The 62,044-nt window shown below is 33.4% G+C and overlaps 1 protein-coding gene across 1 annotated transcript; it reads left to right on the plus strand.

The window, feature by feature from the left end:
- Positions 1-21,423: 21,423 nt before the first annotated feature.
- On the plus strand, positions 21,424-60,349 carry LOC133332958 (semaphorin-2A-like; the record flags this gene model as incomplete). The annotated part of the gene is made up of 8 exons (XM_061541322.1): positions 21,424-21,524; positions 32,791-32,842; positions 45,006-45,074; positions 45,584-45,688; positions 49,134-49,271; positions 50,782-50,914; positions 51,030-51,386; positions 60,117-60,349. Coding segments are annotated over 8 exons (1,188 nt in total), but the record flags the coding sequence as incomplete, so codon positions are not given.
- Positions 60,350-62,044: the final 1,695 nt, after the last annotated feature.

Here is a 62,044-nt window from a genome sequence, read left to right on the forward strand (position 1 = left end):
AGGTTTCTCTACATAGAAGACCTTCTACAAGTCTCCCACAGGTTAAGGTCATACATACCTTCTTCAGGGAAAAAGATCACTCTTAGTTTACTGACATTTGCTAGTACATGTCTTCCTCAGGCAGTTCCCCTATAGGCTGAAAAAGTTCTACAGCTTATTGTACAGTTCACCAAAAGGTTTGATACAATTTACAAATTTATTTTATTCAGGTAACCTATAATATAACTCTTATAGACACAACATATAATTGAGTTCGATCTTAAATTGCCTCATTTCTACTGGTCTCATAATATTTTTAAAGACCTGTTCCATTATGTAGATGGAAAAATATTTATAGATCGTATACAAATTACTACTATAACATGTATACAACACTTCTAGATATTGGAAACCTTTTGCAAGTCTTTTAAGGCTAGGATCCATATATAGATCTTCTAGATACATAGGACCTTTTACACAAGCGCCTTTGAAGTAGAAAAACATTACAAGTCTTCTGCATACGGAAGACGTTCATCAGATTATCCATAGGCAGAAAACATTTTTCCACTTTTATGCCTCTCCTGTTGCTTTTAAGAAAAAAAATCATAAAATAAATCTATTTCCAATACTTTTATTAACCAAACTTAAAATCCCATAATATTTATTAGACCCTCTCCCGAATACATTTAAACGTTTTCCAATGCCTGAACAACAACAAATAATGTCAATGATGAATGTCTAGATTTTATGGCCTCCGATCAGCTTCATTGAAATGAAATGTCCTTTTGGTTTTGTCATTGGCCGTTCTGCTGCCAAATACTAAGCCCTTGAAATTGCCATAAATTTTTACATGCTATAAACATTTTTCCGAACTACAGAGAGATATTCAATTTATGTGGCAATTTTTTGTTTTGTATCTTCAAGCCTCTTGGCCATTTTGGTTAGATAGGTTGTTTTTTTCATTTGTAGGCCCTGTTGCTCCTGGTGTTGTTTTGTTTTATGGTTACGTTTTCAGCCTATTTAGATGGTAAAGAAGCGTTACTGTTGTGCTTCTTCTTTTTGTTGTTGTTGTTATAGAATTTAATTGACCATAAAAATTGAGTTGGTGAGAGATAAAGAATGAAAAAATCATCACCGCTCCAACCAATAGAGTATAAATCTAAAATCTAACAAAGTGATTTTTTATCTTCTGGTTTTTTTGTTTTTGTCGCAATGGCTATCATAGATGAAGAGGAAGAGGGCATGCAGATGCTGAGTGGGGAAAATATATGTCCTGCTTTTTTACATTTTTAACAAGCCCCTTAAATTCATGCAATTACTGCTGATATCAGCTGAACTTGCTTGCAGCTCTTTTAGGATATTTCCATTTGTATGGGTATTTTCTATGTAAATGAGTATGTATATTAGAGTGTGTTACATTACACAAAGAGAAGTGTATAAAAACTGAAGAAAAAAACAAAGAAAAATATGTAAATGCCACAAGCGAGTCATAAAACTTAAGCCAAAGGTTAAAAAAATAAAAGCAAAAATTTATTTGCCTTCCTTTTGTTTTACTTCCGCAATTGAGGTTGTTGTTGAGTGAGTGAGCGTGTGTGTGTGATAACAGTTGAGGGTGTATGTGTGGGTATCAGTTTGGTGTTTTTGTGTGGCATAGCAAATTGTTTTGTATATACTTGTAGTCAAGAACAACAACATCATCACCATCGTTTTTTTTTTTTTTTTTTTTTTTTGCTTCAGTTTTGTTTCAATGTTTTTCTGACTTGAGCTATTGACATGCTTGCCTGAAATATCATCTGCCTTTTACGCTAGTGGCATGTTATTTTGCCGGTATCTCATCTGTCACACATATAGCCTATTTGGTTGCAACAGTTACTTTTATTTTATGATGCGTCAGCTTCTGAAAAAAAAACAACAACACAAACGAAACATAAAAATGATGCGCCATCATAAAAAAAATCAACAAAAAACAACAACTGAAAGAAATCACATCGCAAGATGAGAACACAGCAATAACAACAAAAATTATAAACTGGAAAATAAAACAAGTGGAAATAAAAACTGAATACCAACATTCAACATTCATTTCTAGTTTGTATAAAATAGACAGCAGCAGATATGCTAAAAATGAATCTGAGGCAACCTGCAAAAAACAGTATTTTATTTTAACGAATGTTGAAAGTAGGTCGTCGAGCGATATAACATAGTTTACAACAGCTGCTGCAATAGCGTGTCTGTTTCATTTTTCGTTTTGCATAACAAAATCTGAAAAAAAATCAGCAAATGCTGAAACTTGACATGAGACTGATAAGAGTGTTACCGTGCTTTCATTTTTTTGCCACGTCAATTTTTTGGAGGTAGAAGAAATTTAAGGAAAATGTGTTTTTAGGGAAATTAATATCTTTGAAATATTGTTACGGATATTTTAAAACTTTAAATAAGAGAATTTGAAACTAGAGAGTAGGTCCTTAACATAGAAAATTTTACTCATAGACGGTCTCCCACTTTAATAGAAATCCAAAAGCAGGTTTTCTGTTTAGCTCAGAATTCTGGAAATTTTAATCTATAGAAGAAATCCTTCTGCCTAAAAAGGCCAGTGAGAAATATTCTCTATATGAAAGGTATGTAAAAGCTCTTCGATGTTTCCTTTATATGAAGCTCTTTGATACATAGAAGACGCGTAAAAGGTTACAGATTTGTAAAAGTTTTGTGGACGATTTTTAGCAAAAAAAAGTGGGGTTCCTTTTAATTCCTGAAAGGTCACCTGTAGAAAACCCACAGACGATATACAATCCTTAAATACCCTATAGAAGAACTTCGATTTTTTTTAAGTATTTAATCTGTAGGAGGTCTCAAAGTTAGCTTTTTCGCATCTTTTGGTATAGCCTCTTTAAACCGACTTTAATTAATTTAAAGTCGGCAAAAAAATAAAAATCTCATGCCATCTGCTTACATTTGGGGCCTTTGTTATACCATTTACAAATAAAATCGAAAAAGAAATGGACAAAAAAAGCAAACTTGTTTAGTCCTTAAAAAATATTTGTTAATACCTTTCAAAAATCCAAAATTTTATAGTTCTTAAAAAATAAACTATTGCAGTCCTTGAACAAATATTGAAAAAATGTTTTCCACGCCAGCGATAGTCCTTGAAATATAATCTATGAAACGACCTTGAAAAAATATTCTTTAAGAAACCCATGATTATGGTAGTCCTTGGTCTTTTAGAAACCCATGATTAAGGTAGTCCTTGAAAAAATATTCTATTTAAAATCCAAGCTTATGGTAGTCCTTGAAGAAATATTCTTTTAAAGATTTTCACATATGGTAGTCCTTAAACAATATTCACATAAAAACCCTTCTATTGGTCCTTAAAAAATTATCCTTTAAAAATGTAAGACTTTAAAATGCGTTAAATAATTATCCTTAAACAATCCACGCCTTTAAAATTCCTTAAACAATTAGTCTTCAATAAACTACGACTTTAAAATGCTTCAAACAATTAGTCTTCAATATACCCCGCCTTTAAAATGCCTTAAAAAATTAGTCTTCAATAAACTACGCCTTTAAAAATCCACGCCTTCAAAATGCCTTAAAAATTATCCATTAAAAATGTACGCCTTCAATATTCCTTAAAAAAATAATTTGAAAATCCAAGCCTTTAAATGTCTTGAAAATTTATCCTTTAAAAATACCCTCCATAGAAATGCCTTAAAAATTGTCCTATAAAAATCAACGCCTACAAAATTCCTTAAAAAATTAAAAAACAATATCCACGCATTTTGTGTATTTTATTTGAAAACCTATGCTTCTATTGGCCCTTGTAAAATATCCAAGCTTCTATTGGTCCTTGAAAAAATATTCTTTAAAAAATCCACACCACTCTTCTATTGGTCCTTGAAAAAAATAACCTTTAAAAAATCCACACCACTCTTCTATTAGTCCTTTAAAAAATCCACACAATTTTTCTATTGGTCCTTGAAAAAATATTCTTTAAAAAATCCACACCACTCTTCTATTGGTCCTTGAAAAAATATTATTTAAAAAATCAACACTAGTCTTCTATTGGTCCTTGAAGAAATATTCTTTAAAAAGTCCGCATCACTCTTCTATTGGTCCTTGAAAAAAATATTCTTTAAAAAATCCACACCACTTTTCTTTTGGTCCTTGAAAAAATATTCTTTAAAAAATCCACGCTTCTTGGTCTTTTGGTTCTTGAAAAAATATTCTTTAAAAAATCCACCCCTCCTTCTTTATATATATATATATATATATACCACCACTGCTTCTTGAAAAAATATAGTTTTCTTTTTAAATCCCGCGTTTTCAAGGTCCTTCAAAATATATTTTTTTAAAAAAATCAGGTTGTTACTAGTCCATGAAAAATATTTCTTACCCGTATGATAGTCTTTGAACAATATCCTTGAAAACATGCCTGCATACTAAAAAACATGCTTATGGTCTTTGAAAAATATCCTTCAAAACCATGCCTATTCATGTCAAGGACTTTTAAAAATCTTTTAACAAATCAACGCTTCTTTTTGTCATTGCTTATTCATGGTCCTTGAACAAATATTTTTTAAAAAAATCGCGACCTGAACATATATTCTTCTAAATATTCACTCGTCCTTTAAAAAATATTTATTAAAAATCTACGGCTATTGTAGTACTTGTGTTCTTTTAAAAATCCAATATTGTTTCAAATATTGACGCGTATAATAGTCCTTGAAAAAATTATTTTTTTGAAAATGCTTCCCTCTATTGGTCCTTAAAAAAAGTATTATTTAACAATTCTCCTTTCTATTGCACCTTATACAAATATTCTTTAAATATTCATGCTTCTGTTGATCCTTGTTGATTATATTCTTTGAAGATATTCTATAAAAAATCCACTCCTGTGGAATCCTTAAGAAAGCTTCTTTTAGTTATTTACTATTGTAAAAATTACTGAAAAAATATCCTTAAAAAATTCTACTTCTATGAATCTACTTCTAAGAAACATATAAAATATTGTGCTTTCAAGGTTATTTTCGTATTTTCCTTGTCCAACCACCTGAAATACCATTCCCTCTCTTCGTATCACTGTTTTTCAGCTGCTTCTCTTTTTGTTGCTGTTGCTAATTTTCTAACTTCTTAACAAAATTAGTTGATTTAAAATGCAATGTATGAAGCAACTACCTTAAATGAGGATGGTTGCCTGACAAAGTTTCAGGCACGTCACTGCGATTTACTTGTCAACTTAAGCTTGTGTCAACGTCAACGTTGTTTCGGTGCCAGTTTATGGCAACAGCAGCCAACAACCACTGACTTAAACTTGTCATCGTATACAAAATCCATGATTATTTTTGTTTTAACACAGAGGGATAGTTGGTTCACTCACCATCCTCATACTTTCATAAGCGTGTTTGGCTTTGCATAAAACTTAAAAAATAAGTAAGAGAACAAAATATACTACAAAACATTGTTGCAGTATAATTTGCTACAATTACATTAAAATATTTAAGCATTCTACAGTAAAAGAAAAAAGCAGACAAAAGCAGATAGAGAAAAAAATATATACACAATAAAAAGAATAATGCGAAATAAAATGCCATACTACAAAACTAAGCAGGGCATAAAAGACAATAGCGAAAACAAAACAAAGCAACAAAAAAACTGTAAATGTAAGCATTAACTTTAATAGCCTACGCCTAACCATGGTCTTTATATAATTGGTCATACTTATTACCACTTGTAGGTTAGCTATGTAGGTAGGTAGGGTATTACTGAATTTTCCCCCTAACAAATTTATGAATTATTTAGTAAGGACTTTCTACATATTTACCATGTCTTCATTAGCACAGAGAGACAGACAGACAGGCACACAGACAGCAAGAGAAGCATAACGAAAATATTAATTTGTGAATACCACTTGAGTCTGTGCGTGTGTGTGTATGGAGGAGGTTCCCCGGGCTGTCGGTCGGTACTGTGCAACTTGTCATCACGACATCATCACAACATCTTAATGATATAATTTAAATAAAACCTGATTTGAATATCAATGAGATACGTGTTGTTGTTGTTCTTCTTCTTGTTATTTGTATTTCATCTGCGAACAAGCGAGAGAGATTTTAAAGCTGTTGATGTTAAATTGTCACATTTTTCGTTAGTCCACAGGGAGAATTTATTTAGAGAAATATTAATACAATAAAGGGGTAGCATGGGTTTTATGATTGCTCGTAATATTCCCAGGGTGCGTATTATGAACGTGGGAGAATTAGGAAATAGTATATTTTAATAATCATACGAACCATAGCACTAATTGTTATATGTGCAGTGATGGAAAGCTTTAAAGTTGTAAATTAAAACTTTTTAAAAAAGCGCTAATTGTTTATTAAAAAAATATACATTTGTCCATTTTAAAAATGTTATTTTGTAGAAACGATTTTGCAAACATATTTTTGGTTTGTTAAAAAATATGATAAGTGCCATAGGAAGGCGTGAACTTTTTAATAGAATATATTTCTTCAAGAACACTGGAATGTCGTATTTTAAGTAGTATTTTTAAAGGTGTGAAGTTTTAGAAACATTTTTAGGGCCCTCATTAGAGGGGGAGATTTTGAAAATATATATTTCACAACAATTTTAGGGCGCGAATTTGATAAAGAATAAATAATATATAAGTAAGGCACATGTTCTAATGGCCACATTATATTCAACGTCTATGTTTTCCACACACTCACACCTGTAAGCACTTTATATACATAAACCTTTACCACACACCAATATAGGGTTAATATTTGTTAGTTTATATTCCCGGATCCTTTCATAACAATTTGCCAAGTTGCAAAGCTCTTGTACACACTGCCATGCATACATATATGGTATATATGTGTTTGTGTGTCTGCAAAATGTACCTCTTTGTTTAATTAATGATGATGATGATGCCGCTTTTATTGTTGCTGCTGCTGTTGTGGTATCCTAAGCTTATATTCAATTGGCTTGTTTTTATTGTAAAAGTCTACACCTTTATAATTAAAGGTAAATGCTGCCTTGTTATGGGGATGTTATTGTTGGTAAAATTGGGATTTATAAAGTTGTGTACATCGATGTATGTGTGTTAGTGTTCTGTTTTCCAAAGTAGATGTGCGGTTGATTTTGTTGTGGTCCTTTACATCCGATTTGTTTTATTATAAACAATTTTTCCTCGGCATGTAAATAAATGTGTGGGTAAGGGGTTTATTTTCGGAATGCTGACTTTTGTATTTTATGGCCTTGGAGAAGTTAGGTGGTTTGGTGCGGAGAATTTGAAAATGTATTTTCTATGTCTGTATACGGTTGTGCCAGTGATGAATTTGTTTAAGTGGTCTGGCATTTTGTTTTTTGCTTTACAATGCAAATTTAAGGTCTCAATGAAAAAATACCGTTTTTCTTATCAGAATTGTACCTGCAGCAAACGATTCATAAAGAATGTCTTCTCAAGTAATTTATAAGAATTAGAATGGTACTCCATATAGAATAAGACATTCAGGGAAAACAGAATTTCTTAAACTATAAAAAATTCATATGTGTATCATAACATAACAAGTAGGGATTTCTTAAAAAAATTAATTCTTATGTTTTCCAATTTTCTATTGAACCTCAACATTTCTGTTACACATTTTCAAATATTACTTTCCTCACAAAAAGTAATAATTTTGAATTTTGTAACAGATTCTTAGAATTCAAATTTCAATTGGAGTTCCATATACCCCTATAGCTATTTTCATGGTATAATTTTCTCTCTCTATCTCTTGTCCGAGAGTAAGACATTTATCCATAATCTCATAATCTGTGTTTATAAAGTTGTGTGTGTGTGTTTTTATGTTCTCCTTCATTTTTTGCCTCTACTATACATAACCATAAACATGGCCAATAGTTAACAGATTTATTTTGTATTGAGTAGCTTATGAACATAACCAGAAAATATAGCAAACTGCAAGGATAAAGGATATGTATGCAAGAATAAATATGTTATGTATTTTATATGGTATGTGCAACATTGCTGGCATGACAATGCAATAGCAAAAAAAAAAAACACACACACACACAAGAAAGAGAACATACAGAATCATATGCTCTAACATAATGCCTGAAAGCTTTTAATGCACTAGGATATACGAGTAAGAAGGATGAAGAACAAAAGAACTATGTTATAGTGGATTTCAAATGATATTGAAATATGATGAACAATATGATATATTCTCTTGAAAAGCAACCTTGGATAATATTTTAAAAAATGAGGTCGCATCCAAAGCCCAAACCCAACCCGATTTTCTGGAAACTTAACACACTAGCTATGGTAGGGACAGATTTCCATCTCAGAGGCACAAAATCCCCATGAACATGCAGAACAATATCAAATGTAAATATAAATACAGAAAAAAACCAAAACATTTCTATAAATACACTTGTCATGAGCGGTTCCTAGGTTCCTACAAATACAAAAGAGGTTCCTACAAATACTTCAACGTACAAAACATGCAATTATAGTAGTTTCAGTACATTGTTCAAAATTGTGTGCGGGTCGGCCAAATTTTGGGTCTTTAGTTCACAATTTACATTAAATAGGACGAAAATATATATGGAAACTTAATTTAAATCTGAACCGATTTTCACGAAACTTAGCACACATCATTCTAGACCTAATACAGTACCCTATTTCAAGCAAATCGAAATATAAATAGGGAATTCGAAGCCCATTTACTTTAAATCGGACGAAACTATATATGGGAGCAATATCTAAATCTGACCCGATTTTTTCAAACATTTCGCAAATCTAAAGATATATGGGGACTTCTGTGCACCATTTACAAAAAATCGGACAAATTTACCTTAAATCGGACGAAAATTTATATATAAGCTGTATCTGAATCTAATCCGATTTTCTCAAAACTTGGCACACATCATTCTAGAACTAATTCTGTCCCCTATGCAACATTTCGCGCAAATCGAATGATATATAGGGACTTTAGTTCACCATTTACATAAAATCGAAGAAAACTATTTATGGGAGCTATATCTAAATCACGAAACATAGCGCACATCATTCTGGACATAATTCAGAACTCTATGCCAAATTTCATGTAAATCGAAAGATATATAGGGACTTTGGTGCCTCATTTACCTTAAATCGGACGAAACTGTATCGGACGAGCTATATATAAATCTGAACCGATTTTCTCCATTTTCAATAGGGTTTACCTTCGGGCCGAATAAGTGAACTGTGCCAAATTTCATCTAAATCGGATCATAAGTGCGACCTGTAGTTTGTTCAGACGGACATGCGTAATCGACTCAAAAAGTGATTCTAAGCATATTCTCAAAAGTACCCATGGATCTATCTCGATTCCTTTCGCCTGTTACAAACATATGCACAAAGACATAATACTCTGTACCACAGTGTGGTGAAGGATATAAACATACACGCTGCTTATAGGTATTTGAATTATATCTTTTAAGAAATAAGCGCTTCTATACAGTCCCGCTAAAAACTAAAAAAAAATCCAGAAGTATTGAAAGACACTCTGAAAATTATTAAAACAAGATCGGCTCTTCTTTAGAACCTCCTAAAACCTTTCAGGGTCTATTTTAGGCGTGAAAAAAATATTTTAGGGATTAAAAAAATATTTTTCAAAGGTCTATTGTTCGGCATGTATTTATTGAAATATTTTTGAAGTGTCTATTTTTAGGTGTGGATTTTTTAACAATAATTTTTAATGGTCTATTTTCAAGCGTAGATTTCTAAAACAACTTTTTGAATAGCCTCTTTTAAGGCTTTGATTTTTAAAAACAATTTTTAGATGGCCTATATTTAGGCGTGGATTATTAAAACACATATTTGAAATTCCTCTATTTATCGTGGATTTAAAAAAATCATTAATGTAGACCTCTATTTTTGAGATAAAGTCGCAGTTTTTTTTAATTATTTTTTAGAGGTTCCTCACAATGTTAACCCTAAAAATTTCGCCTCATACCCACTTACAGATAGACAACAAAAAAATTTTCTTTATTTTTTTTTTATTCTCCTACTCTATATTAGGTTAGTTGCTGGTATTTGACATTGAAGCAATGCCGGTATTCAGATCATATGCCAACATTGTTAGTTGACGTTCGGAGTCTGTCAAGGATATGCGTGTTCATTTTAGTGTTCGTATCGATAATGTATGACTTGGATGGGTGAACAGTGAATATAGAAAAAACATTTTTTTTTCGTTGATGTTGCCATCACAACTGCATGCAACTGAGAGTGTGTATGTGTGTGTATGTATGTGTGTATTGGGGCACATTTATGTGGGTGACTAAAAATAGTTTGATGTCACATCACTGCCATTACAAGGTTGTGTCAATCTTTTACAGGATTTTGTATGACTATCTAGAGCTTGCAATTTTTTGTTGCTGCTCTTTTTGCTATTTATCTAATAGTTGCTTTTGTTGTACTGCACTTACTGTGGGAGTATGTGTGAGTGCACGGGGGAACTGAGTTAGGTGTATGACTGCTGTAAATATGTGTCAGTGGAATTTCAAATGAGCTGTTTTATTGCTTGTAGCTTCTACAAATATTAGCTGGCAAATGTAAACTGGCAAATGCATAACATACACAGACGATAGTCATTGTGGGATGTGGGTGTAGTGTCGTGTTGTCGTGGCAAAAAGCCACATTTTGTGGCAATGACAGGTAAAATATGTGTCATAAAAATATTTACTTTGTGGAATGTAAAATGTTCATTTTTTTGAAGGTATGTATTGTGAATTATGTGTATGGTTATATGTTATGGCCTGCTTGGAGGTTGTTCGGGAAAGAGATGGGCGTGAATATAGATTTTTAACAATATTTTTACTAAATATCTTTTAGATGGTATCTTTGAATTATTTGCATAAATTATATAGTCCCCTAAAATATTTTTAAAAATCCGCGCCTAATAATAGACCAATTTTTATTTATTTTTTTTATTAATTTCTCTTTCGAGATGAGCTACATGATCAGAGTTGCAGTGAAAAGGAAAGCCAGAGAGATACTACAATTCCACAATTATGCGACGCGTTTCGCCTTTGGTTAAGCGGCTTATGAGGCATATTGTGCAATGTGGCTTACAAATTTCGTTACTTGATAAGTTGTATTTATGTGGAATATTGTTGCGAAATTGCATCTTCGAATTAAATCCAACCGTGTCAAGGTTCGGACATTTGGCATCACACCAGAACTTTATTATATTTAAAAACCTATCCCTTAAGATAGAAAGGCCCTTAAAAAGAAATGCCCTTAAAATCCATGCTACCAACAAAAATATACTCGATATATGTTTTTATAAAAATTAACACTTGCAGAAATACTCCCGAAAAATATTCTTTTAATCCACTCTTCAAGAACAGATGGATTATTGTCCCTTATTTTCGCCTTTTCCTTTTTCACCAGAAGCTTAAAAAACATCTTATGAGAAAGAGTCCTAAAAATGAGCATTCTACTTGTAGACCCATTGAACTACCACTCCACTGTAATCAAACGACGATTCTTAACATTGACAAACAATAAAAATGGAGAAGATGAAGGCACAAAAAAAAACTATTGCTGGACATCTCTCCCACCCATAACACATGTATATTCATCTATGTAAATGACTTGAAAAAGGGATGAGGATCAGTGATTGAACAAATGTTTTTTTGGGTGTGTGTATGTGTATGGAAGTAAGTAAATGTGTGTGTATGTGTTTATGTGTACGTCAGCTTGGAATGAAGACATGCCACTTTTGAAACATCTGTGTGTGTATATTATTATTTTTTTTTTTCGTTTTCGTTTTTCATTCTTGTCATCTTTTTGCAATGTGCATTCCATCACCAGTGTCGGTGGCATACATCTATTCCGGGATTTCTTTGTAAGAGGTTTTTTTCTGTTGTTGTTGTTGTTGTTGCTGCTGTTGTCTCTGTGAGAATTTGTGTCCCACAGAGATATTAGTAACATCAGCACAAAATGCATTCAAACTATGTTACTGATGTTGTTTCCTTGGAGTGGATGGCAGCAACTGAAGTACTTCATATATCACTTTTATGAAAGTTTATGTTCGACAAGAATGTCATGTACAGGCCAGGCCTTTTGGGTTTTAGGAGGATATTTTTTTGCTGGTTGCTGTGGATCATCAAGATGATGGTGAAGAACAAGGCAATTGGGTTCAGGAATTTAAAGAAGATATTGAATTTAATTATAGTTTAAAGGGATTTAAAGGAATAATTTAAAACTAAAAAAATAAAAGCTTTTAAAATCGAATTTTACAAATAAAAAAATTCCAATTTATGTAATCCTAAAATAAGAATCGGAAATTTATTCACAACTACAAGTTTTTGCTAGAAATGAAATTTATTTACTTTCATTTATCCCACATCCCCTGCTCTTAAATGTTCTTATATGGAGTTCCCTGTTGCGAACTACATTTAATTTATCTAAATATTTATTCATAACAAAAATTTATTTATCTTGTCTAGCCACCTAATAGTTTGCTCTCGTGTTTTCTGATTTCCATAATACCAAAAAATATTCTAATAGATTTATTCAAATATTTACATTTTCTATGAAAAGGGAAATCTCTGGTTGGCTTTACAAAAAAAAGCACAACTAAACTATAATAAACATAAGTGTTGCTTTTATATACATTACATTAGTTTTTTCTATACCATAGAGAATATCTAAATTAAATTAAATACACATGGTCACACAGGACATTGTGTAATGAAAGTCTAACACACACACACCAAAAACACACATATGTATTTAAATTTAAATATACATGGTCATATTACCACCAGGGATATGAACATAAATTGACATTATTCTACTTTTTTTTTGGTTTATGGGGAAGTGTGTTAAAGTGATTTTTTTTTACAAAGGCTATGTGGTCTTACGGGATTTGTTAAAAAAGTAAAACAAATTTTATAAATCAACAATATATATATACGGTATCATATGGGATCGACAGTAGATCATTCAAAAAAAAAAAAAAAATGTTTAACTCCTCACTTTATGTTAGACACTTCAAAAAAAATATATTTAAAAAAATCAAACAAGCAGACTTGGATTCTTTTGTGTACCATTTGTAAAAAAATCGAGTCAAATTATGTATGGGAGCGATATATATGAACACATGGACCTAATGATTAACCGTTGCATACACCATTTCTTCTTAGGTTAGGTTAGGTTAGGTTGAGGATGTGCGGTCGTTGTAACAACCGTCCACTCGGACACTATGTCCATTGTGATCATCCTTTATGTATTGGTATACCTATAAATAAAAGAAAAAAAAAATAGTGGAAGAGTAAAGAGAAGAATAGTGAGAAAAAAGGCGGGGCGGAAGAGAGATTATTTTAGCCATGTCAATTTTTTGACAAAGCCTAGAATTTGGTTAAGGTCTATTTTAGAGAAGAAGACTAGATCATCAATTTCATAACATCCAAACTGTTTATGTCTTCTGCTGATCAGCGATGGAATTTTGCAGAGGATGTGCTCAATTTTTTCCAGTTCTTCTTCGTCCTCATATAGACGACAGTAATCCTCTCCACTGGAGTCCCACTTAGAAGTGAGAGATCTAACTTTGCAGTGACCAGTAATAATCCCCACAAGGATTTTGATCTCCCTCTTGCTGTGATCCAGCAGCGAAGACGTTCTTTTGCGAGATAATTCTGGCCAGATAGATTTAGAGATTCTGCAAGCAGGTTCCCTTAACCATCTGTTACCGGCTACCTCGCAATGGAACGCACGGATTCTGCCAATGAAATAGCTGATGTGGGGTTTCACAGATCTCTCAATCAGAAGACTGGACGACTGTGACCCCCCTCGAGCAAGCTCGTCGGCTATCTCATTCCCTTCAATATCGTTATGTCCTGGAACCCACTATATTCAATTTAATACCCTCTGCCCAATTTCGTGTAACCACCATTTACATAAAATCGAACGAAAATATATAAGACCTATATCAAAATCTGAACCGATTTCAACAAACCTTATCACACATAAATTTTTTTCTCAATAGCATTCGCTATGCAACATTTTTGCACAATCAGACAAATATTGGGAGTTTGGTGTATCATTCACAAAAAATCGGACGATTTAGATATGTAGGAGCTATAACTCAATCTGAACCGAATTTAAAAACAAATCGCAGACATCAGTCTGGGTCTAATACAATACTCTGTGCAAAGTTTTGTCCCAATCGGAAAAATATTGGGATTTTGGTGTATCATTCGCAAGAAATCGGGCGAAACTATATATAGGAGCTATGTCTAAATCGGAACCGATTATAATAAAACTTCGCAGACATATATCTGAATATGATTCAGTACTATATGGGAGCTATATCTAAATCTGAACCGATTCCAACAAAATTTCGCATACATAAGTATGGTCCTGATTCAGTCCGCTGTACAAAATTTTATTCCAATCGAACAAATATTTTGAGTTTGGTGCATCATTCACATAATATCGGACGAAATTATATATGGGAGCTATATCTACTTCTGAACCGATTTGAACAAAATTTCGCATACATAAATATGGACCTGATTCAGTGCGCTTTACAAAATTTTGTCCCAATCGGACAAATAGCGGGAGTTTGGTGCCTCAGTTACATAAAATCGGACGAAACTATGTATGGGAGCTATATCTAAATCTGCACCGATTTTCTTTAATTTCAATAGGATTCGTCCTTAGGCCAAATAAGTGAACTTTGCCAAATTTCATCCAAATCGGATCACAAATGCGACCTGTACTTTGTTAACAAGAATACATGGACGGACGGACATGCGTAAATTGACTCAAAAAGGAACCATGGGTCTATGTCGATTCCTTTTGCCCGTTACACACATATGCCCAAAAACATAATACCCTGCACCACAGTGTGGTGAAGGGTATAAAAATCCACACCCATTTAAAAATATGTTTAAAAATCCACGTCCTACGGTAGACCCTTCAAATTTTTTTTAAAAATCCACGCCTAAGGCTAAATCCCCGTCCTACGGTAGACTCTTCAAAAAATGTTTAAAAATCTACGCCTAAAGCTACACCCCTTTAAAAATATTTTTAAAAATCCACGTCCTACGGTAGACCCTTCAAAAAATGTTTAAAAATCCACGCCTAAAGCTACACCCCTTTAAAAATATGTTTAAAAATTCGCGTCCTACGGTAGACCTTTCCAAAAAATGTTTAAAAATCCACGCCTAAAGCACGAGATATTGCAACCCCCTACGGTAGACCCTTCAGATATCGCAACCCCTCAATTTAAAAGTATATATAAAAAAAAACATTTTTCCTTAATTCCATTCCATCTTGATAATCTAAGCAAAAAACCATATTCTTTGCTCTTCAAAAAAATTGCATGACGTAGGTGTCTAGACTTTGTAATGCTTCCTTTGTAGCAAAAGTTCTCTTGGTGGAAAACATGTTTTTTTTATTTGTAATTTTTTCAGGCCTTTATTTTTCTTCTTAATATTTTCGTCCCGGTTACATTCATAGATCCGTATACGTGTTTTCGAGTTTTCGTTCCATTACTTTATTCATTCATTCATTTGATATGCATTTCTTTTTAGCTTATGTTGCGTCTTCAAAGGCAGCATTTCTTATTTTGTGTGTGTGTGTGTGTAATACTCCACATTTTTTGACTACTTTTACTTTGTCATGACGACTATGATGATGGCGGCGTTGTTGGTGGTGGTCTCATGAAATAATCATTGAAATGCATCATACTATCATTTTAATACATTAGTTGGTTGGGAGAAAAAAAAAATTATATTGCGGATATGCTGGTATTTTCCGTAGAAAAAGTGGAATTTTTTATCATTTATTTTCTCGTTTTTTGGATGATAATACGAAGGATGCTAACAATTATTTAAAGGGTATGGGGTTACAGTTACTGCATGTTTTTCATGTCTTTGTGCATTTTAAAATTGTTTCATCGTAGAGAGGTTTTTCGAAGAATGTTTTATATGGAGACATAGCTAAAGAGAAAGTTCAAGTGGAATTTGGTTTGGAATTGGTCAATTTTGGTTAAACCAATAAATAGTTCTGCCAAATTTAATTTAAATAATGTGACCTATACTTTTTCTGTAAAAAAAATCTAAAAATAGTCGATTCATGACAAGGAATTATTCGTGTTATTAAGTAAACAGGTAATTAAGCTTAGGTGGGACGAGTTTCTGACCAATCTAAATAACTTGTGGCTAAAGTGCCATAATAAATTGTCGTCAGGATTTTTTATTCACTGGATTTTTATTCACACAAAATTACAGAATCATGTTGGCTAGGACTTTAAATATGCAGTAAATGCGGGTTGGACCATCTAAAATTGGCGCAAACTTTCTGCAAATATGAATTTTACTCTTTAAAGGTCTCCTGAATTGTATATTACAGCCAATTCGGATAAAAAATTATCCCAAGACCATTTAAATAACTAAATTGGGGGATATATGGACCCATATTTAAAAAGTTCTACATCGAAGGTTTCTCCCATCCAAAATTTTTAAGTTCAAAATGGCTGGTTTCAGTCGATATCTGAGAGTGCATGTTGTCTTGGCCTATCTTTCGCAAACTTCCGAATTTATTGCCGTTCTGCATTGCTCAGGTGGAACAGTCACCACATGACCAGTTAAAACTTGGTCAGATTTTGATTTTATGTGCGATAATAAAAGGAACCCATTGGGTGCCAAATCAAGGTTGTACTTCGGATCACCGTGGAGCTGGTCAAAAATCGGTTTCGCCTGATGTCTGAGAATTTAGACTGCCTTGATGCAGAATCCTTCATCTTCTCTAGTTAATCTTACGAATGTTTCCGTAGACTTCTAGGAAATAAATTGTTTCGTACTTCTCAGAAATGTGTGTCCTCCGTTGATCAGGTGCAACAGTCACCATATGACCAAGTAAAACTTGGACGCATTTTGTCTTTATGTACGGAAATAGCCGATATCTGAAAGTTCATGTTGTCTTAGCCTATTCTTCGCTAACTTCCGAATTTAATGTTTTACATTGCTCAGGTGGAACAGTCACCACATGACCAGTTAAAACTTGGTCAGGTTTTGATTTTATGTGCGATAATAAAAGGAACTCATTGGGTGCCAAATCACCTTGGGACTGCTCAAAAATCGGTTTCACCTGATGGCTGAGAATTTAGACTGTCTTGATGCAGAATACTTCGTCTTATCTAGTTAATCCTACGAATGTTTACGAAGACTTCTAGGAAATAAGTTGTTTTGTACTACTCAGAATTGTGTGTCCTCTGTTGATCAGCTGCAACAGTCACCATATGACCAAGTAAAACTTGGACGGATTTTGTCTTTATGTACGGAAATAAAAGAAAAACATTGGAGGTCATGTCAATGCTGCACGACGAACCCCATTTTGGCCGGTCAAATATGTGATGGTTTGTGTCGATTCCTGAGAGGTTAGATTTTCATGGTGCATAAGGATTCGTCAAAAATCGGTTTCAGCAGAAGCATGAGAGCTTAGACTGCCTTGATGCAAAATCCTTCGTCTTTTCTAGTTAATCTTACGAATGTTTCCGAAGACTTCTAGGAAATAAATTGTTTTGTACTACTCAGAATTGTGTGTCCTCTGTTGATCAGGTGCAATAGTCACCATATGACCAAGTAAAACTTGGACGCATTTTGTCTTTATGTACGGAAGTAAAGGAAACACATTAGATGGCATGTCAAGGCTGAACGACGAACGAACCCCATTTTGGCCCGTCAAATATGTGCTAGTTTGTGTCGATTCCTGAGAGGTTAGATTTTCATGGCGCATAAGTTTTCGTCTTCTCTTGTAAGTTTTTCGACCACCTCGGAAGGCAAACAAACCACAATAACCGGCCTACGTTGCTCAGGTGGAATAGTCTCCACATGACCAGTTTGTCGAAGAAACAGGCGACCATTTCCTTCGAAGAATTTCTTTTACAAACAAATGAACCCACACTTTCGATTGCGGTTTTGGTTCCGCTATAAATGTGACAATGGACCCACAATTTCGATTGCGCTTTTGGTTCGTCTTTAAATGTGACAATCATTTAAATTTCGTTTGCAGCATCGTGATTCTTTTCTCAGAATTTCGTTGTACCAATCGACCTGAGCTTTTTTCGATTCGTGCAGAATACAACAAACATTCCTGCTGCTTCGAATGTATGCTGGTGGAAAAATGCCCAGCGATGTCTCCAAGTCACGGTGAGTCACATGACGATCTTGAATATTCACTGCATCACTTTTTTGTGACACACGGACCGTCTTTGATTGACCATCCTAATCTTGGTCTTAGAGAAAGAGTTCTGCAATACATAAGTTCGTCCAACCAATTGTTATAAGAGCTTTAGAATTGTGATTTGTCACAACAACAGATTTTGAAAAATGAGAGCCGAAAAGTATTCACAAATTAATTCGATTTCGATGGTCCTAGGCCTGAAATATATAATAGCTCGTCACAGTTTCGGACGTAAATTTCCAGAAAGTGCAAATATTTTTCTTTAATAAATATTAATATTAATTCGATTAGAAAATATGACTATTATATTCAAAATGCCAAAAAGCATGGGATACCCTTATATGGCATGAGATACCATCATATCGCATAAAATTGCAGAGGTTTATCTCGATTCCTTGAAAAGTCAGCGCTATTTCAAATAATGAATGCAACTGAATCGTCTTCGAATTTTGTATCAATCTCTGCATCAGACAGATATTGTGGTCTAAAATTGAAGCTATTACTTGTACTCTCTTTTTATTCTTCCAGACTAATTTACATTTTTCTGACTTAAGAAAATACAAATCTGTTTCACCAATTTTAAAATTTCCTAATTGTTAAAAAAAGCCCTAAATATAAATATTTTTAAAGCTAATTCCTTTATACACACACTTTCATTTAAATTTGCTCTCTTTTATTTCTTGATTGCGCACTTTCTCACCTTCCCATATTTTCGTTTTTTTCTTCTTGCTATTATAGTTAACCATATTTCAGTATTCCAAAAATGTCACCTATTTCTTGAGAAAATTTGCCATTTTGACATTCTTAACTTTATTGTATTTTCAAATGTTTTCATTGTTTGTGTATGTGTGTTTGGGGGTTTTTTTCTGTTGCTGTTATTTGATTTGATTCCTTTGTAGAATCTGTTCCTCACCGAACGAGAACTTACAACCATTATATTTTGCTGTGTCAACACCTGGGGTTGACATAAAATTTACTTCTAGTTCCGACAGCAACAACAGCAGCAGCCGGGTTTCACAACCTCAAACTGTAACTTGGAAAATGTCCTTGCAGTTGGTTTCATTTCTATAAAGATTTACTTAATGTGCTTGTTTTTCTTCGTATTTTACTTTAAATGAAATGAAGTTCATGAGAAATAGGGAAAGCGAGGGGGAGAGAGTGGGAATAACTTGAGGAAATATTTTTCGAACTATATACAACAGCTGTACGAAGAAATAGAAGAAAAAATCATACCAAGTTCTGTCTGTTTGTCTGTCAGTGCTATAATATTGTTATCATTTCCACTTTCACTCAACGTTTGGTAAGAAGCTACCAACAGAGATTGTAAATGGGAAGAGACAAGAAGAGAAGAGGTGTCAATTGGGGGTGAGGTGGGTGTGCGTATGGCATTGGTTGGCCTTTGATGAGGATGGTGGTAGTGGTTGTGGTGTTGGTTGCCGAAGAAATAATAGAGCAATTTTTAGCTTTAACATTTGTCTTAATAGAGTTATGTTATTGTCCCAGTGTGTTGAGATTGAGAATGTGTCTGCCTGTTTGTTTGGCTCCCTTGCTAGACAGCTACTATCTTTGCCTTTGGCTGGCATTTTTCTTTCTGAGTTTACTTTGCTATTTTTTTGTTTTTGCTTTTTCCAAACAAAACCAACCGAGTTACTGACAATTTGAGTTGTGTAAAGCTGTTCTGGATGTATGTCAATTCTGTGAGATTTTCTTCATTTGTTTTTCTTTCTGCTTCTATTGTGTGAGGATTTTTTTGTTTTGTTCTGCATTTCTTTCACCTGTCCACTTTCAGTGTGACAATGAATTCATGCTAGGTTTTATTTTTGTTTTATTTTTCTGCTTAGTTGATATTTCGTTTACACAAACATACACACACAAGCAGAGAGGGAATCACACAGTGTGAAACATTTACTAAATCCAAAGACTGAATGAAAAAGTCGTCTGTTGTTTTTCTGTCTCTGTATGTCGTTTTTGTTCTCTGTGTGATTAAATCGGTGATAAGGTAAATAAATAACGAGCCAGCAGATAAAACAATAACAACAAGACAGAAATGGGAATATTATAGACTTAATATAGAATTTAATTATTTTTTTCCACTATTTGTTTTGCTTTTGTTGTAATAGTCCACATGGTGACATAAATATATAGGAAGGCATGGGGAGCGTATCAGTGTTGAAGGCAAGGAAGACAATAAGTATACGACAGGTTGAACGGATAGCAGGTAGACTATGTACATAGATACATTTTTGGTTTTAGTAATTTTAATTGTAGATAATGAGAAATAGACAATATACATTTATTACAAGGATACTTAAATCTTTTTCAAAGATGAAAAAAATTAAAGAAAAAATAGTGAACTTTTGTTCGTTTTCGAAGACTTCAAGCATACAAATTGCTTTGTATTACTCAAAAAATAGAAAGTCTAAAAATGGAGTTATTTCGGAACTTTATATTTTTTTTTTATTATTTTTACGAAAAGGAGAACTAAACAAATTGAGGTAATATTTTTATTTTTTAATAATTTTTTTACAAATTACGATATATTAAAGTAATGAAACCGGTGTTTTTCGAATGTATCGGAAGACAAACAAACCGTTGACCGTTCTACGTTGCTCAGGTGGAATAGTCACCAAATGACAAGTTTGCCGATGAAACATGGGACCATTAGCTTCGAAGACTATTTTCCACGAATAGGTGGCACAGGATTTGCCTGGTCTTCGAAGTTCGGTCTTACATGTGCCAATCATTTAGACGTCGCTTGAAGCAATGTGATTCTTTTTTCAGAATTTCTTTGACGATTGGAAAATCGAAAATCTTCTATTTTTGTGGTATAAATTATCATTGAATATATATTTTTTTAATTTCCAATTTTTATATGAAGAAAAAGAAATATGAACTATTTTTTGTGTAATTTTAAATTTTGTATTTTTTAACATTAATTAATTAACATTATTTTATTTTTTTACTATAATAAATTAAAGAATGAAACGGATAGCCCATCGATTATTTTTTATTTACTTTAATTATTTTTTTCCTTGGCATAAAGCTATTGACTTCTAAAAACAATTAGTCTAATGCCTAAAGCTTGTATCTCGGACTCTTCTAAATATACATTTTGAAATCATTACTCTGCTCCAATATTTTTGTTATCGCAATAATTATTCATCTCAGTATGGTTGTGACCTTCAAACTAATGAATTTTTCTCTAATTGTTTATTATTTCAGATCATGTCAAGGATTTTAGCTGTGGGCCATTATTTTACAAGACCTTTTATTTCGATGAAAGGCACAATGCGCTCTATGTGGGAGCAATGTAAGTATTAAATACATATATATATATATATATATATAATTTAAAAAAAATATTTTTTGTGATTGAAATACATTACTAGTAGTTAAATAAAAAAAAACAACATTATGACTTAATATTATGCCTGGATCCATTTTTGTTCGGAGGTAAAAAATATATCACCAATGATCAACATCTATATGGCAGCAATGTTTCAAAAGTGTTATAATCTTCAAACGAGGTATTCATTTTACGGATCTCATTATTTTCTCGGGAGGAGGGTTGAACCTTCGGAGACAACGATGTGGTCGCTCAATCTCAGCTGAAGAGAATAAAGAACCAAGGAAGAAGGTTTCTATTATATGGTTTCTATCAAAAACTAATCGGATATGTGTTATTTGATGAGAACCAGAAACACCAAATTACAGCCAATACGGTGGAAAAAATTAATTTTTCAAATTTCGGGGAAGACTTCAGGCAAATAAAATGTGTGGTGTACTACTCACATTTTATTCTATTTTGCTGAAGTGGAACAGTAGCTTCAGTTCTGGCGAAATCTTTCCTCCACAAATATCGTTCGTTGGATTTTGTTCGAAAATTTTTAACTCTACAAAGTCTTTTTTGGAAAAGAATGGTTCTTTAGCTTTAGCCAAGAGCAAGCTTATTCACACGAAAGGCCGAAGAAAATTATTCTGTATAAAAATAAGTCATTTGGAAGGCATTCCGTCTGTACGACAACTATTTTATATATTTATGGCATAATACTTAATATGCGAATGTATACCATCAAATTTGATTTTATTGGTTCTCAAAGTATTCTCCAGCATGATTTATAGATTTGTATACTTTTTCGTGCTGATTCGTCTGCTCTTATTGGTTTTCCGAATTTCTCCGAAGACTTCATACGAACAAATTTGGGTATACCTCTCAAAGTTGACCATTTGATAAGGCTGAATTGTGGCCTCGTGAGCTGTTTTGCCATTGAAATAGGCCACCTATTTTTTCAGGATCTACTTTTATGGAATTTGGCTCGACTTTGTAGAAGCACACGGTTCCTTCCTAGATTCCTGAGTTGTCACCTGTGACGATCTTATAAAAGTTTTTAAAGCTTCACAATCGATTTTGTCAACTACACTAATTGGTATGAGTCTACTATAGAACGATTGTCAAATTTTGCTGGATCCAATGAGAACAAACCATTTTTAAGTACATGTGTGCATAGAATATCGGATGTATGCTGAATTGACCCATAGAAATTACCCATAATCCATTTTTAAGTATATGTGTTCATAGAATATTGGATGTATGCTGATGAAAGAAATTACCCTTTATCTAACGGTGTGTTACATGACGATCTGTCATTAATAATTCATCAATGCTTTTTGTCACAACCACCGTTTTTAGAAGAATATTTTTTCAAGGAAAAACAAGCATGAAAAAAAATATATTTTTAGAACAAGTAACCTTCGATTTTCAAAGATTTTTTAACAACAACAATGCACTATGCAGTAATTATGGTATGGTGGATATTGCACACCACAAATGATCAAAATATGTGTCTTCATATGAATATGTGCATACGTATGTATTGAAATATAAGTTTCCATAGCGAGTGTGAGCAGACACTCACGCAGACAAAGAAGCATTAATTTATAATTACATATGCTAAAATAGTTTACTTTGCTGCTGCTGCTGCCGCCGTATTTAGTGGTTAACGGCGTGCAAAAGGAAACAGGAAAACGGAAATAGGTTTTGACGGAAACGGAAATAGGTTTCGAGAGACAAAATATGTATGTGTGTATGTGATGAAAGGCGTTCGTTCACGGAAAAAACCACTGACAGTGATTATACATAAATTGTTGTTCTTGTGGAAAACTAATATGTTATATAGAGTAGATCACCTTGCAAATAAGTATAGGTATATAATGAAAGGTATTTTGGTAGAAATTTAAGAAATTAAAAATTAATCTTGTTGAAAACTAAAATGGAGCGAGTAGAATATAAGGAATGTTCCATGAAATAATAAATTTAGATTTAGGGTATGAAATGGACCAAATACTTAATTTTTGTCGGTTTTTCTGGTCGCTCCACAGGCCGCAATTATGGCCCAAACATCGCGAATTTTTACATGAAGAATGGAATTGGGCCAAAGAATAAGCTTGTCTGTTTTGATAAAGATTGGTCAATATTTGACGGGTCAAATGGTCCCTGACTTTTGTGTGAAAAATTACAAAATTTGTATTCTGGGACGCATATACTTGCTCCTGAAGGTCATATCCCCGAGAAGTTGATAGTATATCCAAGTGGAGTGGTTGACCTTCAAATTGTTACCAATTATAGGGATGTATGTGCTCTGATGTGGGAATTACACGTAAATATTTACAGGTGCTTACGTATTCAGATATTATTTAATAAACCATTACCAGACTAGAAGGCGGAAATATATTGCGGATCGCTTTGAAATCTTCCATGAGGTTCCAGTTATGGTCAAGGACAACGCCTATAATTTTCGTTGATTTTCATACAATAATTTTTGGATGAAGTGGACCGAAAACTTATTTTTTTTTTTTTTTTTTTTTGATTCTACAATTATAAACCGAACATCACAACATAACCCACGGATGAAGAGAATCTGGGTATCGTGTGGCCGGCCCCGTCCGACTATACTGCTCCGCTCACTGGTTTTTAAATTTTTTTTCTTCAAAACTGTGCAACATTTTCAACACTTTCTATATTCTGTTGTTCTCTTTACTTTTAACAACCTTGTAAGTATTAAGTTTTCTTCCTTTCCGTTTTTTTGTTCTAACCTCATTTTCATGCCACAACTAATACATTCTAAGACATGTTTCAAAAGTCTTTATTTTCACTCACTCTTATTTCTCTTAGATGCTATGCATTTTGGTAACAGGAAAAGGAAGTACTTAGAAAAGAACTTTAGAACAATGTTAGTAATTAATTGTAGCATAACTAAGTGAGGGAGTTTACATTCGCACAGCATTCAAGGAAGGGGGAGAAACTATTATTTCTTATTATCTGAGAGTAACTATAGATAATGTTTAATAGCATTAGCAATTTGATAGGAAAATATCCTATCCTATATAGAAAATGTATAGAGAAATTTAATAAAAATTAGATATAGTCAGGGATTTTAGACATGTGAAACGATATACTAAGTATTGTCAGGCATTATCTGATATTTTTATTGGGAAGCATTCAGAACGGTTTGATGTATGACCATGTGTTATGTTGTTTACAATGACTTGAAAATGGCCTAATCCTTTCGAAATTTTTTAAGGGGAGGGGATATGGACAACAAATACATATGGTTGTTTTGAAGATTACTGATCATTATTTAGAAATCTAGAAATTGTTTGATAAAATTCGCGAGTAATCTCATTTTTCTCTATGACGTCGTATTTGTAGTTCTTCTTCATGAATAATTTCCAAACTGGCAAATAATTTATTCATTAATTACCACTCACCTCTACACCTACCACTTTCCATTACTACTCCTCGAATTTAACTAAATTACAATTTATCATAATTGCCATCAATTTATCTACAACTAACTCTCTGCAACAAAATTCTGAATTTCCAAATGAGACTTCACAACAATTTTGAAATTCTTTTTTCTTTTCAAAAAGACTCATTAGGATTTCACTACTTCGAAAAAAATCAAATCATTTAATATCCTTTCATTTGTCGTAACCCATTTGCATAGCAATGGTTAAAAATGATCAAAACCCTTGCTCTTACCGCCTTTCCCCCTGTTTAGCAAATGTCTGTGTGTTTCCTTAAATGACGTTTGCCATTTGTTTTAAGCCATGTTAAGTTCATTGGCTGACTACCGACTGACTCACTGCATGCTTGTTGGAATGTCTTGCTACCGAATATGGTATGGCATGGCAATGGTGTGGTGTGGTGCTGTGAGGTACTTAAAAAGCATCCGGTTAAATAATGTACGGAGTAAAGGTTGTGTTGCAACAACAACGACTAGAAGTTGTTAAACAAAATGAAGATTAATGAGTGTTGTTAGAGAACAATTTTTACCACACAGAGAACTACAGAGAACGACTAACTAAATGCTATTTAAGCTTTGGCAAATATGGGGTTTTTGCATAGACATTTTTTGTACTCTACACCATATTAAATTTGTAATTGGTATATCTAGATCCATGTTTAGTTATAACCTCCATATAATGGTTCCGCCCCGATTTTAGTATTTTAGGCTTCTGTTGGGGTCCTTGGAGGTTTGAAACATCTTAGGGGAATATGGGCCCATGTTTTGAAGTTTCCTCATTTTTTTTTTTTTGCATTTGCATGTTCTTATGGGGATATTTCAATTGAAGTGACTGTTATTTGGCATTCTGGATTGCATGTGGAAAAAATACATTGGCAAATTATTTTCAATATAGGTCCAGATTTAGACTTCGCCCCCTCATAAAAGTTCTTTCCCAGTATAGTAATTTTTTATCGCATTCACGGTTCTAGATGTCTTAAAACTGTCTTTGCAAAAAACTAAGTAGAATGTTTGATATTAAAATGGGCATATCTCAGAGTTTAAATTGGCATTCCTGTTTGTGTGGAGGCTGGAAAACCTCTTAGCGAAATATTGACCTATGTTTTGGCATAACGCTCATTTTTTATATTTAAATGTTTCTATGGTGACATCCAAACTGAAGTGAATCTCCGGAAATAATTTTCAATATAGGCCCAAAATTTGGCTTAGTTCCCTTATAAAAGTCCAGCTCCCTTACAAGCATTTTTCATTTCGGTAATTTGTCATATAAAGTTTTAGGTGGATAAAAAAATGATTAGCCAATTTTTTTTTTTTTGCAATATAGTTCCCGGTATGACTTTGCCTCTATCTGTTGATTGGGCCAGATTTTTGATATTTATTTCGTGCTAGGGCCATTTTCGAACCAAAGTCGATGTAGTTTGTCGTTCTGGAGTCTAATGTTCTATAAGCCCATGTTAAGACAAATCGCTCATATTAGTGTTCCGTTCCATTTTCGCTATGCTGAAGGTCTTAGGCGATTTTTTTTCGTTTATGGGTCCAGGTATGAAATTGCCTCCATATATTGAACCGGACAGATTTTTGATATTTAATTGGACATAGGACCATTTTCGAACCAAAGTTGATGTAATTTGTCGTTCTGAATTATAGTGGAAAATTCTTTGTAGGCCCATGTTGAGACAAATCCTCCATATAAGTGTCCCGTTCCATTTCAGCTATGATGCAGGTCTTAGGCGAATTTTACATCCTGACTATATAATTATGAGAATGAAAAATTCGCATAAGACCCCCATATGGAGAAGGGTATAAAATGTTATACTCTACCATATAAATGTTCTCTCCGATTTAACAATGTTGAAGGTCTTATCTGAATTTCCATCCTGGCAATGACATACCGGTCATATGGAGAAGTGTATAAAATGTTCGACCCGACCAAATTTAGTTAAGTTTTTATTTATTTTCACTTAAATTCAAATATTTTTTTTTTTTTTTTTTGAGTAGTAGTTTTTTTTCGGTTTATTGCCGAGGTTATAATGTCCTGCTATCATTGTGGCCTTAGCTATCAATTATATTCTCCCTGACTCCCCCCAAAAAAATGTTGACCTTTTAAGTACTTTTCAAAACTAATTTTTCTGCTCCACTTAGCAGGAAATTCAAGCCAGCAAAAAAATAAAAAATAAAAAAAACCTAATCATAATTTCAAATATTAAAAAGTCCCTTCAAAAAATGCTATTTAATTTTTTTGTGTGTGTGTCATAGCCTATATGGCCTCATGGTCAAATGTCTAGCTGCTCGTCACTACATTAAGTTCAACCAATAACCATTACAATCAACATAATCACCAATGGCCTCATCGACATGACTATTGCCATTATCATCGTCATGGCCACCACAACCATAACGAACAGCCACAACAACAACAGCATTATTATCAAAATATCAGCTTCCTTGTCATCGTCAGGGCCATCATAATCATCATCATCGTCGTTGCCGTTGTCCTCGTCATCATTCCCCCATGGCCATTATGGTTATTACTTGTGCTCCAATTCATAGCAATCATCCTCCTTTTTGGACTCATCTAAGTCTTCATTGTTGGCCCGCCATAGACATTTCTATTACTAGTCACCAGTATGATCCAGCCAAAGAAAAATTTTATTTTTGCTGTTGTTGTTGTCCTCCTGTCATTTTAAGATGATTGGGGTTTTGGTTGAGTGGATCCTTTTTCTAGCCGTAAGGAAGTCACATTTATAATTTTATTTCATTGTGAAAAATTATGATTTGTTGGCTGATGATGTACTTCTTAACTTACTTTTTCGGCTTCTTGATGTGGTAGTAAATACAAATAAGGGCAAACAGAAGGAATTAGACACACACAAGCACACACATTCACAAGAAGTCCCCCTAATTTCTTTCTGTAATTTTTCCGAATTTTTGACCTTTTTCTTTGCCTCACCATCTGTAAAACAAATTTTCGTAACTGTCAACTGACTAAGTTTTCCATTGAAATTGTTGTTTTCCTCTCTTCACCATTGACAAATTTTGTGTGTAATGAAGGGTCGCTGAGCTGAATTGGTTGGTCATCTACAAATAAAAGGGGTTACGATAAAAAGTTAAGTACATAATTTGCTAAATTATACCCGTATTTGATGCGGAATGCAATGAACACCAAAGAACAAAAATTTTAAGCAGAACTGCCCAAAATGAATGTCACCGAGGGAAATTAATCTTCTATACAAAAAATGTCGACTATAGCATAATGTTGAAATATTATTCATATTTAGATAAGGGTCAGTCTTAAGATATTATGAACATTAACGGTTATTAAGCAGGGCAACAAATTTGTAGTGGGAAGTAAATATGCCTATTAAAATAAATGAAGAGGCTTTTCACTGGAAATAATTGTTGAAGAAATATTTAAAATATTTTTTTTTAAGAAGAAAACAAAATTTATTATTGGGGGAGATATAAATTTAATCATGAAGTAGGAAATATTTGAAAAATACATGAGAAGGAAAAATATGAATGGCTGAAGTATAATGTACTTTATATTAATTATAAAAAATTAATATTTAAATTTAGTCGAAAAAAATGTGTACACTAATATTTTTGGTTTTAAAAAATTGAGTGACAAGGGACACTGTATTTTTAAAACCCCATATTCTCTAAGTCGTATTCTTCAACAACAGGAATAAAAGGAATAACCCATGAGGGTCATCGGACCTAAGAGGGCACCAAAAATGACTTTTTCTGCATATGGTGGTCTCTCTCCAATTACTTGACGATTTTCAGAATTCGAAATACGACAATTTTGTTTATTTACATGCCCATCGAATAATAAATGTGATTCATAGAAAAATTGTCGTTCTCCGCCTGTTGTTTAAGTACGTATCTACAACGCTGTGAATGGTAAGCTCGTTGCAGTTTTTGTGAGAGGTAGGCTTTATATGAGGTAGGAGTTTATCTAAACGCAAAATACGCCAAATTGTGCCGTACGATATTCCTAGTTCCTAGATGTAACACATTCGGACCTTCGGCAATACTTTCACTTACAGCAGCGATATTTTGGGCGGAACGAGCGAAACGGTGATACACAGGCCTTACAATATGTCTAAACGCTCCAGTCTCTACAATACACATGTCAATTGGTATAAATTTGTTGTGACCCTTTAATAGATCAAAAACGAACCCAATTGAAATTTTTGGGAGTCGGTTACGATTTAGATATAACTTCCATATATAGTTGTCAAAAACCCAACATATGCCCAATTGCCAGCAAATTTTGGAGCAGGAGGCCTAGCTGACTGTAGAACGATTTATGGCAAATATGGTCCAAATTATTTCTTCTATAGATACCATAATTCTGGACTTATGTCATCAAAATTCATAATACCCTCCATCATTGGCCCCTCATTTTTTTTAATGTGCGGGTGCCATGGGCGCCACGCCGGAGGACCACAAATTCTACCGAGTTCCACGGCGGATGACCCATCAATTAAATGTTTTGACAGCCCTAAAAGACCGATGTGGGAGAGGTTCGACGAAGGTAGGCACTTTTTATTCTTCGTCTTCACTTATTCGTTTCTAAATTTTCTCCGATTTTTTTTAACAAATTGTGGTGTATTATTAAGACATGACCACCAATGCTGCTCAAGCGGAATAGTCGCCAAATGACCAATTTTGCCCATGAAACAGTCGACCATTTGTTTCGAAGTGCTTATTGCACAAACAATTTTCATTGGATTTGTCTCTCAGCCCGATTGCTGTTTTGGTTTGGGCTTACATGCACAGACCCATGATCTGTCACCTGTAACGGACTTATATAGGTATCTGAAGCACAGCGGTCCTATTGTTATATCCTATACCATAAGGTGGAGTGGATATTAAAGTTGTCATTCCGTTCACAACACCTCAAAATATCCAACGCAGACCTCATAAAGTCTACAAGAGGATATTCGTTGTCCGCACAAAATTCTATGTCGATTAAATTCCACCTTACCATCTGTTTCTTACAATCTCTAGGTTGAATTGTTTTGAAATTGGGTTATATCGGTTCACATTTTGGTGTTTCCACTATATATCGGTACCCCACCAATTGAGTTATGGTTCCGTAGGAAGCCTTTTAACAAAATATTTTTAATATAAATGTTCCATTTTTAGGGTGGCTGTTTGGAATATTTTTGGAAGAAAATCTCCTTACCAACAATTATAAACATTGGTCCAATTGTCTGGTAACTTCATATAGCATTACTCCTTATTATTCGATATTTTGGGGGAATTAGGACACATTTGTGAATATAAATTAATATTTTGCGTTCTGATTGTGGGTAAAATCATCCTACCAAAATTGAATCGGTGTTGTAAGTCTTGTTAAAGCCCTTATATTAGGATACACCCAATTTGCGGATTTCAGGCACACATTCAGCCGAATTGGCTGTAATTATATATTTTTTGTTATTTCTTACCAATAACGACCTATAATAGGACACATGGAGGAGTGTATTTTTGTTTTGTACAGTAATTTATAATGGCATAGTCCCCATATTAAAATAATGACCGATTTTAGATATTTTTAATGCTCACCTCACGGAGGAGGGCCGAATTTAACTAAGTTTTTATTTGTTTAATTTTTGTTCAATTCTTAATATCAATTTTCTCTAGCCACAATGTATTTTCTATATTTTTCCAACAATAAATTTATATCTCACTTTTTTTCTTTACTTTAAAGACCCATCATTGTGGTGAATTATTTCTTCTTCTTTTTTAATTTCTCAATTTCCCATTGACTCACCACCGCTTAGTCCACTTACACTAAATGTCCCTCAATAAAATATTAATATATTTTTTTTTCTATCCACTTACCACTGGGGGTTTTTCCAATACAGTCATTATTTTCTTTTCCTTCTACTTTATATTGATTGAATTTTCATTTAATAAGAAATTTTCGAAAATAGGCCTGACAACAACAACAGCTACATTATATATGATTTATGGCCTTGTAACCTTGAAATTGGCAAGACACAGGGAACAAAAAACATACCGTTCTCCTCCTGTCTATTAACATTTCTGGCAAATACAACGATTTGAAATGACTTATTGAACATTCCATGAGAAAATTCTGGCGTATAATTGACAGGATTGCGCCGAAAATAAAAATCAATGACAATTTCTAAGAATTTAGAAAGAAAAAAATGGTTTCATCAAATTTACTATTGAGACCATGATGATGAGAAAGAAGAGACTGAATGATTTTCCTAGAAATGAAAATTGTATTTTTTCGTAGAATTTTTTTCTTTTTAGGCTGGGGGTTAATCTTTGGCTCGTGGCACCTGACTGGTGCCAAGGCTTCAGCAGATTTTAGCCTTGACAATCAGTGGTGACTTGTTGAAGAAGAGTAAAATGCTTGTGTGTATATGTATGTGTGAGACAAGCGCCTTTTAGGTTTGTTTTTACCACAAAATCTCTTAATGACAACACTCCCTGTAGCAAATACAACACGTCGTCACACACACACGCACAGAGAGACACTCACACATTAAAATTATTCACAAAACGTCTAAAGCCATCAATCAGTTTGTAAAGTTCAAGAAGACATCAGGTGGTATTTAGGTTAAAGCCTTAAAATGTCAATGTATCAAAACAGCGAGATAGAGAGAAAAAAGAAGACGTTATGGGTTTTAACCTTTTTTATTTTATTTTCCTCTTCTTCGTCTTATTTTTTTCTTCTTGACTAAAGAATCCCTTCTGAGACATTGAAGTATATGGCTGCTTGACTGACAACCAGTCAGCCAAGCATACATGTCATGTCCTTCGTATTGTAGCTACAAACTACATGCTAAAAAATGAAAAATGATTGAGTGTGTGTGTATTTGTTGGTTGTTTGCTTGGGGTGTGTGTCTGTGTGGGCTTAGTTAGGTGTCTTGTGGTTCGAATCGATTCTAAATGCTTGAAATAATCATATGTTTACAGTCAACAAGCAACAGAAGAAAAACGCCTGCCTTCCAATCGTGTGGCCTTTATTAATGGTTTTAGATCGATGTTAATCTTGGTTGGCCATATAACCTGCAGGGGGATTTTTTTGTTGTCTGCTGATTGTTAAGTTATTAAAATAACATTAATATCGTTATGTTGCAAGTGATTGCCAATAGTGGTTTTTCGAATTTCTTTCGTTCTATTTATTTTTTGGTTTTGTGTTGGGGATAAGGGTGATTTCTTTTGGCTTCATAATGATGAATAGCATAATGAAATATAGCATGTCATACGAAATAAATAACAAAGAGATTATATATAAATATTAAATATTTAATATACCGAAGAACTATTCTATAATGTAATTGGTAGAAATCGATTAATTACTACTAAAAAAATGCACTAACGAGAGGGAAGGTCTATGCAGAGAAGTTCAATTGGATACCCAATAATAATTTTGTTTCCGTAATTCTCATTTATAGCAATCATAGTAGATGTTACGTTCATTATTATTAAATATTACCCTATTGAGGACATAACTACTATCAAAATATTTTATTTTTTTATTTAATCCTATTTTCAAAAATTCTTAAATTTTATATTTCCCAACCCATTTTTCCCCTTTTATTAAATTGATTCATTCAAATTCCGTTTATTATATCCCCATTATTTTTCTCTATAAATGATTCATAAATACTTGTAATGAAAAAAACTGATATCTGCAATTTACATTTTTCAATATACCCCAAAAATTATATTGTACACCATTACTAATATTTTTATTTCAATTTCTTATATCTATTGCAGGGATCGTATATTTCGCTTAAATTTACATAATATAAGCCAATCAATATGTGAGGTAAGTTACAGTTTCAAATTATGTATTCAATTCCTTGATACAGTATCAGAAAAAAATACGAATACTTCCTGGATTTCATCTCATCTCGAGGAAAAAAGGCAAAAAAGAAAAAAAAATATTGAATGCATCAGCAAGGGATTGCAGTGCAGTTCTGTGGCGGATACACTGACTAATATAAATGCTTATAAATGTAGGAATATATGAGATATTTTAGAAAAAAAATTGAAAGTAGTGGATTAGAATTTCATATAAGTAAAGTAAATCTGGGTCCGAACTCTTGCTACAATTCAACATGGGGTGGTAATTCGAAATACCGAAAGTCGATCGAGAATTATATGGCTGCTTCATGGTGAATTGAACAAATCGAAATACCAAACCAGTAAGGAAAGTTCAAAAGTCGGACGGAGCCGACTATGATATGATACCCTTCACCACTATTGGTAAATACAAGAAAGGCTCATGTGTACAATATCCTGTAGACTTGGCGTAATTAAATGTATGGACTACATAGATATTTGAGCTAAACAACCTATACACATACAGTTCTTAAATCTATGACAAATAGCATGTCAATGACTTGGGTGACTTGGGTTCTTTGGTGTACCATTTGTATGAAATCGAGCCAAATTATATATGAGAGCTATATGTAAATCTGGACGAGTTTGAGCAACCATTTGGTATGCTGGAGAAGAGTGTACAGTCGAAATTTTATTGCGATTTGATAAATGGTTATTATTTGGTACACAAATTGCTTGAAGTCAAATGAAAATTAACCGATTTGCTCGAAACTTAACACACATCATTCTTAATTCAGCACTCCATGCTAAATTTCGTGCAAATCGAACGATATATAGGGACTTTTGTGCACCATTTACCTTAAATAGGACGAAAATATATATGGGAGCTATATCTATCTTCCTGGAACCGATTTCTATGAAACTTAGCACACATCATTCCAGACTTAATTCTGTACGCTATGCCAAATTTCGTGCAAATCGAACAATGAATAAAGTCCCTATTCATTGTTCGATTTGCACTATTTACATAAAATCGGACGAAAATATATATAGGAGCTATATCTAAATCTGAACCGATTTATCCCAACTTCAATAGGGTTCGTCCTTGTTCCAAATAAGCGACTTGTGCCAAATTTCATTCAAATCGGATTATGGTAAATTTCGTGCAAATGGACTTTAGTACACCATTTACATAAAATCGAGCGAAAATATATATGAGAGCTATATCTATCTCCGAACCGATATTTATGAAACTTAGTACACATTATTCCAGACTCAATTCAGTACGCTATGCCAAATTTCATGCAAATCAAACAATAAATAGGGACTTTGGTACACTATTTACATAAAATCGGACGAAAATATATATAGGAGCTATATCTAAATCTGAACCGATTTTTCCCAACTTCAATAGGGTTCGTCCTTGGGCCAAATAAATGAGCTGTGCCAAATTTCATCCAAATCGGATTATGATAAATTTCGTGCAAATCGACTTTAGTACAACATTTATATTAAATCGGGCGAAAATATATATGAGAGCTATATCTATCTGGGAACCGATTTTTATGAAACTTAGCACACATTATTCAGTATGCCAAATTTCGTGCAAATCGAATAATATATAGGGACTTTGGTGCACTATTTACATAAAATCGGACGAAACTATATATGGGAGCTATATCTAAATCTAGGCCCAATTCAGTACGTTATACCAAATTTCATGCAAATCCAAAGATATATAGGGACTTTGGTACACCATTTACATTAAATCGGACGAAAATATATACGGGAGCTATATCTAAATCTGAACCGATGTTTCCCAATTTCAATAGGGTTCGTCCTTGGGCCAAATAAATGAACTGTGCCAAATTTCATCCAAATCGGATTATAAATGCCACCTGTACTTTGTTTACAATTTAACATGGACAGACCGATGGTCAGACGGACGGACATGCATAAATTGACTTAAAAAGTGATTCTATGGATATTTTCAAAAGGAATCATGTATCTATCTCGTTACCTTTGGCCTGTTACAAACATATGCACATAGACATAATACCCTGTACCACAGTGTGGTGAAGGGTATACAAATATTGGTGGGAAGAATTTTTACCTAACTGAACTTAAAATATCGAATCAAAACCAGTTCCAATGAAAAATTGCAAAAAACCTCCAAACACTGAATAGAGGCGGCTAGGATTACATGGTGGCTATCCCGAAACTGGGAAGAATATTGATTATTTTTGGCAGCGAGATTTTCTTCCCAATGAGAAGAACACCGAAACACAAAATACCGAACCCTATGGGTTTACCTTATATAAGGGCTACACCGAAACATGGCCAATGTTTGGGATAAGGCGATTTTCTTTCTAATATAAATTCCAAATATAAAATCAAATCAATTTCGTTGAAGAAAGTATCCAAACTGCCTATCCTAAGCAATGGACCAATATTGAGCATTTTGGATAGTTAGATCGACTCCAAAATTCGGAGAAGAAATGGACAACATAGTAGGGGTTACGGTAATATTTGGGAAACCTCGAAACATGATCCAATATTTTCGGTAGGAAAATTACGTCCAATTTAATCTAATTCTGAATTTTGAAAGATACCATCATATAGATAGTCCGTCACCTCAGTCCAATGTGCAAAAGCAGTAAGGATTGTACAACAATATATTTGTGTGCACTATAATATCAATATTTCTGAAAAAAATAATGATTGAAATAGTGTCGTACTTCTAGTTCCAATACTGGCACCTATAAAACCTTAAACCCTGTTCTTAAAATCCCTGCAATGACTCACAATAAACACATTTCTATCACAGCATCACTCCCTTAAACATATTGTTTTTTTTTCTGCCTTGCCATATTATGAAACTCTCTCGTCGGCAACATGCTAAAGAAAATATGTTTATGTTTTTATCCTCCCTTCCACAAAATTTATGCGTTAACAAAAATACAAGATGAAGAAGAAAAAAACAACAACAAATATTCAGTATATTTTAACGTAAAAATTCCAGACATACAGGTAGACAGTATTTACATGCTTACTCAGAGTTGTTTCTTTTTTTCATCTGTGTATACCAACATTCTTTGGAATAGAATGATGACAACAATCACTTACACAGTCAGACACAATAAATATGTATGCACAGACACACACAGCCACACTCACACAGCTATGTGGATGATAACCTAAAGAGATAGTAACAACCAGGATATGGCATGGTAAATATATAAACTTTGTAACATCAATCCTTCCAGACTCTGCCCAGAGATGGTTTAGTATATTTATGTATAGATAACAAAAAATACAGAAACCATATCTATGCTATAAGTCTGCAATTCTGCCGGTCTATCTGTCTATCTCTCTGCCGCTACGTCCCATTTGACTGGGAACGTGTCTGTCTCAATCTGTATCTGAGTTTGAATTTAAGATGTTTCATTCAGTGTTTTAGCTATGGCTGCTGTGTTACTGGTACTTGTTCGACTACCACCACTACACGAACAACTCGGCTGTGCAACTTGTGTTGCCTGTCCTTGTTGTTTATGTTATTCACCTGCATACATGACTGCATTGCACTCGACAACAACAACAAGAAAGGTAACAAAAACAACGACAACAATATTCAACTTCAACAACAGCTTTCAAGACATAGACAGCATTTTTGTTTGGGGTACATCTCGCTCTTGCTTTAGAGACAGAGCTTTATCCTTTGTTTGGTGTCTGTTTGGCTGTCTACCCGTCTACTTGTCTGGCTGCCCGGTTTTCGGGGACTCTGACTGACTTTTTGTGCCAAACATCCAAAAAAAAAGAGTAGTCTGGTTGCATAAAATAGGAAATAATAGGAAAAATTCGTATGCCGGCATGTGTTACCATATCAGCTACCCCCTGATATTGTTGCATCACTGAATGAACAACAAGCCAGGTATTGTTGTTGCTGTTGTTCATGCCGCTGTTGCCTTGCCTTGTAGTAGTGTTACAAATGATGTTCTTGTTGTTGTTGCTACTGCTGCCGATGTCACAGCATATTTGTGTGTTGACTGCGTATAAAGAATGTTTTCACACGTGAAAGAATAACTAATGTATGCAATACCTCCTGTATGCACTCAAGATGCTGTTTGTGTGTTGTTGCTGTTGTTCTATGCATATGTAGATGGATGATTATTAAAGTAGCTTCGAAATGGAGGAAATGGAAAATATGTGAACAAGTCAAGGCGGAGTTGAGAGTGTGTTATTGATACTCTGTTCAATGTATTCGGGTTTGATGAAATGATGGAAAAATTCAATAGTCTTGTAATCTTGGAAGGAAACATATTGACCATTAGGATCAGTGGAAGTTGAAAGTTACTTCTCAAAACATGGATATTCACAGGGCGGATTTATGATTTACATTTATACATAAAACGTATTCGATGTATGGAAGTTTGATTAAAAGGTCTTCCGCGTATAATGAATTTGTGGAAGGCATCTGGAAAATCCTCAATGCAGAGAAGATGCCTGGAAATTCTTATTTTTTAGAGCCGCCTTCTATGAACACAAAAACTTGATGAAGACATTTTTCATAAACCAGGCGTATAGAATTGATTCCATTTATAGATAATATCTTAAAGACCCTCTCCTAGTAGAAGACCTTTGGGAGGCATCCTGTTTATAATACAGCTCTTAAATAAAAAATATGCCTTTGAGAATATTTTTACAAATAAAAGACATGTTGATAACCCTACCGTCGTAAGACATACGGTATTCCATATTTATAAAAGATATTTCAAATATTGTCTGACTACACCAAGTTAATAATTCGAAAAATATACAGGGGCATTAGTGTATCTTTTACCTAAAATCTGACGAACATATATATGGGAGCTATATGTAACTTCAAAAATATTTCAACGAAATTTAGCACACAGTATTCTAGGCTCATTTTCATGGACTGTGGAAATGTTCATACCCTACACAACTATGTTGTCAGGGTATTATAGCTTTGTGCAGCCCCAAAAGTATGAAACGCCGCGAAAACCTTTAAGTATACCGATCGCCATAGACTAGCTGGCTAGACATGTGTGTGGTGTATCATTTACATAATATGGTACGAAATTATATGGGAGCTATATTTAATTCTGAACCGATTTTAACGAAACTTAACACACACCATTACAGGCTTAAATTTCGTCTTAATCGGAAACAAAATCGGGAGTTTTGTGAAACATTAACATAAAATCCTACGAACATATATATGGGAGCTATATCTAAATCTGAACCGATTTCTACAAAACTTCACACACGTCAATCTGTACCTAATTCAGTAAGATGTGCAAAATTTTGTCGCAATCGGTGCGAGTTTGGTGCACCATATACTTCAAATCGAAGGAAAATATATATAGGAGCTATATCTAAAATGGAACCGATTTCATCGAAACCTCACGCACATCATAACATCCTCATTTTGATACGATATGCACAATTTTGTATAAATCTGAACCGATTTTCACGCATCTTGGTACACATCATACTATACTCAATTTAGTACGTTATTAAAACTTCGTGCAACTCTAAAGAAAAATAGGGGTTTTAGTGCACCATTTGCATAAAATCGAACGAAAATATATATGGAAGCCATATCCAAATATGAACCGATTCTCACGCCACTTAACACACATCATTCTAGGCTCAGCTCATTACGCTGTGCCAAATTTCATACATATCGAAAGAGATATAGGGGTATTGGTGCACTACTTACATAAAATCGGACGAAGATATATATGAGATCTATATCTAAATTGGAATCGATTCCTACAAAACCTTACTTAATTCAGCAGGCTGTGCAAAATTTTGTCGATTTTTATACCCTTCACCACACTGTGGTACAGGGTATTATATATTTGTGCATATGTTTGTTACAGGCAAAAATAATCAAGATAGACCCATGGTTCCTTTTGAGAATATGCATAGAATCACTTTCTAAGTCGATTTATGCATGTCCGTCCGTCTGTCTGTCTGTCCATGTTAAATTGTAAACAAAGTACAGGTTGCATTTATGATCCGAATTGGATGAAATTTGGCACAGCTCTTTTAATTGGCCCAAGGACGATCCCTATTGAAATTGGGAAAAATCGGTTCAGTTTTAGATGTAGCTCCCATATATATTTTCGTCCGATTTAAGGTAAATGGTACACCAAAGTCCCTATATATTATTCGATTTGCACGAAATTTGGCACAACGTACTGAATTGAGACTAGAATGATGTCTGCCAAGTTCAGATTTAGATATAGCTCCCATATTTAGCTTCGCCCGATCTTAGGTAATGGGACTTCAGTCCAATGGGACTTCAGTCGAATCCGCTTCATTGCAAACCAATTAATTGAAAACTTCGATTTATTGAAAAGAAATGATTGAATCCAATAAAATCGACGTAGCATATGGTAAATTTGTGGAAGGATCGGAATTTACATAAGACCCTTAGGCATTTTATTCACAAAATATTTAAACCTTAATTCGGATTGTTAAATCTAAAGAGCATTTACAATGAAATCAATATTTTGCTACAATGCTCCATCCAAGTCCCCCTCCCACGCAATCTAAAAATATTTGCTACAAGAAAATAATAACAATGAAACAACTTCGACAATTTAAAATGTTTTGCTAAATAATACGTGATATAATTTTCCTTCTAGTTTGTTGGTTTAAAAATTCCCATACCCGTCCCCCCAAAAAAAATATTTTTCGTCAATTGTTTCCCATTTCATGTGGAACTGTATCAATTTTAAACATTGAGCTCTATACCTTTTTTTCTTTTCTATTATTGTTAATATTGAGAATGGAAACGAAATGTCAATGGAATTTCCAATTTATTTAAATGTTCAAATAACCTCCACTAACGTAGTCCCCCCAAACTTATCCCCCAAATCCCTCTATCTACCTTAAAAGTAAACACCTGGTTGGCAGGTTTGCTTCTATTTTTTTTTCGAAATTCCTACAAAAGGCTACTTGAGAAAGATTAAAAATCATGTGACTGCTTAATGGTGAAGCGGGTGCGGGGGCATGTAAGAGGATTTAGATGATATTCCCTGGCTTGTCGTGTTCTTTGATTGTGGGGTCGGAGGAGAAAAAATATTGGTGATAAATACCATTGAATGCCCACTTGCCCGTAAACCAAACACCCATTTGAAAAATTCTTGAAAAGGAACTTTGGTGGGGGACAGGGGGGTTGGTATTGGAAAACATTTGCAAAATATCCAGCCAATCGACAAGAGTTTATCGCGTGGCAGCAGCAACAATACAATACAACACCATACAATTGCCAAGCATTTATTCGAAGTCGAGGTGTTTGGGGGCTATAGAATTTCTAGCACAAACATTTCGAATGACATTTTTACAGTTTAGTCACGTTACGCATTTGTTTATTTAATTCGATTTGTTGTACGCGCGAGTCTGAAAATGTTCCCTTTTTTTACAATAGCAACAGGAATTGCTTTTGCAGAACGGCAAAGCATGTCATAGCATTTCATATTGAGTACCATTTAAATAAAAAAACAGAAGCGATGAAGCAAAGAAACGCAGAATTCCATAATAGACGATGACGATGATATTTTTTGGTCGCCTTCAAATTTTTAGCTCGGTCTCTGTTAAGCAGTTTTTATTTCATCTACTTCCAGATGACAGGAAGGAAAAGTGGGGTTCAGTTCGAAGCAGCCTTTAGCTAGCAAAAGCCTACAGATTGTTGAGCATTTTTACTGGCATTCAATTCCATACTGCTTCATGGTCGCTGAGTGTTGGGTGTGATTTTTGTTTTTCGTCATATTATTTGCTACGACTACATGCTTCAATGGAATTCTATTCTAACATCTCTGTTGTATGAGTTGCTTGTTCTTCATGAAAATCGAAAATAATAATAATAGCATTTAAATTTTTGCACGTTTTCGCATTTGAAATATTTATGAAAAGAAAATTGATTTTTGTTTTCGTTGCTGGTTTCCTTCTTTTCCCGCTTCTTACTTTTTACCCTGAAGTTGTTTGGTGGAAATGTTATTATTTAAAATTACTGTTATAAAAATAAATTTGTATTGGAATTTTGTATTTAAGCTTGGCAAATATTGATTAGAAATTGAATTAAATGTTGAAAATGTGTAATTAGAATGGCAAAATAGAATATATTATAATCCAAACGAATCAGGGGAATATTGAAATTTAGAAGATGACTATTCACGACGGAAATGACACTGCAAAAGAGAACAAACAATAAACATAAAATATATATTCCAAAATTTTACAAAGAGGAAATACAGAAGTTATTTTTGGATGAAATATTTTTATAAATATTTTTTTACCCTTCCCCACACTGTGGTACAGTGTATTATGTCTATGTACATATGCTTGTTACAGGCAAAAGGATAAGAGATAGACACATGGTTGCTTTTGTCGATTTAATGATGTCTGTCCAGGTAAAGTTGTAAACAAAGTTCAAGTCGCACAGCCCAAATTATTGAAAATCGGCTCAGATATAAGATATAGCCCCCATTTTTTCCCGATTTTATGTAAATGGTGCACCAAACTCCCAAGGTTTGTCCGCCGGAGACGAAATTTTGCATAACAGACTGAATTGAGTTTAGAACCTCGTGCGTTAAGTTTCGTTGAAATCTGTTAATATTTATACATAGCAGCCATATATTAGGTTGGGGAAAACACTGTGGTACAGGGTCTTTGTGCATATGTTTGTAACAGGCATATAGAAACGAACTAGACCCAGGGTTCCTTTTGAGAATATGCATAGAATCACTTTCTGTGTCGATTTATGCATGTCCGTCCGTCGCTAATTGTAAACAAACTAGAGGTCTCATTTATGATCAGAACTGAAAATTGGCACAAGTCACTTATTTGGCCGAGGACGAACCCTATTGAAATTGGAGAAAATCGGTTCATATTTACATATAGCCCACATATATATCTTCATCCGATTTTATGTAAGTGGTACACTTAAGCCCTTATATATCCTCCGATTTGCACGAAATTTGGCACAGCGTACTAAATTAAGTATAGAATGATGTGTGCGACGTTTCGTAGAAATCGGTTCAGATGTAGATATAGCTCCCATATATATATTTTCGTCCGATTTAATGGAAATTGTGTACCAAAGTCCCTATATATATTCCGATTTGCACGAAATTTGGTTTAGTATGATGTGCGCTTAGTTGCGTGAAAATCGGTTCATATTTAGATATAGATTCCGTATATATTATTTAGTAACCCATTATCACTCTATAGAGCGGAACTATAGCGCTGATCGCTTTGAAATGTTCCATGAGGTTCCAGATATGATCAAGGCAACGCCTATAATTTTCGGTGATGACCAGATAATAATTTTGGAATGAAGTGGATCGAAAACTTAATTTTTTGTGTTATTTTCGAGTCGATCTATAGACCACAAATGAAAGCCGAACATAACAACACAACCCACGGTGAAGGGAATCTGGACAATAAATTTACTGAATACTCTTAATATTCGGAAAATATGTCAGTGTGAGGAAGAGGTGCTGTTTACCTCTAATCGGGCAAGAGGGTGCAAATATCAGGAAATATTGCCCAGGCTCGGAATAAACATCCGCAGAAAATTTGAGTTCCGTTGTAGTTGTGTAGGGTATCGTATGGTCGGCCCCGTCCGACTATACTGCTCCGCTCACTGGTTTATATATAGCGCCCATATATATGTTGGTCCAATTTTATGTATCTGCCGATTTGTACGAAATTTTGCAGAGCGTTCTGAATTAAGCCTAAAATGATGTGTGTTAAGTTTCGTGAAAATCGATACAGATTTAGAAATAGCTCCCATATATATTTTCGTCCGATTTTATATAAATGGTGTACTTACGTCTCTGAATATCTATCGATTTGTATGAAATTTGGCAGAGCGTATTTAACTGAGCCTACAATGATGTGTGTTAAGTTTCGTGAAAATCGGTTGATATTTAGATATAGCTCCATATATATTTTCGTCCGATTTAATAGAAATGGTGGACCAAAGCGCCTATATATTTTTTTCGATTTTTATGAAATTTGGCACAACGTACTTAATTGAGTTTAGAATGATGTGTGCTAAGTTGCGTAAAAATTGGTTTATATTTAGATATAGCGTCTATATATAGTGTCGTCCTATTTTATGTAAAAAGTGGGCCAAATTCTCTACATATTTTTTCGATTTGTATGGAATTTAGCACAACGTACTTAATTTAGACTAGAATGATGTCTGTTAAGTTTCATAAAAATCCGTTCATATATAGCTCTGATATATATTTTGGTCCGATTTTATAGAAATGGTGCACTATAGCTCCCATATTTGTTTCGATTTGCACTACATTTTTCATAGCTTACTGAAATGTGTCTGAAATGATGTGTGGTTAGTTTCGTGAAAGTCGGTTCGGATTAAGATATACCCCCACTTATATCTTAGTCCGATTTTATGTAAGTGATGCACTAAAGTCCCTACATTTCTTTCGATTTACACTAAACTGTGCATATCGCATTAAATTGAGTCTAGAATGATGTGTGCTAAATTATGTTGGAAACGGTTCAGGTTTAGATATAGGTCCCATATGTAGTTTCGTCCGATAGAAAAAAAAATTCGATTGAAAAAAAAAAATTGCGCAGCGTACTGAACAACGTCCAGATAGACGTATGTGAAGTTTCCTTGAAATCGATTAAGTTTTAGATATAGCTCCCGGTTCAGATTTAGATATGGTGCACCGAGGAGCCTAATATTGGTCCTCCAAACATGCTATGCCTTTTCTATCTACAGGATATTGTAGATCTTGTTTGTACCCAAAGTGGTGCAAGGTATCATATAGTGAACCCCGTTCGACTTTTCAACTTTCCTTATTGGCTTTAATTTTGATCCACAAACAAACAAAAAATCGCAAAACCAAAACACTACACTAAACTGTGCATATCGTTTAAATTGAGTCTAGAATAAAGCGTGCTAAATTTTGTTGGAAACGGTTCAGGTTTAGATATAGGTCCCATATATAATTTCGTCCGATTGAAAAAATTTTCCGATTGATACAAATTTTTGCGCAGCGTACTGAGTAACGTCCAGAAATCGGTTCAGATTTAGTTCCCGGTTCAGATATAGATATGGAGCACCGAGGAGCCTATGTTTGTTATCTTTACAGGAAATATTGGTCCTCCAAACATGCTATGCCTTTTCTATCTACAGGATATTGTAGATATTAGCATCTCTTGTTTGTACCCAAAGTGGTGAAAGGTATCATATAGTCAACCCCGTCCGACTTTTCAACTTTCCTTACTGCCTTTAATTTTCAAACAAACAAAAAATCGCAAAACCAAAACAACGATATGAAGAAATTGAACTCTGGCCAGTTGCATCACAAACATGTAATTTATTTTTCTTTTCAACCTTTCAAACGTTTCATTTAAAAATCAATATAAATTTCCCAGCACTCATACCCACACACACAGATCTGATCTAAAGTTGAAAATCGGAAAGAAAGACGAACGAACAACTCAAAAAGCTGCTGCAATTTTTCAACTTAAACAAACAACAACGACACACATTTTTTTAACTCCTTCTATATACGTGTGTGTGTGAATGTGTACGTGTTTGAGTTTAAGTGTATGCTGCCAGTATAACACTTGACCAAGTGTCCAAGTGTGTGTGAGTGTGCGAACTACTCTCCATGCGTAAATGTTTGTAGCAATGTGTTCCATGTCTGTCTGTCTGTCTTCTCCTTCAATAGATGTGTAAATAATGGCGGTGTATGTGTGTGTGTGAATAAACTTGAACCGGAAACTGTTTGACATGTTCACCATTTAACGTTGCCGTTGCTTTGGGGAGGTCATTCGTATATTCGATCGATAGTTTTATTTCTAGGGTTTTTTTCTGTGTGAGTTGTTTCTTCTTTTACTTGTATGTTTTTTTCTTCTTCTCTTCATATAATGCTTGTGTTTGTTTAATGTTCGGTTTCCTTTGACAAGGAAATTTATACACTGGGTTAACATTCCAGTGCGGATATGTGAAGAAAACTTAAAGAGAGGAGATGAAATAAAAATAATTTTTTATTTTGAGATGAAATTTGTGTATAATAATTTTTCTTAAATGGCAATTTAATTATTTTTTCATTTGTTTTTTCCAGCGTGATGTCCTCATCTTGGAACCTTCAGGTTCAGATATATTAAGCTGTGTTTCCAAGGGAAAACAAGAGGTAAGCCCCGGAAGTTTTTTTAAGTATCCATTTAGTTGTTCGTAGCCCCGCCACACCAAAAGGGAGATAATGAAGAACTAAGAAAACGAAACTCAAAAATAAAATTTTTGGCTTTCTGTTATAAAACTAACAAAAAAAATCAAAATTAAAAAAAAACAAATTTGGAACCCCCACTAATGGATGCGTCTTCTTTTTCTCTCTCTTTATCCCCCCCATTGTATGTACGCACATATTTTTCATCACAACAAAATAACTTAACTTAATTTTTTTATTTTGTTGCAATTTAAATATTTCGTTTCTCATTTACTCTCTTTGTTCCTCTCCTCTCATCATTCTATAATTCTATAAATTTTTATTTTTTTTTTATTTTCAATTCTTTTTTTATATTTTTCTTTAACTTATATTTTGTTACTTTTTTCGTTCATTTCTCTCTTCTTCTTCTCAATTTTGTGTTTATTTATTTTCTTTTTTTTGTACGCGTACGTGCCTACTGAATTGCTTTGAAGAAGGTGGAATGCCGTAATCACATACGCGTTATACAGCCCATGGACTCTGGGACACGTCTATATGTTTGCGGTACAAACGCCCACAATCCCAAAGACTACGTGATAAATGTAAGTATATATATATATATATTTGAAATACAACAACAACTACAACAAGTCGCTAAGGTAATTGTTGTTGTTGGTAAACTACAGTAACCTACAAAAAATAAGAAGAAGAAAAAATACTTGGATACCTAACTCACTGTGTTTGGTATTAAGTGTAAGAGTAGTGGTGTTAGTAGAGAGAAATATGAGAACACACACACATACATAAAAACAACTAAATACTTGTAAAATTGTCCAAACGTAGCATCATTTTTATCCGGACAATCCAGAGGCATTTAAGACAAAGTAGAAAAATAAAGTTCTACGTTTAATACTGCTGCCTCCCTAACTACGTTGAGGCATTGTCCACAACAGCAGCAACAACACGAAGAAAATGCTGTGCGTGAGTATGACATTTTATTTTCCACAGATCTTTAAGTTGAGTACTTTTTGAGTATGCCTGGCATAAAATAGGATTATTTTTTTTTTCGGTAGGTAGGTAAACAAACATTTTTCAAACGATTAGTCTAGTATACCGCACACAAAAAAATGCCAGGGAGTTAGAGAGCAGGTCAAAGAAAAAAAGACGTAACGTAACATCAAATATTTGGTATTTTAAGGGTCAGCTTGTTACAATGTTACAGTACATAGTTAACAATTTTTATTAAGGTACCTACCACTCATTAGTCTAGGTTGACGTCTCTTTTTTCCTTAAAAGCATTTTCATGTTGTTTTTATCTTCTGTTTCCTGTGTGCAAATTAGGACAGATAGAAATATGATAATTGAAGTATTTTACTTTTTTTTCGTTTCTTTGATATGAACTTCTAATACGACTTGATATATATTTTAAGGATATATTATGTAGAGAAATGTCGAGTCAAATTTTAATCGGATTATTTTTTAAATGTGGAACTTTTCGAATCATTCGGGAAGAAGGCTGACTTAACAAATTATCAACAATGTTAGGTATGGTTCATTATTTGAACGTATCTCAAAACAGGTTCTAAGGTAACCCAGTAAGGAATTAAAAAATCAAATCGGCTAGATCCATCCACATCAGCAATGGTAAATTGCGGCCAGGAGAAAACGAAGTGCCAAATTACAGGCACTCAGATACCAAAACAAAAATGCAAATTTATGTGGGCTTCTATAATTTTTTTTGTGGGGTATGTAGGAATAAAGACTAGTATTGTATATATTCTGTGTAGAAAATCGAATAATCTCTCCAGATTCCCCACTTTGAGGTCTGATTTAAAAAAAAATTTTTATCGAATTATTGAGGACTTTAGCAGAAAAATTTTTAAGGTCTCCTAGTGGGAATTAAAATTGACAACAGGACCTTTGGGCAACAGGTCAAAGTGGTAGCTATCATGGCTACTGGAGAATCTGTTGGAAACTTGTTGGACTCGAATGGAGAATCGAATTATGATGTTAGGATGCTTTGGCAAATCCCAAGTATTTTAAATATTCTGTGTAGAAAATCGAATAATCTCTTCAGATTCCCCACTTTGAGGTCTGATTTAAAAAAAAATTGATCGAATTATTGAGGACTTTAGCAGAAACTTTTTTAAGGTCTCCTAGAGGGAATTAAAATTGACAACAGGACCTTTATGCAACAGGTCAAATTGGTAGCTATCATGGCAACTGGAGAATATGTTGGAAACTTGTTGGATTCGAATGGAGAATCGAATTATGATGATAGGAAGCTTTGCCAAATCCCCATAGAAAAAAGCTTGAGCCCCGTGGATGGGCCATTGGATACTGTTTTCGGGAATTCAGTTTATTAAGATGTTGATGAGCTGAACGATCATAATTTTTTCACATCTAATGGTTCAGTGATTAAGGATGAGTCATTTTTGGCTGATGTTGGTTTTATCCAGCCAGATGACAGATTCCCACTTTCCCCACATCTAGACCAGCTAAAAAAAAGCTAGTGGCCTTGATCGCATTCGGTATATTGTTCTTTAGAATGAGGACATCATTGATTTGGGATACCTTTCCATCCTTTTTAACCATTGTCTAAACTTAGGATATTTTTTGCTAAGGCATGGAATCAGGCCATGGTGGTGCCAAAGGCTCTTCAACAGATAATTGTGGTAGTTATCGCCCGATATCCAGCATTCGCGAAAGCTGTTTGAGTCGTTAATGTAGTCGTTTGACTACAAACTGGTCATCTGATTGCCAGCTTCCTAAATCAGGGTAGGAGATTCACCTTCTGGCGAAAGGCTTGTAAGAGCTTGGGATCCTTAGTGTTTGCTGCTGAGCCACATCCTGTACAATCTATTTGTAATAGCAATACCAGAGACTCCTGATGCTTGGACTACAGTTTGTGTATGCTGACAATGTTATTTTAGCTATGTCTGGGCCTAGAGTGAGCTGCTGACATCCCGTCTTAATCATGAGGTCTTACATACATATTTCTCTATGTGGGGCCTCAAGCTGGATGTGGGTAAATATTCTGCGGTTTTACTAAAAGGGAAAGTTGTCTATCCCAAATTTAGATCTCTTCGATCAATCCTGAAAATAGGGGTCGAAGTTAAAATAAAAATTCTCTATCTGTGGGCCATTTTTGATGAGAAGTTGGATGTTATACGCCACATCGATGTTATCTTTCGAAGAGCCATAAAGAATTTTGTCTCTTATCAAGGTGTCCGTAACAATCAAACTGATTATATATTATGAAGTTGTCAGACAATTACTCTCCTACACCTTCCCTATCTGGTTCGTTATCTCTTCGAGCCTGATGGAAAGACTTATGAAATGACGTACTTAGGAAATGACGCATAAAATGTTAGTGGTTATTCCATAAAAACGATTTAGAGAAAATTGTACACGTTTCACTTTTCCGGCAGCCTTATTTAATTAATTTTTCCACATACTGAGTATTTTATTTAGACTCCATGAATTGATTTTTTCTAGTTATAAATAGACCAACAAGGAAAATTAGGTTTTATTTGCAATTTGAGTTTAATATTAGTTCAAATTTACTGTGGTAGTAAGTTTGGGTTTCTATGGTCACGGGAACTTAATTTGTCACTTAAAAACTAAATACATACGGTCAACCATATGTCACCGAATGATTTAGTCTTTATCTATTTTTTAAAGAAAAATAACATTATTTTAAATGCGGTTATATAATAAACTCTACGTATTTATGTGGTATATGTGTGAGTGACCATTTCTCTCTCTTTCTCTACCCAACACAACACAAATCGAAAATGCCAAGGTTAGGTTATCCTTAAGACATAATTTCTTCATTCTATACTCTTAACGACTAATGTGATTATTGTAATTTTTTCTATTTTCTATTCTCCTTTTTATCATTCCCTCGTTCGTTCTTTGAAAATTCCTTGAACTTTTTTTGTTGACATATTCTTCTTCTTGTTTTTCCTATGTAATGCTGCTGCCGTTTATTTTTTCCGTTCTTGTAATTGTCTTGACTGCGTGACCTAACAACAACGGTTAAAGGCAAACTTAACACATTTACCCAGATCGGAATACGTGCCCGGCATTGGTTTAGGCATTGGCAAATGTCCTTACGATCCAGCTGATAATTCGACAGCAGTTTATGTGGAGAAGGGTAATCCGTTCGGTTTACCAGCATTGGTAAGTAAATTTGTTGTCTTCTCTTCTCTTCTTTGTTTTTTTCCTGTAATTTGTATGTAAAGATGCACTAAGGCCAGCAAACAAATAATAACAAGTTTTTTTGTAAGAAAAAAAAATATAGAAATCCAGTGGTTTAGAAGTTCCGGTAGCAAGATGTATAGAGGCAAAAAATTACTTAAAATTCTTTAAACGAAATGGGAGAAGTTGGAGAAAAAACTGTTGTCAAAGAAATAATTGGGTCTATGTGAATGTAAAAAGGGCAGAATGAAAAAAATTAAGAAAATAAATTGCGGAATTAAATTTGCTGGGAGAGGTTAACAACACAGTGTAGTTTTTTTCGAGGATCAAAAGAGGCTGGGTTATTCAAAAAATAAGTATTTTTAAAATATTATTTCTTCAATGAAAACACAGGCGTAGGTTAATTTTTTAATAATTTTTAATAGCCTCATATAAGCGTAGGTTTTTTTGAGAAAATTTTACTAGGACCTTAAATAAGCTTTTTTAAAAATATTATGCAAGGACCTTATATAAGCGTGGGTTTATTAAAGAAAATTCTTCAAGGACCTTGGGTTTATTAAAGAATATTCTACAAGGACCTTATATAAGCGTGGGTTTATTAAAAATATTCTTCAAGGACATTATATAAGCGTGGGTTTATAAAAGAATATTCTTCAAGGATCTTATATAAACGTGGGTTTATTAATGAGTATTCTTCAAGGACCGTGGCTTTATTAAAAAAAACATTCTTCAAGGACCTTATATAAGCGTGGGTTTATTAAAAACTATTCTTCAAGGACCTTATATAAGCGTGGGTTTATTAAAAAATATTCTTCAAGGACCTTATATAAGCGTGGGTTTATTAAAAAAATATTCTTCAAGGACCTTATATAAGCGTGGGTTTATTAAAAAATATTCTTCAAGGACCTTATGTAAGCGTGGGTTTATTAAAAAACATCCTTCAAGGACCTTATATAAGCGTGGGCTTTAAGAAATACTCTTCAAGTACCTTATATAAGCGTGGGTTTATTAAAAAATATTCTTCAAGGACCTTACTATATTTATGGATTTATTAGAGAATATTCTTCAAGGAAAAACTTCATATAAGCGTGGGTTTAGTAAAGAATATTTTTTTAAGGATATGAATTTGGGTGGGGTTTTTAAAGAATATTTTTCAAAGATCCTTTATAACGGTGAGTGTTTTAAATAATATTTTTCGATGGTTTTTAGATTATTTTTTTAAGGACCTTTTATAAGCGTGGTGGTTTTTTAGGAATATTTTTGAACTACTTTCAATATTTTTTGGGTTTCTTAAGAATAATTTTCAAGGGCTTAAAGCATTGATTTTTTTCAAATGTAATTCTTAAGGAGCTTATATGAGCGTAGTTATTTAAATATTTTTAATTTTTCATTTCTCTATCTTAAAAATAGAACTTCAGGACAACTGTTTCTATATCTATATTTATTATTATAAAAAAAAAAACCTAAATAATTTATCTCATTTCCCCCCTAGTATTCTGGCACTAATGCTGAGTTTACCAAAGCCGATTCGGTCATTTTCCGTTCCGATATATACAACACAACCTCTGGTCACAAAGTGCATAATTTCAAGCGTACAGTTAAATATGATTCGAAATGGTTGGACAGTAAGTATTGAAATTCATGCCTAAAAAACATAATAATAACAAACCCATTTTTCCAAAACCTTAAACTAAAATTAAAACCACTTTTTTCTTTTATCATTTTCCCCTTTTTTCACAGAACCAAATTTCGTTGGCTCCTTCGACATTGGCGAGTACGTGTACTTCTTCTTTCGCGAACACGCTGTCGAATATATCAATTGTGGCAAGGCAATTTATTCACGTATTGCCCGTGTCTGTAAAAATGATCGTGGCGGTAAATATATGACCGGACAGAATTGGGCCACATATTTGAAGGCACGCATCAATTGCAGTATATCAAGTGAATTTCCATTCTATTTCAATGAAATCCAATCGGTATATAAAATGCCACATGATGATACGAAATTTTATGCAACATTTACAACAAATACGCATGGCATTGTCGGTTCGGCGGTATGCAGTTACGATATACGGGATATAAATGCGGCATTTGATGGTAAGTTATATTTCCGCTCTCTTTTTTGGGAACAGATGTGTATGTATGTCTGACAAAAAAGAAATATGTATGAAACAAAATATCAGCCAAAAATTGTTAAGAAGATGAAAAAATATGTACAGGAGAAGGAAAACGCGTTTAAATATATAATATATATTTATGTATGGAAGTACAATATAATAGGGTGGATAGATAAGAAAACATGGATTAAAACAAAACATTTTTTACGGACAAAAATGAAGCATGAAATCGTTGATTTTTTATATATTTAAATAAATAATTTTTTCGATGACCGAAAGCAGGCTTGGATTTTTAAAAAATATTAAAAAAATGTGGGAACAAATCATGGAGTGGATTTTTATTTAAAAAAATATTTTATCAAGGACCAAAATCAGGTGTGAATAAAAAAATTTTTTTTTTCAGGGTAAATCAATATTTTTTCAAGACCTAAAGTAGGCGTGGATATTTTAAAGGTTATTTTTCAAGGACCAAATCAAGGGGTAGATTTTTTAAAGATATTTTTTTCAAGAAACAAAAGCAGGCGTGCTTTTTTGTAAGAATATTTTTTTAAGGACCAACAGCAGGCGTGCATTTTTTAAAGAATATTTTTTCAAGGACCAAATCAAGGGGTGCATTTTTTAAAGATTTTTTTTCAAGAAACAAAACCAAGCGTGCTTTTTTTAAAGAATATTTTTTCAAGGACAAAAAACAGGGGTGTTTTTTTAAGATATTTGAAAAATTATTTTTCAAGGACCAAATCAAGGGGTGTATTTTTTAAAGAATTTTTTTTTTCAAGAAACAAAAGCAGGCGTGCTTTTTTTAAAGAATATTTTTTCAAGGACCAATAGCAGGCATGGACATTTTAAAGATTATTTTTCAAGGACCAAATCAAGGGGTGGATTTTTTAAAGAATTTTTTTTTTCAACAAACAAAAGCAGGCGTGCTTTTTTAAAGAATATTTTTTCAAGGACAAAAAGCAGGGGTTTTTTAAAGAATTTTTTTTCAAGAACCAAAAACAATCGTGGATTTTTTAAAGAATATTTTTGTAGGGACCAAAAGCAGGTGTGAATTAAAAAAATATATATTGTTAGGGAAACAAATCAAGGGGTGGGTTTTATGGATCAAAAGCATGTGTTGATTAAAAAAAAGTCCCAAAAATGAGTTTCAAGAACCAAGGGAAACCAAGCTTTTAAACAATTTTTTTCGAGGGCCCAGTGAATCTAGAAATCTTTTAAAAGAATTTCTTGTTCCAGGACCAAGATCAGTCGGGCTTTTATAAAGAATTTTTCAAGGGCCCATAAAACTACGACGTTTTTAAGATTACTTATTTTTTGCTTGGGAAAACAAATTTCCCTTGAATATAAAATCTATATCCCAAATTTAATTTCCCTTTTGTGCACCTCAGCTACAGTATACCGGAAAACTAACCAAGAGAATTCCAAGGAAATTCACACTAAATGTTTGTTAAGCAAACACTCACACATGCACACAAACTCCAACTCCCTATTCGCACAAGAAACACACACACACATATACATAAGAATGTGTGTCACATTTGTATATGTATGCTGCTGTTGTTTTAATTCGCCGTAAGTGTTCTTGCCACAGGATGTTGGCTCATGTATACGGTATTTTTTCTTGTTGTTTCCCCTTCTTCTCTTGTGTCTGTATTTGCGACGATTTATTGCACCTGCTATAAATTCTTAAAAAGTGAAGTTTTTATTTTCATGGTGTTTGCACACACTCACACATACACACAGAAAAAATATATTTCTTGTTGTACGGGTATGAATATGTGTGTATGTGTCTGTGGTATATTGTATTGGTGCTTAAAATCATGCTCTTAAAGCATAACTAAGCGTTTTTTTGCTTTTTTTTGTATGTGTGCATTTGCCTGTAAATGGTATTAAGAAAAATGGTGATATAATTTTTTTGTTTCACTTCCCTATCTTAGAGTTTTTATACGTAGATTGTTTTTTGTTCTCTCATTAATTTCAATTTAAAACAAAAAAATGATGGGAGTGGTGAGATAAAAATACTGTCACCAAAATTTAAAATGTATATATTCAAAAATTTAAATACTAAGAAAAATATTTTAAAATATCGATTTTTTTTTCTGGAAGTACTAAAACTAAAATTTAAAACTAAGTAACATCTAAGTGATATTTTACCCAACCATGGTATTTGAAAATGTATTCAATACCCGTTTGCAGACAAAATATTAGAAATCTATGTCGGAATAAATATATGCAAAATATAGCAATGCTTTAAAAGGGCCTTCAAAAAATGTTTTTTTTTTTTAATTTCAAATCCATCTTTCCCATTATTTCTCCATTTTCTTGTTTTGAATAAATAACAAATATGTCTTCCTTATTTTGTTGCTGTTGTTGTCGTTGTTTTGTTTTTCCTTTTTATAAACCTCTCACGATTTGCAACAAAATGCGAATGAACTTCCTTTTGGCAACAGAAACATGCAGGTCGCCGACGTTAACAATGTAAACGAAAATTGCAGATTTCTGCAGTTTTTTGCTGCTGCTGCTGCTGTTGCTGAGAGTGCAGCCTGTTAAAAGTCAATCAAACAACACGTTTTATGTTAAAAACACGTGACATTTACACATGTTTCGAAAAGTAGGATGTAGATGTGTATGCAAGCAAAATTATAAATAGTAAATAAAAAGGAAGTAGAAAAAAAAAAAATAAAAAATTGCAACAAACAAAAAACAATAAAGTTGCATGGACATTAGATTAGGACATTAATTCCTCTTATGGAAAATTCTAGAAAAAAAAAATGTTAAAAATTCACGCCTGAAAAAAATGCCTAAAAAATTCACGTCTTGATATGGTCCCAGAATAATTCTATAAAATATCCACGCCTTGATTTGGTCCGTGAACAAAATCTTTAAAATATCGACTCCTTTTAAAGACACCTGAAACCAGTAAGGAAAGTAGTAAAGTCGGACTGGACCGACTATATGATACTCTTCACCACTTTGGTTATATTCCACATATGTATCCTAACAGACGACACTTTTTTGTTATACATCTGAACAGATTTCGGGGAAACTTGCCAGAGACTAATTTACAATTTAGACTTAATTCATGCAAATCGAAAGGTATATAGGGACTTTGGTGCACCAGTTACATACAATCGGACGAAAATATATATGGGAGCTATATCTAAATCTGAACCGATGTTCACGAAACTTTGCACACATCATTCTAGACTTAATTCAGTACGCTATGCCAAAATTCGTTCAAATTAAAAGACTTCCAGGAACTTTCGTGGACTATTAATTTAAAATCGGGCGAAGCTATATATGGGAGCTATATCTAAATCTGAACCGATTTTCACGAAACTTTGCACACATCATTCTAGACCTTATTCATTACGCTGTGCCCAATTTCGTGCAAATCGAAAGATATATAGGGACTTTGGTGCACAATTTACCTTAAATCGGACGAAGATATATATGGGAGCTTTATCTAAATCTGAACCGATTTTTACGAAACTTGACAGACATCATTCTAGACCTTATGCTTTACGCTGTGCCGAATTTCGTGCAAATCCAAAGGGTCAAGCTATATATGGGAGCTATATCTAAATCTGAACCGATTTTTACGAAACTTGGCAGACATCATTCTAGACCTTATTCATTACGCTGTGCCAAATTTCGTGCAAATCGAAAGATATATAGGGACTTTGGTGCACCATTTACCTTAAATCGGACGATAATATATATGGGAGCTATATCTAAATCTGAACCGATTTTTCCCAATTTCAATAGGGTTCGTCCTTAGGTCAAACAAGTGAGCTGTGCCAAATTTCATCCAATTCGGATCATAAATGCGACCTGTACTTTGTTTACAATTTAACACCAACAGACGGACAGACGGACGGACGGACATGCATAAATCGATTCAGAAAGTGATTCTATGCATATTCTCAAAAGGAACCATAGGTCTATCTCGATTATTTTTGCATGTTACAAACATATGCACAAAGACATAATACCCTGTGCCAGAGTGTGGTGAAGGGTATAAAAAATTTTTTTAATATCGACTCCTTTTAAAGACATCTGAAAAAAACTTTTAAAAAATATGGACTCCTTTTAAAGACATCGGAAAAAAATCTTTAAAATATCGACTCCTTTTAAGGACATCTGAAAAAAAATCTTTTAAATACACGCCTTGATTTGATCCCTGAAGAAATCTTTAAAAATCCACGCCTTGTTATGGTCCCTACAAAAATATTCTTTAAAAAATACACGCCTTGTAAAGAACGCTGAAAAAATTATTTAAATAATCTTCGCATTTTTATGGCCTCTGAAAAAGAATCATTAAATATCCACGCCTTTTGTTGGCCTCTGAAAAATATTCTTTAAAATCCACACCTATTGATGGCCTCAGAAAGTGTTCAATAAATATCCATTTGATAGTCTCTGAAAAAATATTGTTTAAAAAATCCACGCCTTTGTTATGGTCCTTGGAAAAATATGCTTTAAAAAATCCACGTCTTTTGATGGTCTCTGAAAAAATATTCTTTAAAAAAACACGCCTTTGATATGGTCCTTGAAAAAAAAATATTCTTTAAAAAACCACGCCTTATTTATGGTACCTGAAAAAATATTCTTTAAAAAAGTCACGGCTTTGTTATGGTCATTGAAAAAAATATTTTTTAAAGAATCCACGCCTTTGTTATGGTCCCTGAAAAAATATTCTTTGAAAATCCACGACTTGATATGTTTCCTCTTAAGGTCCCTGAAATATTTGTTTTCCATCCTATAACCCACCTTAATATTTTCCTATATTATTTAAGACAAACAATCAAACTATACTCGCACACTACCAAAGGCTGAACTACTACTAAAAAAATGAAACAAATAAAAGTTTTTTCTTCATAGTATGCATGTTTGAGCATGCATTTCGTGTCACATTTGCATGCAATCAAAAAAAAGGATGCGAAGCAAAAGCCAAAGGAAACAAGAAACATATTTAAAACAACGTAGAACAACAACAACAGCAGCGCAAACAAATATTAAAAACGACATGCAATTGCAAGATAAATACTGTAGATATTCTTTTACGGGTTTTGGGGGGTTTTTCGACGACATTCACAAAAGGGAATGACAGAAAGGTGACATAAAAAATGTGTTGCCAAAAAAATCTCAGATCTTTGTTTGATGAAAACGTATGTATATGGCGTTTCTTTATGGAAAACGAGGTCAAAGGTGGACCCAAAATACAAAGTGTTGATTTTAACGAAAAAATAACGCTTTGACACAAAGGATATATAAACATTTGGCCTATAGAAATAAAAGAGAAAAATAAACGCTTGTTAACATTTGGCTATTGGATCAAATCTATTTCTTTGTGACGAAAAAATCCTTTAATTATATATGCTATGAAGAAATTATTTTTGAAATTAAATTGAGGCAGAAGAAAAAATTTGGAAATACATAATAGAGAGTCGTAATAATTATGGATACAGTCAATTTAATGAGCGGTTTGAACATATATGTGTACATAAATAAAATAATATTTTTAGATTCTCAAAAAAAAAATAAATAAATACTTCTATAAAATATTTCTTTTTAAAAATTTCAACATCAAATCCCTTTAAAATCAGCTATTAATGAAGTTGATTTAAGTGCAAGTGCGTGAAACCGACACTTTATTCATTGAATGCCCACCAAACTTCTAATGACCAGAAATTCCACCTAGTAGCTTACATCATTTGTGCTAAATCGGACGAAATTTTAAATTGAAACGATATAGAAAAACTTGATTCCATTTGAAGCATTTTAAGCTCAGTTCGCAAGTCTACAACCGAAGCATCATTCTAGGTTCGACTCAGTACACGATGCAAAATTTTGTGACACTCGGAAAAACTTGATGTCTTTTATGAACCATTTACCTGAAATCGGACGAAAATTTTCATGGAAGCTACGAGGGCTATTAATGTTCCGGCCCAACAATTAAAATGTCAATATTTATCATCGAAAATGTTTTTGTTGATTTTCAAACAACTCTTCTGCATGATTATACCATTTTCGCATGCACTCCAACCAATTTTCGAAGCACTTTTCCCCCATCGATTGAGATAACTCCAAAAGTTTGTTTGAACGTTGACCATTAATTTTTGTGTGTGAGAGAATAAAAATGAGTCATTCGGTGCCAATTCAAAGCTGGATGAGCTATCAATTCCACGTTTTGTTCGGTTGAGCCGACGTGTGACTGTTCGACCTATTTTCAAAGTCTTCGAATTACTCCGAAAATTTTAGAAAAAACAAAGTCCATGAGGGGTAGGGTATGCATAAAATTGTCATTTGTCGAAATACTCACCGGACCCTCTACAAATTATACTTATTTCTGATCGGAATAAAGTTTTTCGTCGATGTAGCTAATAATATAGAATATAGAACAATGCTACTACTCACAGATGTTTGGTATAGCCTACCTATTACGGTACCCCCCAGTATGCGATATTTTGAGAGACTAGGGAAAATTGTTCAATAAATTTGTCAGTAATTTAGTATTTTATGATCTCATTGGGTTGTCCAGTCTTGCTATAAAAATTTGGCGATATTGGTCTATGTTTTAGGAAAATCCCCATATAACTGCATTTCCTCAATTTCGGTATTTTGGGGAGTCTGGAAACGTTTTTAAGCTAAATTGGCTGTAATTTTATATTTTGGATTCTCATAAGGCAAAACATAAAACTTTAGATTAACCCTGTTTCGGGTAGCCCCCATATACCGGTAACTCCCATTAGTCGGTATTTTGTGGCTTTTGAACCAGATGATCGAACGTATTGGTTCTAATTTGATGTTATAAATAAATATAGCTCGATATTTGGATATAGACTTCATACGAAATGGCTTCCTACCAAATAATTACGACCAATTTCGCCAGTCCCTTGACCGTCTTTATAAACGAAATCGACTTATGGTAAAATTTTGGTTATAGACTCCCCATAAAGGCATTTGAATAGTCCTAGGCGCAAATGACTATATTTACGAAGTGGCTGCATTTTGACATTTCGGGACAATGGCGAGTAAAAAACAGCTTCACAGAATAAGTCCATGTTCTTAAATAGAGACGCTGCTCCTTTATAAATACCTGGATTGTCCTAGTGTGAAATGACTATATTTAACCATCATGACATGGCTGTAATTTTCCTTTCCGGGCCCTTGGTGGGGAAACAACTTCTTCACAAATTATTTCCCATACAAGTCATGTTTTTTATAAAATCGCCATGTTTTATAAAATCACCATGTTGTTCAAGGTATTAGCCCAATTTACCAACCTGAGTGTCCGTGGTTTGATATTTTGTTTCTTAATGGCATCAATGGCACCCATATAAAAGTTTCGATCGGCTTTCGCTATTTTGAACGTCCACATCAAAGTGGAGGGTATAAAAAAATTAGACCCGCCTAACTTATCCATGTTTTTACTTGTTAAAGAAAGAAATTTTGCCTTTTAATAGCCTTCATAATAATTTAATATGTATATTTCAATTATCCAAAATTTCATTTTTATACGGTTTCCAAAATTTTAAAAATTTATTTTTACTTTCAACTATTTGGCATTCCAAAATATCAGCGTTCAATAAAATCACATCATTCCCATTTAAACGATATTAAAAACTCTTCCCTCTTGAAGAAAAAGAAATATACTTATATACAAAATTTCATGATTTTTACGATGTAATAACGACCTTCACACACACTCACTTACCAGCTCAAGTACAAATATTTGCATCAACTTGCAATGTATGGCAACTATAATATTTTTGTTAAATCTCATCTTGCCTCGTAAAATTTTATGCTGAGAAGTAACACAGAAAAATAAAGCGGAATGTCCTGATTATAACCTGGTGCTGCAGGTGTTTCTCTACACAAGACACTCATACACGTTTTTTTATAAAACCATGTGAAATAAAAAACGTTTATATTCACATAACCCCTTAAAGGTTTATGTTACAGTGTATATTTATAATATTTTAACAAGAGTGTAGCAAAATTGTAGCTGCATGTGGATGAGGTTTTTTTGTGAATGCTATGCAGTAAAATTTCGTTTATATGAATAATTTTTATAACCTGAAACAATATGTTTAAATTTAATCTCTTGCTTATATGAAGCAATAGATTTTAATGAAAGAATTTGATAGGGAAATTTTGTGAAAAAATTAAGACGAATTTTCAAGTTGTTACAAGAAAGGGGGTTACATAGGATTTCAGAAATGAAGCGCGAAAGATTTTGGTAAAAATATATCATGTTTATAAGTAGTTATTTAAAATTTGTAAAAAATTTGTATTAACAAAATTTCACACAATTGAAAGTAAGGATATTTTAAAAGCATATATTTTTCTAATTTTTGATATAAAAAAGATTTTTTAAATTTATTTTTCTTACAAAATATTTTTAGATTTTTTTTATTGAGATAAATTGAGATTATTTTTTAGAAAATATTTTTGCAGAAACTATCAAAAATATTTACTCCAAAAAAGAGATTTATTCAAAAAGTTGATTAATTCTTAGGAGGGCAAATCGAGTTTACAAACCCATTGAATTTATCCTCTTATATAATTCTATATGTTGTAGCAAATTTAACCCATTCCACTTAACATCTGCACATACATACACTCATAAATATTTCTAATACAAATGTTTTTTTCTTTATCTTAAATCTAATGTTATTTATGTCTCCATGTTTTTTTTTTCTTACAGGTAAATTCAAAGAACAAGCCACCTCCAATTCCGCCTGGTTGCCTGTCTTGAATTCCAAAGTACCCGAACCACGTCCCGGTACATGTGTTGAAGATACCCAAGCCCTGCCCGATTTAGTGCTCAATTTCATACGTAAACATCCATTAATGGACAAAGCCATCGATCATGAATTTGGCAATCCAGTGTTTTATAAACGTGATATTATCTTGACCAAATTGGTTGTGGACAAGTAAGTATTTTTGCCAAATAACGGCTAACGGCATGTGTGTGGCCATATATGAAGAAGAAAAAAAACATATTTCTTTTTCGTTTTGTGTAACTGTCTTTGTGGCCAAGAAAGAAAAAGAGTTTATAAATGGAAGGAAAGAGGTTTTTTGTTCTCCGTTTCTTTTGCCATTTTCTCAAGATATTTATGGCATAATATTTTAAACAATGACTTTTTTTATAAAAGCAACACATAAAGGGGCAGAAGGGTAAGGGGGTTACATTACGTTTTTGTATGCCTGCCAAAAATGATGATGGTAAAACAAAAACGGACTTACACTTCTTGACCACAAAAATAAAACAAGAAAAACAAATATATTTTCAAGTTGAAATAAATATAAAAACCTACCGAAAAAGGCCAGTGCTGCGACATGGCTATTGGAGCCTGGGGTCAGAGAAACCACAAGAAAATACTTTTTTTTGTTTTTAGTACTTGCTTGAAATAGATCCAAATTTCTTCTATAAGAGGATAATGGTAATAAATTAGCAACAAGCATTTAGAATGTAAAGTGGAGTTTTTGGTGTTTGCATATTTTAATGGGAATGCTCTTAACCCTTTCAGTGTTGATGGGGTCCCTGTGGGGCCATTTAGCAGGAAGGGGACAAATGATTGAAACGATAAAAAATAATAATTTTGATAGGTTCATGATTTTATTTCATTGTCATATTATCATTCCAATTTTTCGGAATTTTGTATTTTAAGTAAAATTAAGTCAAAAGACTGAGCCCTTGTATACCCTACACTATAAGGTGATGGTTGTATTAATTGTGTAATTCGTCGGAGGCGAGTTTCGAGTTTGCCATGGTCGACTTTGTTTCTCGCAATATTGAACAGCTTTATCTGACCTGCTCTCATATCAGATGTACTACGTTCAATGATATTATTCCCTTATCATATTAGCATTCGATTTGTTTGGAAATCTGTATATTTTTTATAAAACAACAGGCCTTGGCTAAACGGTCCAACAACCGTAGCTGTTTATACCCTTCCCTATAACATGAAGGCTGTATTTATTTTGTCATTCGTTGAAGACTCCATAATTCCTACCTACACTAAATCGGGTTCATATTCTCGAATTATTTGAGCCATGTTGGTCTAGGTGTTTGTTGAAATTATCATAAGTACGTTATATTTAAAACAAATATTTTAAATTTTGCACGTACCCTAAAATACTATCAGTATGTTCAATATTAAAAATTTCATATATCAGAACATCTAGAGAAATAGCCTCAGAATACTTGAAAATATTTAATTATCTGCCTTGTTCGGAAATCTGTATTTTTTATGAAATCAATTCGTGGGAGACCCAATAATGGCTATATATTCTAGAACAGAGTCTAGGTGTCTGTTTAAATCATTATATAAATCGTTATATTCGAAACAGATCAGTCCAGGTTGATATTGAAAACGGTATAAATCGAAACACATTTTCGGGGTTTTGAGGGTTTAAGCTAATTTTTTCCAATCGATGTTTCTGATAATCAGATTATAAAAAACCATCTCGAATAAAATATTTTATTTAGGTCCACTCTGCCACCGCAGGATTTTTAAGATCCTATATGGATTTTCTAACAATAATGACTACCATATAAATCATAACTACGGTTTTTAGGCTCCCTATGCGATAGAAGCCTTACAAGTCGACCATTTTCAATATTCAGAT

This window comes from Musca vetustissima, unplaced genomic scaffold (genome assembly GCF_032173495.1).
Source record: "Musca vetustissima isolate MV318-11 ecotype Yass unplaced genomic scaffold, APGP_CSIRO_Mvet_v1 utg5391, whole genome shotgun sequence".
Classification (NCBI taxonomy): domain Eukaryota; kingdom Metazoa; phylum Arthropoda; class Insecta; order Diptera; family Muscidae; genus Musca; species Musca vetustissima.